Source organism: Ochotona princeps, chromosome 8, assembly GCF_030435755.1.
Source record: "Ochotona princeps isolate mOchPri1 chromosome 8, mOchPri1.hap1, whole genome shotgun sequence".
In the NCBI taxonomy this organism is placed as follows: domain Eukaryota; kingdom Metazoa; phylum Chordata; class Mammalia; order Lagomorpha; family Ochotonidae; genus Ochotona; species Ochotona princeps.
The window spans coordinates 25,908,776-25,979,972 of NC_080839.1; the positions used below are offsets into that span (position 1 = coordinate 25,908,776).

The window sequence follows — 71,197 nt, forward strand, 5'->3', positions numbered from 1 at the left end:
CGGCCAGAAGGAAGCTGCTGGGCTGGGCTAGGACTCTAACTGCTGTGGAGGTAATTCAGAGCCGGGAAGCTTGCACCATAGGCTGCGGGGTTGCCAGCTGCGGCTGAGCCTGAAGACGAGTTCGTGCTGGGCTGCTGTTGCTGGTGGCCGGACGGCTGGCTCCTCGCCTCTGCAGGGTGCCTTGGGCGCGGGGCTGCGGCCCTCTTCTCTCCCTGCCGGAGGAATCTGCTGCAGGGCAGGGATCTCCAAGAGGGAGAGCTTACAAGGTGAACAGTTCTCCCCAAACCTGGCCGTGATAACATCAAGCCTAGCCAAATAGTATCTCTGTTTAAAAAAAATTTTTTTTTGGTTTCATTTTATTTAAGATTAAGAAAGCTCCAGCGTCTGGAAGAAGTGCAGCGAACCCAGCGGGCGGCCTCAGCCTCGGCCAGGGTCCCCGGGCGCGGGCGGGAAGCGCCTACCGCGAGGCGCTGGTCTCGGCTAGCCGGTTGTTCATGATGCCCAGCGCGCCCACGCCGCCCGAGAAGCCGTTCTGGCGCGTGTGCACGCACACACCGCGCGGGTAGCCGTTGGCCGTCTCCGACAGCTGCTTCTGCAGCAGCGCCAGCGACACCTTGTTGGAGGCCGTGAGGTCGCGCATGGAGATGAGCTCGCCCGACAAGCGGCGGCCGTCGGTGTCGCTGTCGCGGGCCCCGGTGGCGTCGGCGCCCAGCGCGGCCAGGCGACGGCGCAGCCGTGAGCCCGGGGTGATGGCGTTGCGCCGGGCCAGGGGCGCGCCCGGAGCCGGGCAGCAGCGCGCGCAGCAGCGGCAGCTCAGCTTGCGCAGCATCCAGTTGAGCACCTGCTTGATGAGGATGGAGATGACGTTGAAGAGGGAATAGATGCAGCACACGCCGAGCAGGATGAAGAGGAAGTTGCCCAGGCGGTAGAGCCCCTGGTTCCGGTAGGCGGCATGCTGGCTGCTCACCAGGTCGCCGAAGCCGATGGTGCTGAAGGTGACGAAGCAGAAGTAGAGAGAGTCCACATAGTCCCAGCCCTCCACGCTAGTGTACATGGCCGAGGCGCAGCAAGACAGCAGCACGGCGAACAGGCCCAGGATGAGCAGCACGTGGTACACTGAAGGCTTCCACCCGGCCAGGCCATCGGCCTCTGACAGCGCAGAGCCGCGGCGGAAGGTGGCGGGCAGCAGGCCGCTGCGGCGCAGCTGGCGCTCGCGGCACGTGCGCATGATGAAGGCCAGCAGCGAGATGATGCGCTCCAGGAAGAGGTTGAAGAACAGGATGGTCCCCGCGCAGCCGAACAGCCCGTAGGCAATGAGGAAGGCCTTGCCGCCCACAGTCGCGGGGGTGGTCATGCCGAACCCTGCAGAGAGACGCGAGGCAAGCGTTAGCAAGGCCCTGGCTGAGGCCAGACATGATGTGATCTGAGAACCTGATGGACCACTGATGGGGAAGGGACCATCTGTAGAGACCTTTCTCTAGCTTGATGGCATCAGGTGGAGCTCAGGTCCTGGCAATGCCCTAAGTTGATTGTTGGGGAGTAATGGGGTGGAGCGAGTCATCAGGACACTCAAAACAGAAACCGGAACAAGCTGCTACTGATATGTTCCCAGAACCAAAAAGGGACACCTACTCCATCTCCATTTAAATTATTCTTTTTAAAATTAACATGACCTGGGCCTGGCGACGTGGCCTAGCAGCTAAAGTCCTCGCCTTGAACGCCCCGGGATCCCATATGGGCGCCGGTTCTAATCCCGGCAGCTCCACTTCCCATCCAGCTCCCTGCTTGTGGCCTGGGAAAGCAGTGGAGGACGGCCCAAAGCTTTGGGACCCTGTACCCGCGTGGGAGACCCGGAGGAGATTCCTGGTTCCTGGCTTTGGATCGGCATAGCACCGGCCGTTGCGGCTCACTTGGGGAGTGAATCATCGATGGAAGATCTTCCTCTCTGTCTCTCCTCCTCTCTGTATATCTGACTTTGTAATAAAAATAAATATTTAAAAAAAATTAACATGATCTTGGCGGAATTTGGTAAAGGCCTTGCTTTAGTTGGGTCGCTCATGCTGGGACGAGGTGAAGTGAGATCGGATGTTTAGAGTTACCCGCCTCTGAGAAGGGCTTTTGGGGGCTGACAGAAAAAAAGGAGGGGAGACACCCAGGCTCTGCCCTTTGAGGTCAGCTCCTCTGTTCCCAGTGTCCCCTCCCCCACAAAGCCACTTGCTGGCCCAGGGCATCCTGTGCTGCTGGGGGTGTTGCTGGTCGGTTTGCCCCTGTGTCTGGGCTACCACTGCCCATGGCCTTGTGTTCAAAGCCCCAGCCTGTAGTCTGGCTCTGGGAGGGGACTGACTCTGCCCAGAAGGGGAAGTGCACCTGCTCCTTGGAGCCACACTGTGAGCAGCACTCTGGCACCTCTCAAAGCCTCTGGCAGCAGAAGCTGTGGGAAAAGTTCCTGCTTAATTCCTGACAGCAAGCAGGGTTCCCTTAGTGCTGCTGATGGGGGAGTGGCAGGGGGCAGCCCTGGCAGGAGGGCAAGAGCTGGGTCCTCTTCGGCTATCTGGCATTTTCCTGATGTGGCCCAGGCAAGACTTTCAGAGTAAGTTTCTTAAATTGCCATATGCATCGTTTCCTAGACTCCATGGAGGAAATGCAGCGTTACCCGACCACCATGTTCTGTCTGTTTCTGAACCCAAGTGGGGAAAGTCTTGTGACATCACCTGTATTGAGAAAAATGGGTTGTGTCCCTAGGGTCAGAATTTGGCCACAATAGAGTAGAGGGGAAATGTAGCAGCATTGGCAGAAACTTAATGGAGGGATTTTGCTATGCTTGAGTTCATAAAGAAGTTAGCTCTGAACTGATATGGTTGTTTGTACAGTGGGATTGTGTGTGTGTGTGTGTGTATAAAAAGACCTAAATCAATAATTCCAATGTTCAGCAACACAGCTACACTGTGGGAATATTATGCAGCAATGAAAAAGCAGGAACCCCAGCATTTGACAGCAACACGGATGCATCTCACAATGGCACTGAACAAAAGAAGCTAGGCACACAAGAATATGTTCTGATCAAAATCAGGCAAAACCAAATGGATGCCTACTTGGCTGCTGAAATTATAAGGCAAAAAGGAGAAATTATTTTGATAAAAGTGAGAATTGGGACTTTTGGGGGTCATGGCAAGGATAGTGACTGGGGAACGCATATAATTTTAGTGGTGTTTGAGATGGCTTGTGGACTCGGATGGTAGATACACAAATGATAGTGCTGTAATTGTCAGACTGTATTGATGATGCTTTTCTCTTGGTATTCTAGTAAGAAAACTCCTGTGACAATTCTAGACTGTTAGAACTGGAAAGCACCTGGAACCTTCTTTCTGACCTGCTGGTTACTTACAGCTTAAGAAGGGACAGCTCTGGTCAGGACAGGCTGCCATCATGGGCCTGGTCTCTGCCTGGTGCTTGGATGAATAGATACAGCGCTGCTCTGCCCACAGAGGGTAAGCTGAGCCTTTGGGAGAGAGATCAGCTAAATTCCAGAAGAAGTGGAAAACCCTGAGCACGGGCAATTAACACTACAGCTAAAAGAATGTTGTCACGTTCCCCTCATTTCTAGGCTTTTCAGCTAAAACCTCAAAGCTGAGAGCAGTTTGTTACTCCTCATTATATTACACACACACCCCTTCCACTTTGTGTGAAAGAGAAAGAGAAGGAGGGGCAGACAGAGATCTCCCATCCTCCAATTCACTTCCCATGTGCCCATAACAGCCGAGATTGAAGCCAGGTGCCTGGGACCCAGTCTAGGTCTCGCATGCAAGCAGCAGAGATCCAATGGCTTGAGCCATCACCTACTGCCTCCCAGGCTGTGTGTTAGCAGGAAGCTGGAATTGAAAGTAGAGCTGGTTCTTGAATTGAGGTGCTTGGAGATGGGATGCGAGAGTCCCAAGGGGCACTTTAACCTTTGGCCGGATGCCCACTCTTGTTATTCCCAATGTACAGCGGCAAAATGGTTGTGAGAATGAGCTCCCCCCTGCCACCACATACACACTCACACACACATGGCTGTACTGAAAGGGTGGGAATTATCCAGGGATCATGGAATGAGAGATGGGGCACTGTTGTGGCAGTGGGGGTTCCGTGGTATCTTCCACCCACCCCCAAACCACATGGAAGGTCAAGAGAACATCTGGCTTCAGCAGAGGGAGACCCCAAAAGCCCACATCCCTATGGGAGGCTGACTGAGCTGCAGCACTTTGCAGGCTCCTGCTGGGCACTCAGGTGAGAAATGGTTCAAGTTCTAGGACAGTGTGCCCTGCAGTCTCAAGCTGGGATAGAGCATTGTCCGGGTGCGAGGCTAATGGGCAAGGGAGGAAGTGATGGACACAGTCTGCACTTGTGGTACCTGCTGTGTCACAATAAGCAACAGGGCCCTGGGGCCCTGCAGCACCTCCAGCACTAGCTAAGAAAGAATGTGTGTGGCTGCACTGATGTAAGTCCCAGAGCATGCAGCAGACTGCAGGCCCCTGAGTCATGGAGGGAGCACTAAGCTTGCTTAGGATGCATTTGAAGGTTGCATTTAACACCCAAGCAGGAGTCAATCTCAAAACAGTAGCTCTTTGGAAGACTCTTGACACCTGCTGAGATGCTGCCAATGGTGAGAGGAAGCAGAGGCCATAGCTCCACAGCATGACAGTAGAGCTGGGGCCGCCACCCCACGTGCCCCCTCCCCACACCAGCCTGTGCCCCAGGAACACTGCCAGGAGTTCACTGCTGCTGTCCCCTCAGAGTCGCAACTCTTGTCCCCAACAATCCTCTATCCTCCAGGCTCTTTCTGGGTTCCCTGCTCCCTCCTTGGCTGCATAGGGGAGAGGGGCCACAGCTCCTCCATCACCACCCAGGGGAGCTCTCCTTCCCAGACACGAGCCAAGTCGGGCTGCCTAGAGAAGACTTGACCCAGGGCTTGCGAAATGGGGTACAGGGAGAACTGCTGCTTCTGGCTGTCAGTTTGGGTACTCAGGATCTCCCTTGGGACCTCCCCAGTACTTGCTTTTGTGGGGCCATGGCCACCTCCTTCCCTCTCTGGGGGCACAATCAGATGCCTCCACTCCCCTCCATGTCGGGACTCCTGACCTCTGCCAGGGCCCTTCTTTGCAGTTTGGGTTTTGGGTTCCAACCTGCGTTCTCCCTGGGTGACTGAGCTTGACTCCTGCAGCCCATTTCCCCCTACATAGGGGTATCCCAGATCCCAGAGTCTGCACTGGGCCACAAGCCCCGATGAAGCTGTTGCTAAGACCAACCTGTACTTATTCATGCATTCATTTGGTCAACATTTCCAGATGTCCCTAAGGACCAAGGACACATTGGGGCCACAGTCTACCTGCCATGAACAGGCCCAGAGCTTGGGGAGTACTGGGTGAGGCTTCTTACCAAGGGCAGTGGGGCATGTGCCGAGCACCACTGCTGGGTTGCTTGCTTCCTGGGGGTGGGGAGCAGTCTCCCAGACTCTCAGCAGCCTGCAGGGAGCCAGGCTGGATCAGCAGAGGGGCTTCAAAGTGAAGAAAAGACAAACCCAGCCGTGCATGTGTGTGATGTGCCTCTTCCCCTCCAGTCACACCCTGCAGAGGCGTGATCTGTCCCCCGGGCTCGCACCGCGCCTGCTATTTTGTTTGTGCCACAATTGATCTGCCATCCTGGCTTGCAAAGAGCAGACATTTGGGGGCTTTATTATGCCACTCTGACAAAAGCTGTGAAGCTTGTTCCCACAGCCTGTCTGGTGCCGCCTTCGCACGTGGAGCCCTGGTGACAGGGCCTTTGGAGTTCAGAGCCTGGGGTGGGGGTAGGGGGTACTGAGGCCAGCAGCTGCTCTCCTTCGGTGTGCCACCCTGGTTGGGGGTGCCTCGGTTAGACACTCAGCGCACTCTCCTAAACCCTGGGAGAGAGGTGCTCTTACCCCCAACACTGCAGGCTAGGAGGTGGGCCAAGGCAGAGGAAGATTCTTGCTGAGTGAGCTTGGAAGTGGCTGAGCTGGCTCTGGAGCCCGTGCCCCCTGCCCGGTGCCAGACAGATGGGAAGTCTTGGCTCATTATCCCCAGGGACCTTTCCCTGCTGGGCTCTGCGTTGTTGGCTCTGAGGGGTGTAGGTAAGACAATTTAGAGTCCAACCTGGGATACTGTGCAGAAGAAAGGCAACACTACCACTAATCACTGCAGCATAGCTTGGGGGAACCCAGCCTGTTCGAAGCAACAGGGAGGTGTGGCTAAAATCCACATCCCATAGACAGGACCACCTCCAGAAGCAGATTTAGTAGGCCAGGAAAGGGGCCTAGGGATCTAGAACATTTATCAAATGTCTTCCCCAGACAAATCAGATGCAAACGGGCCAAAGCTGTTCTGTTAGGAGTCAGTGTTCATTCGGGTATCACAGATAACCCTGCTGCTGGGAGTCCTCTAACCATAAATAGTTTAAGTCCCTGGATGCTCACATGTCAGAGGGTAACCCTGGGAGCAGTTGGCAGCCATTTGAAGAGCCACATCTAGGAGAAGCTGACACTAGCAGAAGACTGAGCAGGAGCGGAGATGTTGATGAAGCTGATGGCATTCCATCAGACCAGCCATGTTGCCTCTCCCTGCCTCTGCACGTCTACCTGGGTTATCCTGGGAAGCCCCTTTCCTGCTACTGTCACGTGACATGCAACCAGACATAGTGCAGCTGGTGCTGAGGTTAAGGAACGTGGGTGAGCAGCCGGGGATTGAAGAAGCAGAATCGGACTTTGACTCGAAGGTTAGAAAATTCCTTCTTTTCTTCTGATTCCTGGAAATCTCCCACAGTGAGGCCCTCCTTGCAAACTGTAGCACACTAAAGTGTATTCCATGGGACAAGAGAAGAGATAGAATGGGGGGTGAGGAGAATCCCCATGGTTTTGGAAAAAGATATGTAGGAGGCAGATGTTAAGTCACTTGTGTTGTTGGCACTCCACACTGTAGGGCTGGTTTGAGTCCGGGCTGTGCTGCTTCCAGTCCACCTTCCTGCTTCCCACCCAGGAAAGCAGCGGATGACGGCCTTCGCACCCAGGCACAAGACCAGGATAGGGTTTCTGGCTCCTGAGTTCAAACCAGCCCAGCTCTGGCTGTTGTGACCATTTGGGAGTGGAACTGGCAGATGAAAGATCGCAGTGTCACTCTGCCTTTCAGTTCAATAAATCTTTTTTTTTTTTTTTAAAGCTTTAAAAGATGAGTTAAATCAAGTGAAACTGTTGTAGAGCTTTTCAGAGTACTTACTGTGTGAATGTGGTTCATGAATCCGGGTACCACCCAAGCTCCCCCTTGGTGGGATGGGATTGTTTGACCATAGGTTGTATTGGATCACCTCAATTGATTTGAGTGTTCAAATAATACTCTTTGGGAAATGTTTAACTCAATCCTTGCAAGAACCAAGAATGAGATATTTTAAGTATGTACCATCTCTTACATTAAATAAAGGTTTATTTTACGATTTGGAAGGTAGAGTGACAGGAAGAGGGAGATAGAGATCTTCCAGTTGCTGATTCACTCCCTAGATGTCTGAGACAACCAGGGCTGAGCCATGCAGAAGGCAGGAGCCAGAAATTCCATCCTCGTCTCCCACATAGGTGGCAGAGCCATTAGTATACTGTCCTAGGAATATTAGCAGGAATCTGGATTGGAAGCATGGAGTGGCCAGGACTTGAACTGGGGCTCTCACATGGGATGGAGGCACCCCCCCAGTATTCCAGCTGTCCCGCAACATCCGCTCCTTTTATAATTTTTCAAAAAACACTAGAGGCTGGTACCATGGTGTAGCACACAAAGCCTCCTCCTGTGGTACTGCCATCCCTACAGGTGGCAGTTCGAATCCTGGCTGCTCCACTTCCAATCTAGTTCCCTGCTAGTGGCCTGGGAAAGCAATGAAGATGGCCCAAACCCTTGGGACCATGAATCTATTGGGGTACCTGGAAGAAGCAGGTCTCCTGACTTCGGGTTGGCTTGGCTCTGGCCATTGTGGGCATTTGGGGAGTGAAGTAGCAAATGGCAGATTTTCCTCTCTCCTTCTGTCTGTAACTCTTCCTTTCAATACAATTAAATACATCTTTAAAAAAGAACTGATGCTACAGTGCTAGCACAGTCCAAGGCACATGACAAAGCCACGTCTGTGGTGTGAATGAGTACATTCTCCTTATATAGAGCAGTGATTTTCAAGCCAGAGGCCTAGGCCTACCCAGGAACCTTGTTGGGTCTGGGAGTGGAGCTTGCAAGTCTGCATTTCTAACCTGATCCCCGGTGATGCCCCTGACTCCGATCGGTGATGATTTAGAGCAGCAAGCACAGAGCACCAAGTGTTAATGATCCTGTGAGGCCTGCCTCCACTACGGCCCTGGGAACCCTGTGCCAGAAAGGATGCTTGGAACAAGGCTGTCCAGGTTCGAATCCTGGCTTTACCCTTCCCTAGCTATGTGTCTTGAAGCACATGAACCACTCTGACATTCCTTTCCTTATCTATGACAATGACTTTTTGTATTAATACATGTGAGACACTATGTACCGCGCCTAGTCAGTGAGTCCTTTATCAAGCTTACTATTGTTGCTTTCTCTACAAGGAATAGGGGACTCCTGTACAAAGCAGGCAGTGATGGCTGTTTGTTGACTGAATGAGCACAAGTACACATTTCACAATCATTTTTTCAAAATGATTTATTATCTGAATTCTAAACTTAACAAGGCATCCTATATTTTTCTTTGCTAAAACCGGACAGCCATACCCTGCACCTGCTTGTCTGCTTGGCAACTTCCTCTGCCAGTGGAGGCTGGGGATGGAGAGCTCTCCAACATCCCCATATCCTTTGCTCCTTCCTCACTGACTGCAGGAGGGCTCAGGAGCCCCACTTTCACAATCTAGAGTTCTGAGGCTCAGACATGGCCACAGCAGCAGCCCAGTCTCCCAGCGTCTCTCCCTCTCCAGCAGGGAACAGGGGACGATGCCAGGGTGGGGAGGGGGCAGAGGGCTGTTATCAGATTACGGGGGAGCTGCAGCGGAGCCTGACTCTGTGGGAGGCGGGGTGGGGGTGGTTCCCAGCCATGCCTCATGCAGCAAGACTGTACACTCCACGGGGCACCGGGCAGAGACTTCCCAGAGCCCTGAGCCCCAGCAGGGGCTGCCCACATCAGCCTGCTCCATGTCTCCCCCTGGGGAGAGCAAGCCAGCCACACGGAGGGTCCCCACAGCATTCTGGGAGCACTGATGTGGAACGAATGGCTGGGAAGTCATTACAGCATTGATTGAGGAGCGCAAGCATGGAGGGGAAATAATAACAGCTATTGAGCCCTCCCCAGGCCGGGCTCTGTGCCAGGGGCCCCATGCGTAGCAATTCATTTAGTCCTCACAACAACTCTGCGAGGCATCGTGTTTCACTGATTTTAAGTCACAGTTTTTTGCCTCACATCTTAACATCTGTCAGATTGGGATGCATCGCACAATCAGTTGGCCTGGCAGGGTTTATCTGGCAGCATTTTAAATGGTTCGCAGTGCTTACAATGATGGTGTCTTTGTAGTCCATGGTTAAGAGTTGATGAACTCAGGTGAGACTGATTCTCCTCCACATTTGTAATATCCGTAAACTAAGTTTCACTTAACAGATAAAGGTGCTGCGGTGGAGTGTGTCCAGGATTATAGAGGCAGCAAGGGTAGGCGTCAGGACCTGAAGCCATGTGATAAAGAAGATGGGCAAACGCACAAGAGTTTGCGGGGAAGAGGTTCAGCTGCTCGCGTCTAGAGCAGCAGTTCTCAGCATTATCACCTGGGGGCACTGAACATGCTCCGCAGGTGTGCCTAGACCCAAGTAGGGCAGCATGAGGTTGGCCAGGTGGAGTGATTGGGAAGAACCTTGGGATAAAGAGGCAACTCACTGGGTGGGGTTTCAAACAAGGCCCTTCCCACTCCTGGGGCACGCGGTACAGGGCCTCATGGGGTCCCGCCCACCGCGGACGCACGTGGCGCTCGGGCCTAAGCCGCGGAACCTCGCGCTGGCCTCCTGATCTTAGCAAGGCTGAGCCTGCAGAAGCTTCGCCGGAGTGAGCAGACCCCCCCACACCTCCAGGCGCCTCTTTGGCCATGTGCCCCGCTTTCTAGAGACTCAAAATCAGCGGACAACCTCAGCGAGTATCCCTTCCTTCAGGCCTGGGAAGAGTTGAAACAGGTAGGCTCTGGTGCCTCTGCTTGCTAATGAGACGACAGGGGGCCTCTCGCTTTCAGTCCATGCCAGTGTTCCCCTCGGAATGCCACTGTTACTAACAAAAGAGGACACGGTTTTGCCTTTGTCCCATGGTGCCAAGGGCATAGCAGGCACCTCTAATGAACCAGGCTTCCTTGGGAAACAACCCAGGAGAGGCAGGCCCTTAGCCATGGGGCCTCTGGAGAAGTTGTACGCAAACAACAGGCCCGTCAGGACGCAGTGTCAGCCTCTTGGTGACAAGGAACTCTCAAGCCTGGCTCTGCCTGGAATGTGTTGTTTCACATCTCCCAGCCTGCGTTTCCTCACCTCTGGGCTCGAGTCTGGTTCTGGCCATTGCACTGGGCTAGCTGACCCAGCTGAAGGTAAGTCTTGTCTTTTCTAATCCTTGGATTAAGTGAATTGGGAAGGCGATTTCGCGGTGGTGCTGTTGTGAGCAGACTGAGAGGGGTTGGTTATTGGCATTTGTGGTGTGATCATACTTGAAGAGTCGCCTGTCTGAGTGTGGAAGCTTTTGTGTGCACCGATTATGTTCCTCATACCGATGCTCAGGGACCCACTACTCCAAGAAGGCACAGTTGGCCAGGTGGCCAGAAGGCATGTAAAGTGCCCCACACTCTGTCTGCTCGTCTGTTGGAGGACAGGTGCGGATGCCTGAGGGGGTACAAGTGCAGCCCAGTAACTCAGACTGCTTACATAGGCTAAGATGATACAGGTCAGCTAGGAGCAAATGGTGAATTTGTTTTGTAGCTGGTACAGCTGTCTGTCGTGGCCTGCTGGGGTTCTGTGACGTATCTCTGGGATGAAGCTTTGTGTGCCTCACCAGAAATCATTCAGCACAATGAGTTATTAAAAGCTGATAGTTAAAAAAACTACTCCTGCCTCCGGGTGGCTCCCGCCGAACAACCTCTCTGGGGGGGGCAGCTGGCAGACCCGGGCCCCGGGGGGAGGGGGGAGCTGATAGGATGATGACTCATTCCCATAGAGCCCTGCTACCCTCTTGGATGACTAATCCTGCTGAGGAATGACATCACGCCTCCTTGCCTCCACCCAAAGACCAGGGTCCTGGGCAAGACTGGGGGAGGCAGGAAAGGCTTTGGATGGGCTCAAGGGCTGGCCCACATGAGCCTGGAGCCAGTAATAGCCAGAGGAAAGCTCCTTGCTGCTCCCCTGCCAGGTTAGTGGGGAGGCAACCAGTGGAAGGGAGACAAGTCCAGGGGCAGGTTGCTGACCCCCTGCTTGGAGGGTGTCAAAATATGTCAGTTCAGCCCCATGGCCTTCGAATCCTGTGGCCCTTAGAGGCAGAGAGTGAAGCCTGTTGATGTTTTGACAGAGGGGAGGTTGGTGCACAGGAAGAAGGGTTGGAGGGGTCTAGGTTGCTGGAGCCCCTCCCCCAGGCTGGGGCTTTCTCAGACCCAAGGTCACTTCTTGGAGGCAGGTGTCCTGATGATACAGCTGGGGAAACCAAGGCTACTTGAGCAAAAGTATAAGACCAGAGCCCAGGTCCTTGTTCCCCCAGCCCCCAGCTTCTCCTGCTCAACCTCTGAAGGCCTGTCTCAGTTGTAAGTTCAGGGAAGGCAGCTGTGGTTTTCGCTTCGAACAATGCATGTGTCTGACCAGGTTGCTCTGAGAAATGGGGGTTGGTGGGGTGGAGGGGAGGACTTGCTATGGCAAAAATACCTGCCCTGGGTTTGTGGCTGTACAGACCCAATGATGAAGGGAAGTAGTGGCTGATGTCCAGAAATGATAATGACCTTGTCAAGGTCATGGACAATGGTACGATCAAGGTTGCAACAGACCTACCCAGCTCCAAATGTGTCTCCCTTCTACCTCATTGCCTTGCCTTTTGCCTCCCTTCCCTATCCCCCAGAGAAGTGGGATGACCTGGGACCAGACTCCTGGGGTCCTAGAAACTTCTTCTAGAAATGGTGCACACAGTCACCTGCTGGAGGGCTTGGAGCACAGCTCTGCTGGCATCTCTCTCCTGCCTCAGCCCCTGTACTGTCTTAGTTTGTCCCTTGACTGTGCCAAGCAGGGATGGGGCAGGGGAAAGGATAATGCCACCATGCCCAGCAGCCAGAGCACTGGGACATGCTGGAGATGAAGGAAGTCATATCTGTTAGTCCACTGGACAGCTGGGTGAGCAGATGTTAACAAGGTCTCAGTCCAGTTGGGCGATCTGGGAAAGGAAGCCCAAGGAAGCAGTCTTTGCCTTGGCTTGGAAGCTGCCAAGGAGCTGAGCCATAGGCTGAGAACAGCAGAGCCTGGCTGAGGCTAGGCCTGGCACTGCAGCATTCACTGAGTACCCGGAGGGGTTTGGGTGGTCACTTCTGTGGTATGGGCCCTGGCCTTGTTCGGATCTCTGTGCAGACATGATTGTGCGGCGAGTGGCCCTCTCTGTCGTGTTCATCAGTGCCCTAGTCTGAGGCAGACATCCTGTGACAATGCTTCGCCTACTGCCAGCAGTGAATGATCACCATGGAGGCCACACTGACTGCTGGCTCCCAGGGAGTGGATTCTTTTTTGAAACCATTCTGGTCTCAGCATCCCTCACAGCACATTATTCGATGACATTGTTTTTGCTGGAAAGGAAATATTTTGCGAGTCTTGCAGTTTACATGATTGTGTGTGTTTGCTTCCTCAGGTGGCATGCACACCTAGGTTGTAGATGTGGATATCTTGTAAGCTTCATCTGTATGCCTTTATCAGTATATCATTTTCTGTGGCACAAATGAGAAGTTGCTCTTTTGGAAACCACAACTTGGCCCCCAAGAAGCACTTCTATTTAACAAAGTTCATGAACAAAGATGAATAAGAATATAGTCCCTGTCCTCAAAGCAGACTGGCCTCAGTGCTCTTTGAAAGACAGCAAATGGGATGCCAGGAGGCAGGAGAAGGGATCCAGGGGTGGCCAGAGGTGCTGCCAGAGCTGCCTGGTACAAGGGGTGAGGGCCATGCCTGGGCAGACCAGGCTGGCGCGAGGACTTGGGAGATATGGATGACTCCTGGGAACCCAGGCTTCTGCAGGGCAGAGGAGGAGTCCATGAAGGAGGCTCCTTTCCTTGCACAGCAGCTGCCTAAGTGCCTGCCGCTGGGCATGCCCCTCACCAGCGATGTACCAAGTCCCTGTGTTTGGGGACTGTACATTTCAGAACAAGAATTAGATAATAAACCATAGATGTAGTAAGGAAGTGGTGAGTGTGGTGGAAAAGCAGATGAAAATGACAGCAGATTCTGGTCCTCCCCTGAAGGCTTGGAGTGGTGGTGGAATGACTTAGGATGCAGATTCCGGGGTTTTCCAGAATTTTTCTCTTTTCGGTCCGTTGTGCATATGGTCGCTTGCTAGAGGGCTTGGAGCACAGCTCTGCTCGCATCATCCTCCTGCCCTAGCCCCTGCAAGCTCCTCCAACCTGCTATTTAGCAACAGGAATGATTTTCCTCCTTGGCTCATGCCAATCTGAGTTCTACCCATGAGGCAGCACTTTTAGCCCAGCTTCAGGGGTGATGGGGGCGGGGGGCAGGGAGCACAGAGGGAAGGGAAGAGGCGGCTGTGGTGCAAATGGGAGACCTGGAATGTCTCACACATGGGGGGGACATGGATAAAGAGGTGGCATCTGGGTAAAAGTGGGGCCAGTCGACAACTTCAGCCAATGTCCTGAGGTAGGAAGGCAGTGGATGGAGAAAAACAACGGGATAAAAAAGTGAATGCAGGATGAGTACGGAATTCCACAAGGACCCTGGGATACCATCAGGGCCATGTTTAGGTGGCACAGATGTCCCAGAATAGGACAAAAACCTTTACTCTTATTTGATTTTTTTTAGTATGAGGGATGCACAGATACACCAGTGGTTTTATAAAACAAGGAAGAAATACAAAATTTGTAGTCAATTTCAAATGATGGCAGACCTGCTGAATTTATTTGATGCCTGTCTTTTTTCTCCTTTAACTATCAGCAGAATCTCATGCAATTTTCTAAGGAAATTTGATTATAAGCACAGCCATCAGCATTTTTAATAGCTCTAGGCAGCGGAGGGCAAATTTTTATGTCCTCTGTAATTTGGTCATCACTGTAACCCAGTCAAGATAATGTCATCACCACCCCATTTTGGGGATGAGGAAATTGAATCCATGGGAAAGAATGTAGGTTACGTGACATCTAACTTCCTTGAGTTAGAGCCAGAATTTGTACCTTCCTTTGGTCGACCTCAACTCTCATGTCCGTAATGTTTTGATAACAAAGGCAGTACTTGAGGGAATATTGGATTGTATTTTGTATCTCATGCTTCTATGCTGTCAGTCAATCTTTACTAAAATTTGTGTGGGGCAGTCATTTGAACAGGAAAAGCAATCCTCTGGCTGCTGGGTTGAGCACAGACTGGTTGGTTAGGATCAATGGATCCAACTCAGAGCCTGGGTGGTGGCCCAGACCGGGGCGGTAGCCAGAAAGCAACTCAGGAAGGAAATCACAACAGCAAGAGAGAATGAAGTCCCCGGAGCTGAAAGAGGTAAAGGAGGGAATGAAGGGGCAAAGGCACAGAAGCTTCTAGAAGGGTTGAGGGGGATGGAAATATAACATTTCCCTGGGAGATGGCAGGTGGGAAGAAGTCAGTTCTGGATACAAGAAGAGGGGACACAGCCTTGGAAGCCATCCTACAGGAGACCACAGGAGGTGCTGATGGGATTGGGGGTGCAGTGGCAGGCAGCCTTTGAAGCCACTTCCTGGGGAGGTGGCAGTGCCTGGGACATGCTCAAGAATGAACAGATGCTTGTCGGCCTTATGGAAGTTGAATAACATGCCCATGCATCAGAGAACAGTGGCTGGAGCTAGACCCAGGAGTCAGGACTTTGGGCAGTTCCAACCTCTAGCCTGCACTGGCAGCTTTGACCAAGGTACTCATTTGGGAAATGGAGGTGATGCTGTTTCATGGTGTGGCTGTAACCATTTTGTGTCCTGGGCAGTGTGCTTGACCCAGAAGACACTGAAGAAATACAGTCTGTGAGCGTAGTGTAAGGATAGACACTGGCAAGGACAGGAGGAGGAAGTCAAGTTGGACAGAATCATCTCTTGAAGAAGATATAAACTCTCAGCTTCTCGTTGCACTGCAACTCCCTCCCTCGGGGCATGCTCACCTGGCTCCTTGCTGTCCCCACACCCGGACAAGCTGACTGTTCAGCTGGGAGGTAGGGTGCTGTGCTGGGCTGAGGGGCTTGCCATCTGGCCTGGGAAATAAGGGGGTCCCAGGCTAACCTCTGAGGGTGACCATAAGCAGAGTCTCCTCTTGTGTGGTAACTCCAGATGCCTTCTCCAGATGCAGACAGCTCCCAAGAAAGCAGCAACTGTGGGCCACTTCTGGGTGTTCTCAGAGTTTACAGCAAACATGTATTACCAAAAACTACATGTGAAGTCCCTTCCTGCACACCACTCCAGTTCATGACCACTCAGGTCCCTCCTCCACAGAGCCACAAGGCTCCTCAGCCCAGGGCCCTGACTCCCGGCGGCTGTTGCTCACCTGCTACTGTTACTGAGCCCTGAGCTGCCTGTGGCCCAGATGACCCTTCCCATGGAAAGCTCTGAGCCAGCATTGCACCAATTGTGACAGGGTTGTATCTTAGCACTTGATCCATTGCTCACTTCTTGATGGCTTTCTAGGTTCTGTCATCTGTTGGGAGCACTGCACGAGTGCCCTGCCCTAAGATGGTGGCTGGTTCAAGGCCAGGAGGCAGCAGGAAGACAGGAGGTCACAGGTGAGGCAGATCTGCCTCCTTTCCAGGGCCTGGCCAGTCAGGTAGCACCCAGTGGACCACGGGAATGCAAGTGATGGGAGTGAGAGCTGAAATTGCTGTGGCAATAAGTATAGTTATTGTTATCTTTTTTTTTTTTTTAAGATTTATTTTATTTTTATTACAAAGTCTGGTATACTGAGAGGAGGAGAGACAGAGAGGAAGTGGAGCTGCCGGGATTAGAACCAGCAGCCATATGGGATCAAGATGAGGACCTTAGCCACTAGGCCATGCTGCCAAGCCCGTTATTGTTATCTTATAGGCTAGCCCGTTTTCGCAATTTTTTGGAGCATAGAAAATGTAGCTGTTTTAGCCGCTTTTATAATTTTTAGCTAGAGGAATTAAGGATGCTTTTATTAAAGAAAAATGCTTTTGATTATTGTTTCATTGTTTATGGGGTTGTAGAGTCTATAATTGTAGAGGGATTTAATATTTGTAATTTTTGTTTTTAGATTTATATTTTTTCCCTTGTAAACTATTTTCCCATTGAATAATGGGCAAGTTGTAGAAATAGAAATGTGGTAGGAATGTACTACTGATTAGCAGGTAATCGCATGTGCCTTGGCCTTGGAGTCCTGGCTGCCGCTCCATGGCTACTGTTGAAGAATGAATAATGGTTTGCTTTGAAGAATATGAATGCAGTATTTTTGAGAATTATCTCTGGGGACACCTGCTTAGCCCTGAAGTGCAGACGGAATGACCGAATGTCTGTACATGCCCCCTTAATCTTGAAGTAAAAAATAGAACAACTAGTTGCTTTTGCAGAAGCTTGTGAGGTTTTGAGTAAATAAAAAGGATGGCTTTTTCTTGGGCTGTTGTGAGAATGCACCAAGTGTAAGCCGAGCTCCGAACTCTTGGCTGGAGCTGGACTCCGGCAGTCATCCCCCTCCTCCTTTACTCCTCTTCTTTGTCCTGTCCATAAGATCTGTGAGGCACCTGCCAGGAGCCAGCACTGGGCAAGGATACAGCGTGGTCTGCTTCAGCTCATTCTTGTTTCATCACTTAAATGTAGTAGCAACCTGGTTTTCAGTCCTCTATCTGGACAAGGTGGGGAAAAGGGCTTCAAAAAGTTTGTGGAAAATACAATTTGAAGGCTCACTGTCTGATGGCCACCTGTGTCCTCAGCAGCAGCCATTTTCAGACCTGCTCACATTGCAGCAGTCCTACTAGATGCACGGAACCCCCAGAACATCCAGGCCACCCTTCCCCACAAAGATCCTGAGAGAAGGCGGCCCATGCAGTCTGAAGGCCGTGGGTGGACCCAGTGCCTCCTGTGCCCTGTTGGAGGCTAGACTGTAGACCCCAAACACTGTTTTTTGTTTTGTTTTGTTTTGTTTTGTTTTGTTTTAACTTGAGAGGCAGAGTGACAGAGAGAGAAGAGGGGATCTTGTATCTGATGGTTCACTCACTAAAATGGGTGCAGGGGCCCAAGCACTGGGAAATCTTCTGTTACTTTCTAATGCACGTTAGCAGGGAGTTGGATCACAAGTATAGGATGGAGCAACTTGAACCAGTGCCCACTTGGGATGTTGGGTCAGAGGTGGAGGCTTAACCCATTGCCATTACAACAGTTGCCCCTTCCGTTGAAGTTCATCCTCTCAGAATGTGGTTATCTTGAATCTTTTAGGAGGTGATGTAGGTAAAAAGCCATTGGTACCCTCCTCCCATGTGCCTGGTACCTGGCTCAGGAGATGAGGACAGAGATGGTCACAGAGGAACAGGTTGAAGGTGCTGAGTGCAAGTTTTGGAGAATGTGTTTACAACACCTTGTCTACCTTCCTTCACCACCACCCATGAGGCTGCTTCTGTGCCCCTCAGTTTTCAGATACACAGTCTGAGGCTCAGAAAGGTGTGGTTGGATGACACTGGGTAGGGCACTGCTTGGGATTCCTGCGCCACACATCTGAGTGCCTGGGTTGGAGTCACGGCTCACTTTCCATATGGCTCTCTGCTGGCGCACAACCTGGGAGGCTGTAGGTGATGGGTCCTTGCCACCCATTTGACAGACCCAGATGGAGTTCTGGGCTCCTGACTTTAACCTTGCCCTGCTCTGGCTGTTCTGGGCATTTGGAGATGATAGAAGATCTCTGTCTCTGCTTTTCAAATACACGAAGTATAAAGGTATGGTCTCTGGCCACTCAGAAAGTGTAGCAATGGGGTCAGGATTCGGGTCTGTGGCTCTGCTGTGGTAGGCACTCCCCTGGTGGCCCCAGGACTCTTGGAATGGACTCCTGTGGAAGCTCAGCTGGACCACTGGGTGCTCCTGCCCCATGGATGACCCAGCATGCAACATGGTATGTCCCCAAAGGTGGGAGCTCTGTCAGTTCTTGGGGAGAAGGAATGTGGGGCAGCATCAGGATGGTCCCTAGCCCTAACACTGCCGTGGATGGGAGTTGCAGGTTGGGGAGTGGTCACTGCCTGTATTTTCCCCCACTGTCGCTATGATTCTAGAGATGGGGATAAGGCTATTCCATATTTTGAAAGTTGCTGTGTCCAATCCCTCTGCCTAGGAGTGAAATGCTACCTGCTGTCCACCCTCTGTACACCACCTACACAGCCTGGACCAGCCAGGAGGACGCCCATCACTGCTCCAGCACTTGCTGCTGAGTCATCAAGGCCTGCTCCTTGGTGTGGCAAAGAGCTGGCAACATGCTAGAGCCATCATCAATTCCATGCCTCTCCCCACTGAATCTTGGTGCCTCAGTGAAGATCTGGCAAAGCCAGACAGATGCCCCACTCTCCCATGCTGCAGGACCCACAGCCACACGAGCCCTGTGCCCCTCGCCTGGGTGTCTTGGGAATAAAGCTTTACTGTAGGATTTCTCCCTACAGCAATTTGCTGGCCTGTGGAGCCTCCCCTTTGCTGCAGCGCTGCCTAACTCCAGGCCTAAAGATATACAGACAGTGGACTCCACAGGCCTTGGCTGTGCCCTCTATTCCCAGCACCCTCACTCCAGCACAACGGTCCTGGGACTCTTCTAACTGACTAACTCCTGCATGCCAGAGGCTACCATTTCCTGCGATTTGTTTCAGTGCAGACGTGGGCTCCGTACCAGCACTCTGCAATTTGCCAGCCTCCTAAATGGCCCCCTGTAGCTAGCACACCCCCCACTTTACCATCTCCTTCCAGACATCCTGATTACTCATGCAGTCTTCACCGGAGCGCTTCTGGTGGGTCCCTTAAGCAAGGCCCTAGGGGAGATGCAGGCGTGCAGCGAGGCTGTGAAAGGCTTATTTCTGCACCGTATGTTTGCACAAAAAGCATGAGCCCCCATTTATATTCGGAAGAAAGACAAAGGCAGATCTCTGTGGGACGATGTTAGTAGTGCAACTCTAGGGCTTTCCCCCTCTTTTCTCTTTGTGCCTGTTTCAGTTTTCAACTGTTCTATAATAAGCATATGTTATTTTAGTGACTTTCAGACAACTTAGTTTGTCATGATGTTTTCAAGGTAGGGTCTCACAGTTGGTTGAGGAGACGACGAGGTGGTGGGAAGCCAGATTACTGGTGACAGAAGCCAAACAGAGGAGGAGGGTCGAGAGGAAGCCTGAGCATCCTGGCTGGGGTGGTCGGAGGACATACTGTGTTGATTTCATGTGTATGAAAGGAGGAAACAGGTGAGGGCATCCAGGGCAAGGTGATGCTGAGCATAAAGACCACAGATGGACTTTCAAGGCGGCAAGAGCTTAGGCTACAGCAAAAGCAGTGTTAGCTACACTCAGGCTTGGAAAGACCAGGGATAGTTTCTGGAACTCTAGGTTGCAAGGTTGACTCCTCTGGGGCTGAGCAGGGATGGATGCCTTAGGGGTATGCACAGTGCCAGTGGAGTTCCCTGTGGGCAGCTTGGAGGTCTCTAAATCCCCACCACGCATGCAGCACTGCCCTGGTGGGGCGGGTGAGGGTAGCTGGCTGTGGAGCTGCAGACCCCTGCATCCAAGTGTCATCCCTCTGTCACTAGTGATCTCTAATCTGAGAAAGCCTCTGCTCTTCTTGTCCCCTCTGTAAATGAGGGTACTGAGGCTGTACATGACCTTGGGTGGAAATGCTGGGTACCAGCAGGTCCTGGTCTTCCCCCAGCTCTCAGGCTCCCTCAGCTTCAAATCTCCCTGTCCTGATTTTATGAGGACAAAGCAACCACTCACTAAAATTAGCTCACTGAATTGAAGAAGTGGTGTCATTGACCCTAGAGGGTCCCCAGTCACCAGGCTCATGAAGTCATTCATCTGCCCTTACAGATGGCATCTTAATAGTCTTACTATGAGGGGTTTCTTTTCCAGGAACCCCAGGGTCACCAGCATATAGCCACCCATATGACTGGAGCCTACATTGCTTGTCATTAAAATTCCCCAAGGCACACAAATATCAGTCACCGATCCTCTGACTGGCAACTAAAGACCTGTACACGAGCTGAGCCTGCACCTCTCAGCCTTTCCCTCTGACTGGAGCTTCCCCTAACACTTCAAGGCATCTGGGAATGAATTAATCACTGTCTGGCCTTTAACTCCCATTCCTTTCACCACCCTAGGTATCAGGGATTGACTGGCTGTGTGTTGGACATATAGCCCCAGTTTGGGGCGGATTCTATAACAGTTCCTCCAGCAAGTTTTGGAGTTTGTCCCCACCTCTACAGGATAGTGATGAGGAACCCCTAAGATAAGGAGTGGAAGGGTGCACTCGGCACTTGGGCTGCTAGGTAGAGAGCAAGGTGCAGCGTTCCTGATGAGAGAGCAGCTTAAGAACACATGGAGAGGAGGTGGTGGCGGCAGAAAAGCCCCAGGCTGAATTCCACTTCACTCTCTTTGTTTTCTTTGGGCAAACTGCTCAACGCTGAGGCCAGCTGGCATCTTGTACGCTCCCGTGGAGAGGAGCCCACCCAGCTCCCAGCTCCCGGGCAAAGAGACAGCCACGGGCAGGAAAAGGCTGCACTGCAGTAAGCGTCCCGCAGTAGCTGACTGCAGCCCCTGGGCCTGGTGTCTTCCTGGTGCCTGGTGCTGTTGGGCGAGCACTTGGCTAGGAGTTAAGCTGAGTGCCCAGTTACCGCCCAGGCAGGTGACCCTTCTGCTCATTGAGCACTGCTGACAGCCTTTCCTTGGTCCTACAGGAATGCACTATTCATTTTCAAATAGATGGGAATGGTTTTATGTGAGGAAAAGTTAACCCTGAGGACTTGGTGTGTCTACCTGTTTGCCCTGTTAGTGAACAGATCTGGGGAATATGTACAGGTGTCCCTCAGTCACTGCAGGGGGTTGGGTTTGGCCCACCTTGCATTTACTAAGATCCGTGTGTGTGCAGGGTCCCATGCATAACATGGAGCCTCTACAATCCTCCCTTCCACTTTCAACCATCTCTACATGACTTATAAGACCAACTGCCAGGCAAGTGCTGTGCAAATGGCTGTTAGACTGTGTCACTAGGGAATAACGACAAGAAAAAAGTCTGTATATTTACAGATACAGTGTTTTATTTTTCTTGAATAGTTCTGATGTTTGAATTTGCAGCTATGGGAGCCTGCTGATCCAGAGGGGATGACTGTATAGCTTTGTCATTTGGTTGTTGTGAAAATAGTTCTAGCATTTAAAGCCATCCTAGGGCAGGTGTTTGGTGCAGTAGTTAAAATGCCACTTGGGTTGCCTGCATCCTCTATTAGAGTGCCTGGGTTCGAGTTCCAGCTCTGCTTCCCACTCCAGCTTCCTGCTAATGTGCACCCTAGAAGGCAGCGACTCATGTATTCGGGTCCCTCCCACATACCCATACAGTGGACCTGGATTGAATTCTTGGTTCCTGGCTTGCGCCTGGCCCAGTCTGACAGTTGTGGGCACTTCGGGATAAACTACCAGATGGGGGATATCTCTTTCACTTTTTCTTCCTCTCTGCCTTTTTAAAAAAAGATTTATTTATATTTTTACGGAAAGGCAGATTTAAAGAGAGGAGAGACAGAGAGAAAGACCTTCCATCTGCTGGTTCACTCCACAAGTGGCTGCAATGGCCAGGGCTGAGCTGAGCTGAAGCCAGGAGCTTCTTCTGAGTCTCCCATGTGGGCACAGGGTCCCAAGGCTTTGGGCCGTCCTGTGCTGATTTCCTAGGCATAAGCAGGGAGCTGGATGGGAAGTGGAGCAGCCAGGACATGAACTGGCACCCATATGTGATCCTGGTGCTTGCAAGGCAAGGTGGGGATTTAGTCACTGAACCATTGCGCTGGGCCCCCAGTGTGGTGTATTCTATCAATACCTCTTCATTTTTCAGTCTTTTTTTTTCTTATTGTGGTGTGGGTTGGGCCATTGTTATTGCTATGTCTTCAAATTCAGTCTCTTTTTCTATAGCTGTCAATTTGTTGCTAATTCTATCTAGTAAAATTTTTATTTGAAATATCACTTTCCATCTTTAGAAATTCTACTCAGTTCTTTTTCATTTTTCTCATTTTTATCTTTTCCTTTAAATGTTCAGCATGTGTAACATCTTTACAATAATTTAAAAATATGTATCTGCTAATTCCTTAACTGGGGCATTTGCAGGCCTGTATCTCTTGCTTATGGGTCATATCTTCCTGCTTTATTATACGTCTGGGCTTTGACTTTTGACTTTTTCAGAGATTAAACTGTTACGAATTACTCATTGATGCTTAACTGTGCTGCATTCCTTTAAATAGGATTGGGCTTTATTCTGCAGTTACTTCATAGGTCTGTAACCAAATTTCTCTTTAAGCTCTATAAGGGCAGCTCTAAAGGGGCTTTTTTTTTCAGGGACTAGCCTAGTCACACTATCAAGGATAACTTCCACAGCCTCTCAGAATACTCTCGTGTCAGTGAGACCTTTGACCCTGGGCTGGAGAGAAGGCAGATGACTGTCGGATCTGTGAGCACCCTGGGACTCCTTTGGCTTCTAGCTCCCTGTTGATTATTCTTTTGTGGAGTTGATTTTTCTCTTGGTCTTGTGCAGATTCTTCAGCCAAGGATCCAAGGGAATCCTCATGCAAGCTTCTGAAACATGAGCTCTTGGTGGTCCTGTCTTCCATGTTCTACCCCACACATTACGGCTGCACTATCCTCCCTGAACTCTCCATTCTGCAAGGCCTCTGGGCTCTGTTCAGAGCCGCCTGCCTCTAGCGCTGGCTGAAAATAGACTCCCGGGCCAAAACCAGAGCTACTGAAGGCTCCTGTGGTTTGTGTTTCTCTCCTCCCAGCCCCATCCTAGTCTTAAACAACCTGTTTTCTAATATCTACACATGATGGTCTCATATAATTTGTCCAGTTTCCAAGTTGGTTATGGCGGGATCTACTTCCTCATGGCCAAATCCAAAGTCAGTGGCTAGATTCCGGACATGTTCTCAGAAGTAGAGTGTGGAGCCAGTACATTGGCTCAACCAGCTAATCCTCCACCTCCAAGCACCAACATCCCACATGGGCACCAGTTCATGTCCTGGCTGCTCCACTTCCCATTCAGCTCTCTTTCCATTCTGCCTTTCCAATAAAAATTTAAAAAGGAGTGGCAAGATATCAAGAGAAAAAAAGAATCAGAAAGAACCTTCAGACTTGTGACTTGAGTGGCAACTGAAGTAGAGCTTTGCCATGTTCTGAGCTAGGGGAGGCTGCAGCAACATCACGGAGGAGAGTAGCTGGAGGAGAGAGTTAAGAGCTGTGCTTTGGAAATGCTCATTTGGGGCTGACACTTGGACATGCAGGCTGAATGCCAGGCACACTGGATATGCATGCCTGGAACATTAGGACAGGCTGGGCCTGAGGTACGTATTCGGGATTTGCCAGCCTATAGGCACATTTTTTAATTGGAAAGGCAGGGTACCAAACTGGGAGGATAACAATATGAGCTCCACGTCTGCGACGAGGGTGTCCTTCAACTATTAATGGCTGTAAAACAAATGTGATGGAAAAACATTAAACAAGAAAGACCATAGGGATCTTGATGGAGGCAAAGGAGATTGTAGGGACAAGGAAGGCTGTTGTGGGTGAGGCTGCACATCAACCCCTGCTGTGTGCTTCCTAGCCCTAGGCCTTCCCCACCAGCACAGTACAGCTGTTGTCAGCAATTTCTGAGCAGGGAGGGCAGAGCTGCCTGCTGTGTCCCACTCGGGAGAGGGCACGTTCTCCAGCAGCCTCGGCCCAACTTGTGGTCCACTGCCGGTACAGCTGCAGCATCTCCAACAGCTTCCCTCCCACCATCAGACAAACATCTCCAGATGTACAGTGCAGACCCCCAGGCCTGCTCGTTGCCCCTTTCCCTGGATCCTCATGTGTGGCCTTGAGATCCAGAAGTGGAGGGGGGAGGTATCTAGAGCAAGAAGACTCAAAACTGGAAGAGGGCATGTGGAGCCCTGTGGAGGGCCAGTCACCTCTTGGGGCCCTTGTCTGCTCAAACCATCTTTTCCTCCTCCTCTTCCTCTTCTTTTCAGCAACCACATAACCCACAGCTGCCTTCACTCCATTTATTTTGTACACAAAGACTGAGCATGCTGGATTGCCAGATATGTAAATGAACAAACACTTGCTGCCCCTCATCCCATCACTGTGAGCACTCTCCTTGTGATGTTGAGACTCCTGCATAGCTTTCAAAACCTTTGCTCAAAGTGAGTGCAACAGTAGCTGCAATATACAGTCTTCACTACTCCAGACCATGAGCCATTTACAACCCACGAAGAAACCAAACCCACTGGCAACACCGCTCAGAGCTGTACACACAAGCCAAGTGCATCTTCCTCAAGGATTTACTACTGATGGAGACACGTCAGTGCTTGATAAAGTGAGGGGACAGCTGGCAGTGGGCTGAATTAAGTGTTGGCGGTAAACAGCCGGAACAAGGGCCCTCACGCCGAACTAACACTTTCTAGGCAGCCTGGAGAGCAGTATTGTAGACCAACTAGACTGCCTGACTTAATGCCATAGTATTACAGTGACTAAACACTCAGAATGCTCTTCTAGAATATTCATCATCATACCATTTCCCTGCTCAAGACCTTAGAGTGGCTCCTATTGCCCCCCACGCTAAGTCTGAAGACTTCTGCTTGGCCTTTGAAGTCCTCTGAAGAGACCCTAACCTAGGACAGCAGTTGTTGCCTGTCACTGTTCCTTAGCAGGCTCACACCAGCTGCTAGACAGTCCTGTCCTGCAACCAGAGAGGTGGGCAGACATCCTAGAGGGAACAAGAGCTCTGGGGTCAGAGGCCTTGGCTCAGGGTCTAGGTTTGGGATTTAATGTGTGACATCACCCAAATTAGCTATTCATAATACCACAAGTCCACACTGGAGAGCTGATTAAACAGGTCAGTTGAAAAACCTACATTCATTGTCTTATATAATTCTCCCAACAACCATATGAGATTGGTGATATTACAATGCCCATCTGGGAGTTGTTAAACAGAAGCTTTGGAAGTTTGCTCATTTATTCAACATGCCAGGTGCTGGGCTGGGCACAGAGGACACCACAGTGGACACAGGAGGCCAGGGCCCTATCTTTAACAAATGGAAAGTAAACAGAGATGAAATCATAGAGACAAACCCAGTGATTTCTGAAAGCAGAACACGCTGGACAGGCACTAAGGCAGGGTGGTGTGATGGACAGTGAGGGGAAGGGTGGCAGACACTGCTGCATTTAGGATCTAGGTCTGTATGGCTGCTAGTCATTGTGAAGCTATAGAACTAAGTGACCTGCTCGAGTGGGATGACCGAGAAGCTGGAGTCTCGAGTGAGTGGTCTGGGAGGCTCCAGAGAGGCGGAGGGAAAGGCAGTGTGGCTGAGTGCGTGCAATGAGTAAGCACATGGGCGTCACTGGGGGGCCAGCAGAGGAGAAAGTCCAGGCCACATTCTCTCCCTAATTGCTGCCGTGCCCTGAAAGTGGTCTCGCTCCACCTGTAAGCAGAACTATGACCATACACACCTGCCTGGTTGAACAGCATACTCCAGATGGCTCTGAATGGTGATTTCTGGAAGTTACCTCTGCATTCTAATTTCTGCACCCCTGCTCCAGGACGCCTGGGCAAGTGTAGTGAGTGCATGGTGCGCTGTAACCATCAGCTCCTGTTGGGTGCTCTTCTAAGTGCCCAGGTATGTGCGTGCTGCTTGACATTGGGCATGGGAGCTGGGATTTGTGTGAAGGGATGGATGTTGTATAGTTGTTGAGTGTGATGGTCCCAAGTAACAGCTCACTTCAAATGCACTTGGGTGGGTCAGCGCTGTGGTATAGAGGGCTAAGCCTCTGCCAATATGCCAGCATTGCATATGGATGCTGGTTTGTGTCCTCGCAGCTCCACTCCCAATTCAGCTCCCTGCTAATAGCCTGGGAAGGCAGTACAGGATATCCCAAGTCTTTGGGTCCCTGTACCCATGTGGGAGACCCAGAAGAAGCTCCTGGCTTTGGGATAGGCTGAGTTCTGGCTGTTGTAGCCATCTGGGAAGTGAACTGGCAGATGGAAGATTTCCCTCTCCAGTTCTCTCTGTAGCATTGCCTTTCAAATGAAAATAAATCTTTTTTTATTATTTTTTAAACATTTGTTTTTATTACAAAGTCAGATATACAGAGAGGAGGAGAGACAGAGAGGAAGATCTTCGGTCCGATGATTCACTCCCCAAGTGAGCCGCAACGGGCCGGTGCTGCGCCAATCCGAAGCCGGAAACCAGGAACCTCTTCCAGGTCTCCCACGCGGGTGCAGGGTCCAAATGCATTGGGCCGTCCTCCACTGCTTTCCCAGGCCACAAGCAGGGAGCTGGATGGGAAGTGGAGCTGCCGGGATTAGAACCGGCGCCCATATGGGATCCCGGCGCGTTTAAGGTGAGGACTTTAGCTGCTAGGCCACGCCGCCGGGCCCAATAAATCTTTTTTAAAAAAAAAATGCACCTGGGTACCTGACTACTAACTGTGTGTATGGCAAATCCCTTTGGAAATTGAAGCTTCCTGTTCTTAAATTTGTGTTCATTTAATTTGAATGGGAGAGAGAGAGCAACAGATAAAGAGATCTCATCCAGATCTGGCACAATAGCTCAGTGGCTAAATCCTTGCCTTGCATGTGTTGGGATCCCATATGAGTACCAGTTAGTGTCCCAGCTAGTTCACTTCCCACCCAGCTCCCTGCCTGTGGCCTGGGAAAGCAGTGGAGAATGGCCCAAAGCCTTGGGATCTTGAACCCATGTGGGAGACCTGGAAGAAGCTCCTGGCTTCAGATTAGCTCAGCTCTGGCTGTTGCAGCCATTTGGGGAGTGAGTGAACCAACAGGTATAAGGTCCTTCTCTCTGTCTCTTCTTCTCTCTATAAATTTGCCTTTTCAATGGGAAAAAAAATAAATCTTTTTTAAAAATCCACATACACACAAAAAAAGAGATCTTCCACCCTCTGGTTCACTTAAGCATCCACAGCAGTCAGTGCCGGGCCAGGTCAACCCCACGAGCTCAGAGTGCAGCTTGGGTCTCCTAAGTGGGTGGTAGGGACCCAGATTCGTGAGCCATCACCTGCTGCTTCCTAGGATGTGCATCTATATGATGGAATCGGTCACGGACCCAGGACACAACCCAGCTACTCCGATACGGGAGGCAGGTGTCCCAAGTGGGATCTTAACCACAGTGCCAAATACCCATATCTGAGACTTCATTTTGTAAAGTGGATCATCATCTGCATTGTAAGTGGAGTTTGTCCTACCAGGTACCTAGGTACAATTGAGAGTCTTAGAAATGGCTGTTCATTCAGATCCACAGTCATTCCAAAGACTATCCCTGGAGCCCCTCCTGCATGCCAAATCCAGTGCCAGGCATTAGCAGACACAAAGGGAATAGAGGAGTCAGAGGCCTTGTCTTCCAGAAACCCAGGGTCTGGCAAGGGAGGCAGGTGCTAAGCAAATCATCCCACACATAATTTCATGTCAACCCAACCAGTGTGAGGAACAGGAGCAGGGCCAGGCCCTGCAGTCCCAGGCCCCGCAGTCCCATTCCTGTTACCCACATGGGTAGGGCCTTCTTCCCTTCCTCCTTGGGGCTGGCAAGCCCCCCTGAGGGGGGCTCACATGCTGTCTCTGCCTTCCACTGTGGAAGAGAACTCAACATGCACTGGGAGATGTCAAGGTCATCAGTCTGGGCAGGGTTTGTGTTTTCCTTCCCTCTGGGGCCTGGGCTGTCCCTGTAGCCTTTTTGGCAGGTCACAGGGTTAGCAGTTATGGGCTCAGAATTCAGAACGCTTGGCAGCAGGCAGATAGACAGTGGCTGTGTGACAAGGAGCAGGGAAAAATCACGCGGAGCACAATTGAGCATTTGCATTGACCTCAGCAGTAACTTTCCAGAAAGCTGGGATGGACATCCAATTGCAATCTAAATTCCCTGAACATTTTTTGAGGCATCAGAATGGTGCTGGCTGTGTGTGTGTGACTTTTTCTGGCTTATCCATCGAATTTGTGAACTAATACCAGGTTTCTAAGGCACATATACTAGGCAGGTGAAAGAATGTGGGAGAACCGGACTGAGACAGGGAGTTAAGTGGGGCTTCCTGATGCTTGAAGGATGCGACCAGGGCCCCCTTTGGAACCTGAGTCAGCCAGGGCACTTGAGACCTCCTGGCTCAGAACTGGACCTCTCCCACCACCCCCTGGCAGACACAGGATGGAAGCTTAGACTTGGCCAGTCTGGTTTCACTCCAGGGTTTGTGGCTTGGCCCTGTGTCCTCACTCTTGCCAGCCAGGGGAGTCCCAGAGGGAATGAGCTGGCTGTGCTACTGCACACCTGCCAGCCACAGAGAGATTGCCAAACAGACGTCTCTGCTGAGGGACCGGAGCACAGGCAGCACCTCCGGCGGCAGGAGTGGTGAGGGAGGCACCTGGGGATTCCTGGAGGGTGGCTTAGGTTGCTCAGTTGCCTTTTTAATTTTTCCTCTCTCTTAATTTCCATCAGTCTAAAGCTTTCAGCTACTCATTCACTCACTCTATGCACTCAACATATGTAGATTAATCACATACTTTGGGCCATACTGTATACACCTTGGTTGTTAGAAACTGCCTCTTTCACAGTCTCCATCTTCAGCCAGTGCCCATTTTATACCAGTCTCTCAATGCTAGGCAGCTGCCATTGCTACTGTATTAACTACAGCAAGGGCCAGCACCACTAAGTGCTACTGAGCTAGAGGAAGAGACAAGGCTACCAATTTTCTATATACTCACCATGTGCTTTGTCCTGTGCCAGTTTTGGATGCCTCTTACCCATAAATGGGGGCTCACTGGGAGCAGTGGGGACATGACATGAGAACAAGCCACTACCACACGTATGGGGCAGCAAGTAGGACTACACAGAAGGTCCCTGTCCAGTAGTACTGTTGGGCCTTACAGACCAAGTTCACCTGGTAGGAAACAGAGCTAGGAGAGGGTGTTCCATGTACAGGGGGTACATGAGCAAGGCCCAGGATGAAAACACCCAGAGTGTGGTAGGGTCTGGCCAGAGGTTGTAGATGGCTGGTGGGGGGGTAGCAGACAGGTGTGGCAGGGTCTCCTATCAACCAGGCCTGGGAGACCCAGTGTGGAACTGGCACGTCCCTGGAGCTTTCTTGCTGCTGTGCTCGTCACAGCTCCTTCTTGCAGGGTTTTCTGGTCTGCGTCTCTGCCTATGGTTGCTGTTCCCCCACACAAAGCTGAGCAAGCTCAGTCCACACAGCCCTCTCCAGCCTCTGCAGTGCCCTTCAGTAGCAGCTCCTGGGGCTCTGGGGAGCCTCATGTGGAGCTCCCATGTGTTCCTGCTCTCTCATCTGCTTGGTGGCCTCCTCCACAGAGCAGTGCTGGGCTGGGAAGTGTGGAAAGCCATGCAGCCCAGCCCAGCCCCACCACCCCGGCCCTGCACTGTGCTTCAGCCCTTACAAACCTGTCCTCCTCCACTCTTACCCACAGCCCAGCAGAACCCAGATGGGGCATGATCCTTCCCCTACTGTGAAACTCAAGGGTGGCAGGGAGGATCAACCTTGGAGTCCCTATTCTACTGCTGATTTGCTTTGTAATGCCAAGATAGGCATGACAACTCTCTGGGCTTGTCTTTGTGAAGCTGGCTATCATCTCTGCTGTCCTGTGGTTTTAGGGGAGGTTTCCAAGCAAACACAGATGAAAAATCAGTAGATGGGCAGTCACTGAAACCAAAGATGCTTCAGTCGCTTACTCCCCAGAGCCAAGCCCTGGCTGCTGTGTGGTGGTCTAGTCCGGGACAGGGAGACCTTGGAGGCCTCTACAGCCTCCTACTGCCCTACAGTGCAGTCCTGGGACCTTGTGTGCTCCCACACACAGAAGAAAACTCCTGGCTCCTGTCTTCGGTCTGGTCCAGCCCTGGATATTGAAACTGTATAGGAGTGGGGTGATGAACCAGCAGCTTGAAAAATCTCAAGATCTCTTTCTCTGCCTCTGCTCACCCCTCTGTAATTCCTTCAGCTGTGTCCTGCTCAAAGCCATGCAGCCTGTGATGACAGCAAGGTCTACAGTACCAGGCCCTGGTGCTGCTGCTTCCCTACACCCTTGCTGTTCAAGTGTGGCCTGTGGGCCAACAGATGGCCCTTGCAGGGAGTTGCACCCCAGAGCTAATGAACAGAAACTTACAGGCAGGGTAATGAGGTCCCCAGGCAATGTACCTGCACAGTTTGAGAAGTGCCCCTGGGACTCCCCTAACTTTCTGGCCTGCAACATCTGTTACTCCAAGCATGAAGGCATTGAGGATAGACTGTGAGCATAAAGACATTACTGTGGAACTTGAGATGACAGGAGCCCTGATCCATCCCAGTCACTTAGGGATGAGCCCTTTGAGATCCAGGGGAGCAGATAAAGCGAGTTACCTGCTGGATCCTTCTAAGGCCCGGGTGCAACCTTCACTGCTGACTTGCAAATGAGCCAGGGGCTCACCCCGGTTCTGGCCTCGCCTCATTGGTTAATCCCAGGGAAGATGAGGCTCATATCCAGGGTCGAGTACCCTACATCACAGCCTGGCCACATGTAGACAAGGCCTAGATTCCCTGAGGAAGATCTAGAGCTGGCAGTAGCTAGAAAATAGTGGTATTTGAAGTGGAATTTCTAGGAGCCAGGGCCTTATAGCCATAGTGGCAGCCAAGAACTGGTTTGGGATAAGGGCCCTGATCTTCAGTTCCCCTCTAAGGTCTCTATACTATTTCCCCTGTCCTACAAGACAGCTTTTCTCAATCTCAAGCAAAGCACAAAGCTCCCAGAGCTTGTAGACCCTCTAACTTCACTTTCCTGATGTGGGGCATCTGCTAGGATGAAGTTCAGCACCCAGGGCCCTGCCTAGCACAGCTGCCTTTGGCTCCACACACACACACTGGGGCTTCCTAAATGGGCATCCCCTGCTCCAACTAGCTTTGGATCCTGGGGGAGTCAGTAGACATGGACAGAGGGAGACAGCTGGGATGACCACAGGGACAGGGTCATGGCCTGAGGTTGCCTTTCTGTAGTGCTGGGTCTGACGTGGCCAAGCAAGGCAGTGGTTGGTGCCTGGTGGGGCACTGTAGCTCACAGGGTTTGAGGTACCTGCTGAATGCCGCCTCCAAAGCCTAACCTGGCACCACCATCACCGCCTTTAGGCCAAGCAGGGATTTCTGTATGAAGGACACTGTCGTGTCCTCCAGCTGATTTGGCTTATCAGACACCTACATCCCCCTCTTTAGAGTCGCCATGCCATCCTCTGTGTGCAGTGTAACCCTCCCTCCCTCCTCTGGAAGTCCAGGAGAAACGTGGCTGCAGCCAGACTTGCCTCCCATCTGAACTTGTGTGTATGTACATATGTACTAAAGGGTGGGATGGGACAGGAGGTAAGTTATGCATCTTTGGCAATACTGACAGAACTCTTCTAGGGTCCAGCTGGGGCTCCAACTTTCAGCCCATGCTCCCTGAATGACTATGGCAGTCTCTCCCCACTCTCTGAGCCTTGGGTAAGGTGAGGATCAAGGTGGGAGGAGGAGGCTCTCTGTGGGGCTGTGGGGCTCCTAAAAGACATCTTTTGCAGGAGGACAGCATCCAGAGGAAGGCCTGATGGGCAGGGTTCCAGTCCCTTCCTCGGGCGGCTCTGCTGCTGGCTTCTGTTGGTCTGCATGCGTGGGGGAGTAATGAGGATTCTGTGGCACCACTGCTGGAACCGCTGGGAGAAGAGCCTTGCTCTATTTGGCACATTCTGGGCATAGCCACGACTAAGTGAAGGAATGCTCTCCCACCCCCACTGGGCTGCTTCGCCCTGCGAGTGTGACAGATCATTCCTTGGAGTCGAAGATGGTCCAGGTTCCCTTCTTCCCAGGCTTTGAGAGCCTGCCAGCTGCTTTTCCTCCTTGCCCTTTTTTGCTCACCCAAAACCTCCCAAGGGAAGCTGCTTTCAAGAAACCATGGGGGGTTCAAGACTCCCAGTGGCACAGTGTGTGCAGGAGGAAGCTCAGCCACTGGAACTGAACATGATCCCAGAGCAAACCAAGTGGTTTGTGGCTTGTTTCCACAGGGCAATTAGCTGAAGAGCTGTCCAGTCTCTGCAGGGCTCTGGGAGCGACCAGACAGTTCTGCACTCAAAGGGTTGGCCGCAAGCACCTCGCACCTCGCAGACAGCACCCACTGACTCAGCGGTTCCCCCACTGGGAATACATCCCAAAGTATTCCAGAAAGAAAAGGCCATGTGCATAAAGATGAGCACTGTGGCATTACCCAAAATAGCCCCAAACTGGGAGCCACCCTGCCACGCAGCAATAGGGGCGGTGACGCACAACACATCCATTAGACAGAGCTTCTGTACTCTGCGCCAGGAGGCTGGGTGGAATCGCGGGAAACAATGGTGGCCATAAAGCGTTCACAAAATGGGGGCAACTGGACACACATCAGCTCTTTCCTTTCCTTTCCACCACAAAAGCTGCGGAAGAGCCTGCAAAAATGTAGTTGTATGCGGGCAGAGGTGCTATGAGCTATCAGGAGAACTTGGTGATGACGTACAGTGTGTGTACTATGTGCTGAGTTCAATGCAAGGTGCTGAGGCTGGAGCAGTGGGTGGATGATGCTCATTCTCCATTTGCCATCTGAAGTTTCAAATCTAATGAAACATACACACACACACACACACACTTCTGAATGTCCTTCCTTTGCTATTACACCATCATCTTTCAATTTTAAAAAAATAATAGCCAAGAGAAATGAGCAAAGAAGGTGCTGTTCTCCTCCTGGGCCATGTATGCCATTCCAGCTATTGGAGCCACTTCCAGCTGCATGATATACCCATTAGAAGAAAATCAAATGTAAATTTGATAGAGGAATTTCATTCTTATGATGTTTTAGGATCGTTTGTAGAGAAAACATTTTTTTAAAAATCCATGTTCAAGGGAGGGGGCGGGGAGCGGGGACTTGTTACTAATCTCGCGGCTGAATAATTAAGTATGCCTAATTCTGAAAGCAGCGAGCTAGATTATGCAGTGCCCAAAGTGACAGCTCTCCTATCCTGTCCATACAGCAGAGCTTTATAGCCAAAAAACGCTGCCAGAAAACACAATAAAAAGGAAGCAAAAATATTTCTGTTTGTACTAAGCTGCCATTTGAGAAAAATTTTTAAATATGTGCTTTCCTATGTGTAAATCTGACAGCAGATGCATAATTAAAACCCCAGGAGAGACTTTCCTTTTAATCTGTTCAAAGTAAACCAATAAAACATCCTTTAGGATGTGCAACAATGGACTAATACTCTGGATTGTTCTGAGTTATCTGAACCACAGGGGACAAATATTGGCCACCCTCTGTAGCTTCATAAGTTTGTGTCCTCATAGGACATACAGACAGCAACATGCCAAAGGCCAGACAGGCAACATCTATGAGGGTTGCTTGTTCCATGGAGAAATGCAGTGGCATTACAACAAACTTGAATTAGAGCCCCCGGTAGTGGGTCACACAGCAAGCATGGAAGGGAGAAATAATAATTACAGAGGACTTCAGTTCCGTGTAAGCAGTCTGTGGGAATAATTTAGAGCACAAAGTGGATTTTCATTTTGCTTGAGCTAGTCAGGATGACTTTCTAAGCAGCCCCAACCACAGCTGAAAAATCACAGGCAGCTGGATCAGTGTGCTGTACGGACAGATACATAATGACAAATTGCCAGCTGCCCATCTCTGTGTGTGGGGCCCTTTTCAAACCAAATGTCAGGACAGACATTTCAGTGTTCCATCGAACCTGGAGTACACACAGCCATTTCTGTGTCTTCATGGCTCCCACCGGTGGAAGGCCCAGCTTGCTCTTCCTTCCCCAGGGCACACACATGCACTCCTGAGACAAAAAGCAAACACACTGATGCAAAAGCAGGCAGGAAGCAAGGAGCGTCTGTCCTTGCATCAGAATTTGCCAGAAAGTCTCCTACTTGCTAATGCCCCTGACTGTGAACTTTCTCATACTGGCTAGTTCAGCTATTCAAGATCTTCCAGGAGCTTCTAACCAATCTAAACTGTAGGATTTCTTTGATTCTCTTGACTTTTTAATCAGTAACTGTCCTGATCAACAGGCCAGCTCTTGATGTCTTAGGGTATGTCAGACATACCCTAGGACAGAAAGACACATAGCCCCATTATTAATTACTTCCGTTTCAGACAACAGTGCCCCCCACCCATTCAACTCTGGAAATGCACCATGTGACATGGATTCTGGACCTGTCTGAACCCTTCATTGTGTGGTCTTGGACAAGTAAGCCCCTTAGCCTTGTGCCTCATAGGATTAAACTAAAGGTCTCCTTTTCACTGCGATCTTCTTTATTAAGAATTTCTAGGCTAGGCAGCTAGCCCATTAATGCTACAACTCAGCTGTCCATGTTGGATCATGCCTTAACTTTTGCCAATGAAAGCAAGTTCCAGTCTTTCAGAATACAGTGACACACTAAGACCTCTGATTCATGGAAAGACAGAAAGAAGAGTTTTCTACCCCAGAGTCTAGCTGAGTCATTTAGCCGGGTCTCCACAACACAAAAAGGAACACTCTGACACAGTCTTAATGGGTGGACCACATCATGTTGGTCCCCTGAATGCCAGTCACGGATCCAGTGAAAGTGAGTCCAGTAGGGTTCCCCTACCCTAGATGAGGCCCCTTATGGCCTGAGCCATAGCTCCCTGAGCTGACAAATCCATAAAAAGCATCAGTACTAATAAAAATCATCTCTGCAGACTCAGAGCACTTTAGGGAAAGGAAGTATGTAAGCAGATGAGAAACTGACGTGGGCAGGTCTTTCCTGAAATCTCATCCAAGTACATTCTGCAAAGAGAAGGCTGACAGGAAAAGCATGTCCTTGGGGACTTATCTCACTGGTAGAAGGGACCAATTTCAACCACTGCCCCATACTGCCAGGCAGGTGACCTGGGAGCTGCAGAGCTGGTTTACAGGCTGGTTCCAAAGTTTCTCTCAAGGTTCTGAAAGCAATGTGCTGGCTGACTCAAGGCAATGCCACATACTTCTGTGTTGCCCTCCTGTACTGCTTGCCTCCATCTGAAAATGCTAATCAGGAAAGAACATCATTCCTTTCTGCTTGACTGAAGCACAGCCAACCTGCTGGTAGACCGAAGGCCAGGGCACAGAACAATTTTCCAACACACTGACTCAATTCTAGGCAAAGAGCTGAGAGGTACTTTAGAGGCTTCAGCTGGGCTCAGGTCACTGCCTCCCAAGGGGCAGGGCGTGAGAGATTGACAGAGGTACAGAGACCACAGCTAATGGGAATGGGACCCCATGTGGATGCACTCGCTGTTTATAGGGGAAGAGAACATGGCACACACTTCCCCTTCTGCCTGTGGGTCCCACAGCAACCCAGGGCACATACTACCAGGGAAAATGCTTTGACCACCCAGCACACACATTCTCCAGGACTAAGCATCTTAAGGACTTTTAAAGCTCTTAGAAAAAAACTAGTTGCTATAGCAACTTGATGCAGCTCTAAAAGGGGATTTTTGGGGGGGGGGGTCATTTTATATCTCCAATCACCATAACAACATGATATAGCTTTTAAGGTATTTTTATCCAATTTGTGTGTGCTTTGGACTTGGGCCATATCTGCCTTTTCTATTTAAAACAGGCAGATCAAGCATGACACATGAAAAAAGCACTGAAGGCAAGGAGGCCCTTTCACAGACTCTCCATACACACCCGAGAGACGGCTCTGCTGCTCACATCCCACACCCGGCTCTAGTCTTGCTACCTCTAAGCGGCTATCTGTAGCAGTGAGTCCAGTGAGTGGCTACTCTCTGTAGCCAGTGAGCCCAGGCCCCTGTCTCAACGCTAGAATACCAAAGCATGCCAGAACCCCTCCTTCTCCATGCAAGGTTTAGCTACGGAATCTCTTACTTCTCAGCCCAGCAAATCCAGCCTTCCTCTTCAGAAAAGCACACCACCAGGAAACAGCACCTCTGGGGACTGGAGGAGTGACCTGCCAAGTGCATTTGCCCAGCTTGAGACCAGAAGCAGCGGTGGGTGGGACACAGAATATCCCCAAAGCCGATAGCCAGTATTCCTGGTGCACTCTACAGGTAACAGGGTAGGGTGGGGAAGGGAACCTGAGTGACAGGAGAGGAAGAAAGACGGATGGGGGATGGGCTGGGCCACCTCAGCCCAGCAAAAGGAGCTTGTAGGAGCATCCACACAGGTGAACTACGTGAACTGCCCATATCAAAAGTAGAAGAGCTAATGGGAAATACAGGAGACACATCCCCCCTCCACCCCCGCTACCATTACTGGCTGGAAAAAGTGGCCAGGGAACAGGAAAAGAGATCCGGAAACTGAAAGAGAGGCGGGGGTGGAGATGGGACTAGAAAAGCCAGGAGGGCGCAGGACAGCAGCAGGGAGACGCAGGGTAGGAGAAGCGGGTGGAAGGGAGATGAAGGGGAAGTGATTTTCAGGCAAGAGGCCTCCCCAGGGTGAAAAGGCTGCAGACCACTGCCAGGACAGAGAAGAAAACGCAGCAGAGTGGGAGGAAGGGGGATACTGCTGGGAGGGGCAGGTAGAAAGGGCTGTTGAAATGATCTGGATGTGGAAACCCAAGCCCAGGGTTGGTGGCACACAGGGAAGTGCAGCAGCCCCAGAGACCTCCCCGTATCCTGCGAGTTTTCCTCTAAAGGAAAGAAATCAGTGCGCGCAGAGGATAGGTCAGTAGGCCAGCGTGCTTTGGAGCGAGGGCGCTCAGGTCTGCTGAAGACCTGACTGAGGATCCCTGCCCCATTCGGCCACACGACTTGGAAAGCCATCCCGAGTTAGGCTCTCCTTGGGCAACCTCTCGCGCCAAAAGTCACGAGAGAGACGGATGGGCGGACGGGAGAGCACGAGACCAAAGTAGGCAACCAGGCAGCTGAGAAAGGCAGGAGCTTGGGGGCGCGGACTGAGCGGACGAATTAGGGCGCAGGGCGGCAGGGGAAAAGCGCGGAGAGGAAGAGCCGCGCAAGGGGCGCACCGCTCACCTATTGTTGACACCACAGTGCCCACGAAGTAGAAGGCGCCAGGAAAGTCCCAGCGCGGACGCAGCGCGTCGGCGCGGACGCCGGCGGCCAGCGCGGCCTCGTAGTGCCGGAGGAAGGCGCGCAGCTCCGGCTCGGCCACGCCGTGCGCCGCGCTGAAGTTGCGCAGCGTGGCGCCCCAGCGCGCTCGCGCCTCAGCCTCGCCCGGACTCTCCAGGGCCGAGAAGACCGTGGCGCCCGCCACCAGGTAGAGGCCGATGAGCGCCGCCAGCAGCACGAAGCGGCCGGTGTCCTCGTTGAGGTGCGAGCGGCGGCAGCAGCAACAGCAGCAGGAGGGGCGCGGCAGGCGGCGGCGGCAGCGGCGGGGCGGGGGCCGGGGGCTGCGGGAGGACATGGTCCGGAGCTCAGCCCCGGGGCCCGGGTGGCGCTCGGGGCCCGGGCCGCGACATCTCCCCGCGGGAGCAGGAGCGTGAGGACGGTGACCAGGGCTCGGGGGCTGCTGCGGAGCCCGGACGGCGGCGCGCCTCCGCCTTCTCCCCGGCTCTCAAGCCACACACGGGTTCCGAGGCCCAGCGGGCGCCCAGGCTGGGGCGCTCTTGCTGGCGCCCCGACGCCTCGTTGGCTCCTGCGACTGCTTATCCGCTGCCCTCGGGTGCGGGGTTCCGCAGCTAGGCCCCTGCCTCCCTGTGGCCGGCGTCCGCGGGACCCCGGGCCTCATACTCCTCTCCGGACAGGCCGCGGGCTGCGGGCGGGGCAGACTGTGGAGCCCGGACGCCTAGGACCACTCCGCGGCAGCCGGGCGCGGAGGGGGTGCCCGGGGACGTTCCATGAAGCGTCCTGGCTTGGTGGCTCTCAGGCGCCGGGCGCGCGGGCAGTTCTCCTCGTGCCCCCGGGAGGCTGAACTGGCGGCGTCGGCTTCGGAGCCTTGGAGCCAAGCAGAGTCCGGGGAAGCGCTCCCTTCCCAGCTCCAGCCCAAGAGGCGCCCGGCCCGGAGAGGCGGAGTCAGCGGCTCCCGGGGCGGGGTGTCGGGGAGGGGTGAGCTAGGGAGGGTGGAGAGTTTGGGTTGCGGCGACGCCTCCGGGCCGCTCTGGAGGCGCAAATGCGGGCAGCCGGGCAGGTGTCCGACTGCGGTGCTGGCAGCCACCTCACCAGGGAGCTCTTCTAGTCTTCCAGCACCTTGGCTCCGAAATCCCTTCCTTATCTCTCGCCGCCGGGCAACTTTGTGTAACTTGAGCGCGCTCTGCGGTCTCGAGGCTGGGGTCGCACCACGCGAATCCTCGACACCGGATTCTGGGGCTCCAGTCCTAAGTTTAAGTTCCCTTCGCTTTCTCCTTTGTCCTGCATCAGAGCGCAGCGCCCGGACGCGGAGGGTGCTTTGGGGGAGGTGTTTGCCGGGCTCTGGGAGAACCGGGGCGTTTGCTCCCCCTCCCGGCCCGGCGGGCGGGCGGCCGCGTCAGCACCGCGGACAGCGCATCGGTGCCGCAGCCGGGGCGCGGGCGGCGGCGCCGGGACGGCGGGGGCGGGAGGCGCGGGGCGAGGCTGCTCACCCGCTGCGCCCAGCTTCCTCAGACCCTCCGGGGCTGCTGCTTCACCTCCCGCGGTGCCCCGTCCGGAGGCAGGTGCAGGCGGGGTGGGGACGCTGCGGAAAAGACGCGGCAGAGTCTGGTGCGGTTGGGGGCCAGCAGTGCCACCAAAGGAGGAGGCGCCCAAAGCCGGGCGGACTGCCAGGTTTCTTCTGGCCTTACCCCGCTCTCTGAACCCTCCAGCCCGGGAAAGGGGTTAAGACACTGGGAGAGTGGACAGGGGGAGAGGAGGTGCTGGGAAAGCTCATTAGCGTCTCCTTCGAGGCTGGCGCTGGGAAGGTAGTGCTCTGCAGCGCCGCCGGGAAATGTTCGCTCCCGGCCCCAACTCGACCCGGAAAACGGGTGGATGCTGCGCGCGAGCCTGCGGATGGGCTGGGGTGGCGAAGTTCTGTGGCTAGGAGCGCACTCTGTACCCGCCGAAGCCTTTGTGTTCTTTAGGGCAACCAGCCCCTTTTTCCTGCCTCCGCTCTCCAGCCTTCCTTCTGCTGGCTGTGTGGACAGGAACCCTAGTATGAGTGAAACTAAAAAAAAAACAAGCGTGTGTGATGGTGACTGCATTTCTGTACTTAAGGTGCGTGGACTGCACCTCCAGGCCTCCTCCATCCCCAGTGCCCAGCTGTGTGGCTTCCACAACGACTACTCAGAGCTAAGGGCTGCCCGATGCGGAGGGGTCAAGTGTCGGTTTGCCCTGTGAGTCTTATGTCTGTTCTGGCCCCTGAGGCCCCCCCCCCCCCCAGCATTCCACAAAGCAGCGTTCTCTCGCGCCCAGCACACACTGAGGGCTAGGCTGGTGGTAAAAGAGCTTCTAGAAAGTTGGAAAGCATCTGACTTGGTGCCGGGTTTCTCAAAAAAGGGCACATTAGAGACTCGGGTCATCCGGGAAACATTGGTCCGTTTAGCCTGCCTTGACCTCTGGTCAGCCAGGGGGCAGCTGGGGAGAGACTCCACCCCGAGCTACCAGGGTCAGGAGGAGCTCCCTGACACTGGCGGCTGTTTTGCCAAAGTGCGGCCAGGAAGAACATTTTATTCATTGCAAGCTAAGCTGTTGCCTGCTTTGCCTGAGCGTGGTGGGAACCTTGTGCAAACGCATGCGGTTAGCATTGCAGACTGCTGTTGCTGCCCTCACCCGTGTGTCAGCCCCAGTTCCTTGCTCTTAGGAACTCCCTCAAGCGTGGTCCACTGGGGCTGAATTCCTTTTTCTCTCCTTTCGAGGCAGCTGTGCCTGAGGGATGTCAGTCCAGGAACTGGAGCCTGCGGCGGCGTTGAAGGGCACTGCCAGGCCCCCTGTATGCCCAGTCTGCCAGAGCAGGGACAGGGTGCTTCGCTGCAGTGTGCTGTGCCTCTGGGACCAGCTCCCTGTCCATCTGGCACAGGGCCTGCCTCATCCTCCAAACGTGTTATTCTAGTTTGATTAGCTGCAACCCCCTGGCATCAGTGTCTATTCCAAAGGACCTCATCCATCTATTTAATGGTGAAATGATGAGTTCCCTGCTCACAGGCACGGGTCCGTTTGGGAACGAGCCCTGTGATGAATGTGGCTTTTGCCCACTGATAGATATTCGAGCCTTTGACTTCCAGCTGGCTCTCCTCACTGGCTTTACATCAGCCTGGAGTTGCTGTTAACAGCTTCATGAGGATGGGCCGTGTGCCTCTGATGCTCTCCTGCCAAAGTCCATCCTACCTCCACCTGCCGGTCATTGCTGTGACCTTACCTATGTGATTTGATGGTGACACTCTGCTAGTCCCTACTCAACCCAATTGGAGTCCTGATTCATATTCATTCTCTCTCTCTCTCTCTCTCTCTCTCCAGTCCTCAAATACAAGTTCAACGACAGACACCTTTTTCTCCAGGGGAAAAAAAATCCTTTGTAGGACATTTTTGAAAGATTTTGTATTTATTTGAAAGGCAAGAGTTATCAAGAGTGGGAGAGACAGAGATTTTCCTTCCACTGCTTCCGTTAAAATGGCCACAGCATCCAGGGCTTGGCCAGGCTGAAACCAGGAGCCAGGAGCTTCATCCAGGTCTCCCACATGAATGACAAGGGTCCCAATACTTGGACTGCCTTCTACTGCTTTGCCAAGCGCATTAACAGAGAACTGGATTGGAAGTGGAACAGCTAGGAAATGAATTGGCACCCACATGGGGTTTCAGCCACACAGGCAGTGCTTAATTTGCTACACCACAAAGCCAGCCCTGTTTATAGGAAATTTTGACCCAATAACTTTGGTGCTGTCACTTCAACCCTGACTGTCATACAGCAAAAAAGTTCAGGTACAGCCTCTTCTTTCTGTTAACTGTGTATCTTTCTGTAGTTTGTATAAACACATCCACACGCACTGTGAGAGCATTAGCAAAGTTAGGTGAATTAAAATGCAACCAACTGGCAACTTCCCCCCCTGCGTATTCACCCAAAAAGATATATCTCCACATAAGTTTGCATTGTTGTTCATAATAGTAAAAAGGAAATGCAATCCACAGGTCCATGACCTAATCAGCAGATAGATAAATGTAGAATATGCATGTGATGAAATATGCATTAATACATGGAAGTAAAATACTGATACCTGCTGCAACAGGCTTGAATCCGGAAAACTGCACTGAGTGGACAGAATCCATGGGGCTGGTGCTGTGGTGTATTGAGTAGAGCTGCTGCCTGCACAGCCAGCATCCTATGAGGGTATGTGTTCACGTCCCAGGAGCTGTACTTCCCATCCAGCAACCCGCTTGTGGCCCAGCAAAGCAGTGGAGAATGGCCCAAAGGTTTGGTTCCCTGCACCTGTACAGGAGACCTGAAAGAAGCTCCTAACCCCTGGGACCTTAGCCATTATGGTCATTTTCCGGGGGAACTGAACCAATGTATAGAAGATCTGTATTTTCGTGTCTCTGTCTCACCCCCTTTCTCTCTCTCCTCTATAACTCTGCCTTTCAAATAAACAAATGAATTTGTTTTTTTAAAAAAGAAACCAGCCACAAAATGCTACATATTATGTGATTGCATTTGTATGCAATGTCCAGAATCCATTGAGACAGAGGCCATTTAGCCATTGCTTAGGGCTGAAAAAATCGCAGGGAAATAGGAGTGACTGTGATGGGCATGAGGTTTCTTTTGGGATTGAAAAAAATATTCTAATGTTGATTGCAGTGAGGATCGTATAACTTTGTGATGATATTAAAAAGTATCAAATAGTACATCCTAAATGGGTGAACTGAATGTGAGTTATCTTCCAATAAAGGTGAGATGCATATAAATGCAACTGCTTCAGAAAATATATTTTAAAAAATAGTCAATCTGAAGGAAAACAATTTCCTTAAAATAGCAGGAGAAATCAGAAACAATTTAGTTGTGCTATAGAGAAAATTGGTTATGGAGTTATAATAAGGTAGTATGTTCCAGAAAATACTTTCTCTTACAAACTAATCTGTGTTAGTACAATTTTGATTTAAAATTCCGCATTCCAAGTGCAAGATTTAAAATGTTCAGGGTATCTTCAAACTTCTTTGATCTTCCTGTTCTCAGAATTGTAATATCCATCTTTTGCATTATTCAGTGGCAATTAGCTATATAACAAAATCCTTTTTTTTTTCCAATATGGAGAAGCTAATCATCTCTAGTTTGTGAGGGTCACTTGAGTTTCCTTCTTAGTTGTACAAATGCAGCAGGCCACCTCCCTCCCCTCCCCCGTTTATCCTGGAATTAGAGTTTCCTAAAACCTTTCATGTGTTAAGTGCTTTGGCAAATGGTTGCTCACATCATGTTTCACAGAGCTGGTGAAACGGAAACTGGAGGAGTGAACCTGTTTTACCTGGAGCTGCTGGAAGGGGAAAGCAGGACACCTAGTCTCCCTTGCATCTAAAGTCAGGAATCCTTGTGGCAGAAAGGTGGAAGTATGTTGGGGGAGGGACAAAATAGAATGTGGGTCAGACTGGGTTCGGTTGCAACATACAAGGGCTTGGACTGGGTGCCAGCTGGGCTGGGCTAAGCTATAGCCCCCACCAACCTGAGCTGGAATTGGGGGTGGGCCAGGCCAAGCCAGGCTACAGCACCCACTGGCAAAAACTGAGGTGAGGCAGACCATGCCAGACAGGGCCATCACACCCAACCAGCACACGTGAGAACTAGTGGGGAGGGGGTAAAGCTGGTAAGGGGAATGTGTAGGGCTCCCTTGCTGGATCACCTCTCCAACTCTTAAGCTAACCAGCGGGACTTGTATTTCCACAGGGTTGGGCCCACTTATTCCCCACAGCATCTACCCCTGGGCCTGGTTCTCTCGCATGCTGATTAGTGTCATGACCCTGCTTAATGTGACCCATCCCCTGTTCCGACACTTAGGTACACGGATCTAGCCCTGCCAAACAGGTCCCCAGCCATAGCTTTCATGTGGGCTGGCGTGTGGCAGGGCGTGTGGCAGTCAGCGATATTGTGTGCTAACAGCCCATCTCAGGGCTCCCATGTGGGCTGGTGAATCAGTCTGACCCAAACAGATCTTATGGACTCTCCCCTCCAAACCACCAGGTCTCTGTTCCCATGCTTGCCTGCAAGTTCAGTGACCCTGTCACTGGGAGTCACACAGGATTCATTCCTCACCTAAATGCACATTGACCTTATCCATGGATGTGCCTAGGCAGCAATTATATACCCCAAAGACCCTAGAGTTTGCTGCCAGGTGAGCAGTGGGCAGAGCCCAGCGCCACTTGGCACACTGGCTGCCCAAAGCCCAGGACTTGTTCACTGCGTGGCAGCAGTGGCAATAGCCAGGGTCCCAAGCATTGAGTCCGACATGGCTCAGGTAACCCTCGCAGCCGCCACGCTGCTGAGGGCTCCCTCTACCCAAGCCCCACGGCTGAACATGTCCTTTTACTTTTGACTGGAAAGTGTCCTTGGGTAATCATTGAGTTTCTTTTACACAGCCTGTGGTTGGATTGTGCGAATCTGTGTCTTAAAACTAAACTTTTAGGGAATTCCTATGACTGTTGAGTTGCCTCTTGGCTTTTTCTAGGTAATAAATAGTTATTAAAGCCCTACGTGTGTGTGTGTGTGTGTGTATAATGAACTCCACTCTCCCTGCATGAGCTTAGATTCTGACTGGGGATACACTTGCACATGTTTGTTGTGGTCAGGACCAAGGCACAGCAAATACAGCTGGGAGTGAATGGCGTGGTGTTCGTCGTGGACCCTCAGAAACGGGAGCTGATAGTAAGGGCTGCAGGAGTCAGAGGAAGCTTTGGACAGCAGCAGGTGCACTGGATCTGAAAGATGGAGGCAGTTTGGCTGGAATGGAAGAAAGGAGACCTCCCATCAGGTGCAAATGTGCCAACAGAGCCAGCATTTTGTGTTGATGGGATCTAGTTGTGAACAGGGCAGAGGAGTGGAAGAGGTGACCTCATTGGCTGGCTTCTCGATCTGACTTTAGTGACTTCTGTTAACTGACCCTGTGAAACCTAAAAGAAGTGTTTTCCTTCCAGAGGGAGAGTCAGGTATTCAATGTAGATGAATTTGGGCCGTATGATAAGTGTTAGTGTGAGCTCTTAGTGTTTGCACACACCCCTGGACAGAGCCAAAGCAGGACAGCTGAGGAATGAATTAGGGGTGCAGTCAGGTGCTCTGGTGGTACTAAGTCCTGCCTGTGCCTGTTTCCACATCTGTCTCTATTAAGAATGCACTGTGCCATCTGGTTGTCGCCATCATATTTGAGAATTAGAGGGGTCATTGATCACTGCCTATTTACAAGACATTCAGGAATATAGACCAGGGTCACAGTGTGAATGGGAGCCTTAAAGGCTACAAGACAAGGTTTCTGCCTCATAGTCTTGTTCACAAAGCTGTTGGTTCCTTGTCTAAACATCTCCACAAAGTCCTTTTGTCCAAAACTCAATTACTCTGGACTAAGGGGTTATTTTGAAGTATCTATTTCAACTCTGTGTTGTTTTAAAATTCAACTCATTTTTTTTTGTTTTAAAGGTAAAATGTGTACAAATACATGCATTCATTTTTACCTCAAATAGATTTTGATGTAGCTTTTTATGATTATATAAGCAATGGGTAATTAACTTAGAATAATTAGAAACTCCAGAAAAGCCAATTAAAATAAAAATGATTCCAAGTTGTATTCCATTCTCTAGAGAGAATTACTGTTCCCACTAATGACTCTTCTGCCTAATCGGCTGTCTCATCCTGTCATCTCTCTAAACTGTACATGCTGTACATGCATATGCCCTATTTTCATTCAAATTAAGGGATTTAAATTTTTTTATTTACTTTTGCTTGAAAGGCAGATTTGCAAGGAGAGATGGAGAGAGATAGAGATCTTCCATCCACAGATTCACTCCCCAGATGACTGCAATGGCAGGAGTTGGGCCAGTGTGAAGCCAGGAGCTTCTTCCAGGTGTCTTTTGTGGGTGCAGGGGCTCAGTGATCTAGGCCATCCTTCTCTGCTTTCCAAGGTATATTAGCATGTAGTTGGTTTGGAAGTAGAGCAGCTGGACTCAAACTGGTGCCCATATGGGATGCCAGCACCACAGACAGAGGTTTAACACACCATGCCACAGCACCAGCCCTGTTAATTAAATAATTGATTAATTATTTTTTGATGTTTACATAATTGATTAGAGTGGGAAGGGTCAAGGATTAGAGGAAAGTGAGTGAGCCTATTATTTCCAAATTTTCTTCTTCTTTTCCTGTATCTGGGGGAAGAGAGAAATATGGGGAGAAGCTGCACCCAGCTTCCTACCTGTCTCAGTACCCAGGGATGGGGAATGGTCACTTGATATCATCCTAGTGCCAGAGTCCAGCTCCAGCTGAGTTCGGAGCTTGAGAAGGGTGCGTGAAATAGGCGTAGAGAGAAGAGAAACGGACCACTACAATTCCAAGATCGTTGTGGACCATGCGAGAAAGCTGTCCACTTTATTTATACAGAAGCAGTACAAGGTTTTCTTTTAGGGGCAATTTGACATAGGCTCAGGGGGGCACAATTTACAACAGCTTGAGAGGTGAATGAGGAAGGATTCCACATTCCTTGCTTATCTCGACTTGCCAGTCCCTACCTGCTCTCCTCAAGTTTGGGTTCTATCCTTGGCACCGCCTGTGACAACCAGGCCCCTACCGTGAATTATGTATGGGTTATTAAGTCTGGGGCCTTGGTTTATGGGGATTGGGGGTCATTGGCACTGAAAGTCACGTTGGCCATTAGGCCTGCAAGTTCATACAGTTTGTTAGCTAGACAAGTCAAGCAAGAGTTATAACAGCGGAAAAATTGCAGTTAGTAATGAGCATGTTTACTCCATATAACTTTCAACTCTACAATGGACAAGTGAATGTTTCCAGAGATAATTCTGCAATTGTTTCACCTTAAGACAGGGCATTATCCATTCTGATGTTGCAGCCAAGAATTTCTCAGTAGACAACACATTTTAATCAGTAATACATTCCTACTACAATTCTTATTTTACAACTTATCCATCACTTAATGGGAAAAATACATCAAAAGAGAAAAAACATAAAGATCTAAGACAAAAAGATTCAAACATTAGATCCCTCTACAACTGCAGGCTCTACAACCTCATAAACGATCAAACAGTAATCAAAAGTATATCTTTATGATGTTAGTAAAATCACTCTATATTTCCTGTAGTTAAAAGTTATGAAAGCAGCTAAAACAACTACATCTTCTATGTTCTGAGAGTTGCAAGGACAGGCTAACCTTTAGGGTCATAATAGCTATATTTTTTGTCATAGCAGGATGGCCTTTAGGGTCACAGTAGCTATAATAGGATAACCTTTAGGGTCACAGTAGCTATATTCTTTGTCATAGCAGGATGGCTTTTAGGGTCACAGTAGCTATAACAGGATAGCCTTTAGGGTCCCAGTAACAGGATAGCTTTTAGGATCCCAGTAGCTGTATTTTTTTTGTCATGGCAGTTTCAGCCCATACTCTCATCACTTACATTAGTTTGTAAAATTCTTATCCAGCCATTTCCCAGAAAGCATGATAAATGTGTAGGCCAGGTTTCATGGCAATGAGTAGGCACACAATGAGGTGTCTAGAAACAGTATGGGCTTAATTGTACTCCTGTGCGCAGTTAAAGGCCCACTCACCAAGACATTATCAATAACATTAACTCTTTTTTTTAAAAAGATTTATTTTATTTTTATTACAAAGTCAGATATACTGAAAGGAGGAGAGATAGAGAGGAAGTGGAGTTGCCGGGACTAGAACCAGCGGCCATATGGGATCAAGGCGAGGACCTTAGCCACCAGGCCACGCCGCCAAGCCCCAATAATATCAACTCTTAAGCTCCTGTTGGTTGCAAAAGCCATCTCACAGGGGCAAACAATGCCTCAATAGATTACAAAATTCTTAGTGGGGTGGTTGAGTGTCCATGCAAAAGGGGATGAAACTGTGTCAAGGTGGTCATAGAGAAATCCGCTGGGCCCTATCAAACAGCTGGAAGCTCCCCCGGGCCCTGCCAAGCAGGGGGAACTGTTCTCTTCACCCCTTCACATTATTCACACCCACTGCACAGACCCCAGCATCCTAGGGTCCCTAATGTGGAGCATGCTGTGAGAGTTCTGCTCAAGTGGTTTCAATAGTTATGAAATGCTGCCGATCTCACTGATCCAAGGATGAGGAATTCCTTTCAAGGTTCATTGGCTGACATAGTCAGCCATTTACCCAGATATTTGCTGTCAACGCTTGGCTGGGAGTTGACCAATTTGTTCTCCCTCCTCCCTCTGTTATGGTACCAGATGTCCTTTGCAGGCTCCAATGGACTGCCATATCCTCCATGTGCATCTGGGTATGCTTTCCACTGCTCCATTTAAGCTGCTGAGGAGGACCAGCTGTGACACATACACTCCACGGTCAGACCACAGACCCTGCAGTTCTCTCCATGGTTGGAGTTCTGAGTCCAACAGTTCAGTTGAGGGGCTCCCCGAAGAAACTTCATCTGAAATGATCCCAGGGCTAACTCTTGTATGTGCTTGCCAGTATGGGGTCAAGCTCATTCTGTCACTCACATCAGTCTATTCACACACTAGTAGTTGCAATTTCTGGGTCAGTTCTGTCTCAAACCCTATTTCTTACGTAAACCAATGGATGCTGCGGCCTGACCTGGCGCACCACACACTTGGTCCTCATGTATACCAACAGGAGCTGTAGCCTAGTCAGAGTGACTCCCAATAACTCCCACTAGGCGTCCCCCAGACCTGGTTCCTGTGCTTGCCAATATGTGCAGTAGATTGGTCCAGTCTGTTCCATGTGCAATTCAGCTCTCATACATATCAGTGGGTGTTGGAAAGCCTAGTTTAATCCAACCAGTCCCACTCTCCAGCCCATACTCATGCCAGTGGGTGCTACCACCTGTCTAGCCAGGCCCACCCCCAGTCCTGGTTCTCAGGTTTGCCAGTGGGAGTTGCAAGCCATCAGAGAGGTACCCACAGTTTCCCTACTGAGCCCATTCCTAGTCCTGGATCTTACACTTTCCAGGTGGTTCTGCAGTCTAGGTTGACAGGATTTGCCCCCAGTCCCAGCACTTACCAGCCAATACTACAGCTAAGTCCAATCAGCCTGCTCTTACTCTGACTCATACATGCACCAGTTTGCCCAGCCTGGCTCTCCCCCAACTCAGTTCACATGCAAGCCAACAGTATTGTAGTTCTGCCCGGTCTGGTTTGTCTTCGATCCCAATTCTCAACGCTTGCTAGAGGGAGCAGTGGTCCAGCAGGGTGTACCCGTACAGCCTCCATACCGGGCTCACACCCCTACTTCTACATCACATGTGTGCTGGATACTATAGCTCATTCTGGCATCGCCCACCTCACCTTGACATTTATTGGCAGGCACTGTAGCCTGGCCCAGCCCAGTCTGCCCCCAATTTCAGCTCATGCTGGCAGGTGCTGCAGCCTACCCCAGCCTAGCCAGCCCCCAGTCTTGCCCCTAAGGTAAACTGGCTGGTGTTGCGACTCAACCCGGCTTGTTCTTCACTCCGTCCTGGTTTTCAGATATGTTGGTGGGTGTAATGAACAACTTGCTTCTCTTCCCGCACCCCCACCAGACCAGACCCGTACGCATGCTGGTGAGTACTGTAACCTGGCCTGGCCTGGGCTGTACCCTGTCTTGGTTCTTACATTCATCTGCAAGGACTGCATCCTGACAAAGGAGTTCCCCAGGCTCCTCTATCAGGGCTCCTCCCAGTGGCAGATTTCACACACACCAGTGGGTCCTTGACCCAGACTGACATAGTCCACCTCTTGTCCTGGCAGGAACAGTGGCCTTGCCCAACCAGCCCACACCCATTCCAATTCTTACTGTTTGGTGCTACAGTCCAGCCACACCTAGTCCATGCTCAGGCACAGCTCTTGTGTAGTTCTATTTAAAGAATATTTTATATACTGATTTAAACTCTTTAATTTAATGTAAATCACTCTGAAATATTTTAAGCATTCCAAGGCAAACATTTTTATTGAGCACCTAATGGGTTCCCTGTGTTAGCCAAGATAACTGGTATTGATCAGTGAACATGGGATTTACTTTGCTCTTATGTTAATATGCACATATAAAGTGTCATTTGTTGCACATTGTCCTCTTAATGACGTTTCAGCTGAATGTCACGTTGACAGAAGTCGGTAGTTGTTGAGGTTTCCTCTTCCTTCCTGTCCTTTGTTCTTTTTTCATCAGTCTTCTGTTCTCCGTTAGAATGTCGATAAGTGCTTAGGTTTGCCCTCTTGATAGGATTGCTTAGTTTCCATCCAAATACAATCCCTATCACTTTCTTACCCAGAGAATTCTATTTTGTTTGGGACATCATTGGGCCCAATTAAAAGACCTTATTTTCTGGTTTTCTGGTTTCCTTTATAATTCGGTGAGACATTATTTTTCTGTCTAGCGAGATGTTTTGTGAGTTCTCAGGAAAGTTCCATAAAGAAAACAGCTCCATTGGGAAGGGGAGCCCTTCTCCCTTCCACCAGTACTCCTTAACCAATCATGTTGTCTAAAATGTGGATGTGATGGCTGGGGCTCCTGCTGCCACCTTGCAACAGGAGGTGACTTTGAGGATAGAGATGCCGTAGAGTGGAGGAGCAGCACATTCCCTCCTCCTGGTCTTATGTTGTAGGAGAGAATTAACCTTTGTGTGCTTGATCTGATATTGTCGGTTTGCTAACTGAATAATCAGAATACTCCAAAACCTGTGCTTGGAGAGTGCCTGTGATGGGAATTTACTTTCAGATGTGGTGAGAGTCTCCACAGGCCTGAGCTCTTCATTTTTTTTCACCTTTTCTCTCTTGCAGTCTTCTCATTTATCTCTTCTCGGCTGGCTTTCCTGTGGATGTTTTTTTTTTTTTAAGATTTATTATTTTTATTACAAAGTCAGATATACAGAGGAGGAGAGACAGAGAGGAAGATCCTTCGTCCGATGTCTCACTCCCCAAGTGAGCCGCAACGGGCCGGTGCACGCCGATCTGAAGCCAGGAACCTGGAACCTCTTCCGGGTCTTCCACGCGGGGGCAGGGTCCCAATGCATCGGGCCGTCCTCCACTGCTTTCCCAGGCCACAAGCAGGGAGCTGGATGGGAAGTGGAGCTGCCGGGATCAGAACCGGCGCCCATATGGGATCCCGGGGCTTTCAAGGCGAGGACTTTAGCCACTAGGCCACGCCGCCGGGCCTGTGGATGGGTTTTTTCCCCCTCTTCAATTTCTATTCCTGCAACTGAGAAGAACAAAATATCTGATAACTTTCTAATCTCCAAATACTGTGGTGTCAGGATTAATAGCAAAAACTAAGGTGGGAGGGAGCTGGTCTTGGGCCTGGGAGCTGAGACATCCGCCTCCATCAGGTTACCTGCATTCGGTTTCTGACTCTGACTTCCTACTCCAACTTCCTGCTAATGCAGCTCCCGGGAGAGCGTGGTGGTGGCTCAAGTGACTGTGCTCTGCCACTTGTGTGGGAGACCTGGACTGAGTTCTTGGCTCCCAGCTTTGGCTCAGCCCAGCCCTGACTGTTACAGGCACCAGGGACTGAGCCAGCCAATCAGAGCTTCCTCTGTCTGCATTTCAAACAGAAATGCCGGCAAATGAAGGAAAAGATGCCTTGGAGCTGCCATAGCAAACAGCCTGTCATTTGAACAAATTTGAGGTCTAACAACCTTGAACTGAAATTTTGAGACTTCAAGCACTCATTTTAGTTTGGGAACTTTTAAGAAAAAGGGTGAGGCCTGGAGAAGGGGTGGAAGGCAGCTGTGGAGAAGGAAAAAAGCTCGGAGAAGTCACAGTCTTGTTTCCTAGACTGCACTTTGGATTATTACCCGGGTTGTAAAGTGTGAGACACTGGAAAAGACAAGAGATTTGCTCATGAGACACTAGTTAAGACTCCTGGGCTGAAAAGGATTCGCAGCTTAGAACATCATGCTCAACTTTCAGAACTGAGAGGGAAACTGGGACTAACCACCTTTTTTTCCGCTAGTGGCCCAGAAATGAGCCTTGGCGGAAGGGGAAATTGAAGGCGGATATGGAGTGGAGGTGCCATCTCCAGGGGTAGGAATGGTAGAAACAGGTGAGGGATGGGGAGGGCAGATGCCTGTCGGGAGAGTGGAGATACATTGGAGGCATCTGGCACCAGGACTGTCTTCTTGGAAGACGTCTTCTGTCAAGCTGAGTGTGTGCTTGTGTTGTCCCTCCTTCCTCCCTCCCTCCTTCCAGTTACACTGCCTGCATGCTGTGACAGGCCCTGTACCTGTGTTAAGGATCTTATCCCCTCACAAATTGCCATTTCTCTTTAAACCATCGGCCAGGAGGGATGATGGGAGTGCTACTGGGGCAGTGGAGTCAAGGGCACGCAGAAGCCGAGTCCCTGGGTAGGCAGAGGCATGCAGGCTCCATCAACCCACATGCTCACTGGACTGTTGGGGCATCAGGTGCACAGGAAGGGAAGTGTGGAGGGAATGTACCCTTGGAAACTGCAGTTGGAAGGCCTGTTCTTCCTGGAGCAGACCTTGCTGTGTTTCCTGTATGGTACCCTGCATGCAGTAAGCTGGCAGAGCATGGCTGGGTTTACTGAGGGAGCTGTGGTTTTTCTAGACCTTCCTCATACAGGGATCTTAGGAAAAAGGCCCAGAGCGGCCAGACATTGGCCCCCAGTGACTCCAACAGGATCCCAGAGACTCCCTCTGTTCTTCCCACGCTCCCAGACCGAAGTGGCATCTCACAGAGCTCCAAATTCACTAGGGGAGATCCCAATGTCATTTACCCATCTCTTTCCCCAGCATGTGTCATGAGATACCAACAAACTTTATGCTAGTTATGCAGCTAAGAACGCAAGTCAACCTTGACCTAGCCTCTGCCTTCATGGAGAATCAGGGTTAAAAAAAAAAAAAAAAAAAAACTCTACATAGAAGAGAAAACTGACTCTTGTGGTACAGCCAGTTAAGCCTCCACCTGCAATGTCTATGTCTCATGTTGGTGTGCCGTTTTCATTCCTGGCTGATCCACTTTTGGTCCAGCTTCCCACTAACACACCTGCAAAGCAGTGGATGACGGCTAAGGTACTTGAGTTGCTGCTGTCCCTGGGGAGAACCAGAGAGTTCCTGGCTCCTGGTTTTGTCCTGTGCCAGTCTCAGCTATTCTAACCACGTGGGAAGTGAATCAGCATAGGAGATTTGTGTCTGTCTCACTCTTTGATATTCTGCTATTCAAGAAGATACGTAAATGTATCTTTAAAAAAGAAAGAAAGAAAGAAAGAAAAAAGTAACCATAGTGGCAACAGCTAAGAAGGAAGACTGTGTGGTTCAGGAGCAATGTCTCTGGAGAGATTTTACTTAGGCAGGGCTGAGATGTGGAGGCATTGGCCAGGAGGGCAGGCCTGCAGCAGCCCGTTGGGTCGGGGGCGGGACATGCTGTTGCTGACTCTACAAGGCTTTAGAAGGCCCCAATGAATTCCCAAAGAAAAGGGCTGGGGGAGCCATTGTGTTCTAAGCAGAAGGTTACATTCACTGGCGGCTAACCCCTCCTGGTTCTCTCATGCATCAGCAGGAGCCTGGCCCACAGCCCTGACAGCCTCTCACTTTTGCACCTGTTCCATTTGACCTTCGAAAACCCTCAAGTGGCCCTTTCATGCTTCCTGAAGCCTTCTACTACTGCCAGAGGGAGTTCTAGCTTTTGTTGGGAAAATGACACACCCTCAAGTATGACACACTGGCATGCTGAGTACATTGAACCAAAGAAAGCAGAAAACCTTAGAAGCAAAATCTCTCTCTGACCTTTTTCTTCCCTCTTACTCCTTCTCCTCCCCAAAGTTGTGGAAACCAGAATTCCTCCTCCTCCTCAGTGTGGGTGTCAGAAAGTAAACCACTTGGGGCTGGCACTGTGGTGTTGTGGGGAAAGCCATCATCTGCAGTGCCAGAATTGCATATAACTCCAGTTCAAGTTCCCGCTGCTCCACTTTTGATCCAGCTCCCTGCTGGTACACCTGGGAAAGCAACAGAAGACAGCTCAGGTGCTTGGACCTCTGCACCCATGTGGGAGACCTAGACGCAGCTCCTGGTTTCAGCCTGCCCAACCCAGGCCAATGCAGCTGTTCAGGGAGTCAATCAGCAGATGAAAGATGTCTCTGTCTTCTCTCTCTCTCTCTCTCTCTTGCTCTGCCTTTCAAATAAATATATAAAAATATATAAAGGGGGGCCCGGCGGCATGGCCTAGCGGCTAAAGTCCTCGCCTTGAACACCCCGGGATCCCATATGGGCGCCGGTTCTAATCCCGGCAGCTCCACTTCAAATCCAGCTCCCTGCTTGTGGCCTGGGAAAGCAGTCCCAATGCTTTGGGACACTGCACCCGTGTGGAAGACCCGGAAGAGGTTCCTGGTCCCGGCATCGGATTGGTGCGCATCGGTCCGTTGCGGCTCACTTGGGGAGTGAAACATCGGGTGGAAGATCTTCCTCTCTGTCTCTCCTCCTCTCTGTATATCCGGCTTTCCAATGACAATAAAATCTTTAAAAAAAAAAAAAAAAAAATATATATATATATATATATATATATATAAAGGGAATTAGGGCCTCTCTTCCCAAAAGCAAACCCTAACACCTAGAAAGGCCCTCTTTCCTTCTTTGACCTCATAGGTCCCCGTTTCAGGGGGAAGGTGATGCTGCACAGAGCAAGGAGAGTGTGGACACACAGGCCTTCCTGAGGAAGCCCAGGGTGAGGAAATATGTTATGATGGGTGAGGAAATATGTTACACCTTTTAGCTATTGTACCTTTCCCTCAACTGCGCATTTGCCTCTCTCTCTCTCTTTTTTAAGATTATATATTTTTATTTGAAAGGAAGATTCACAGAGGTAAGGAAAAAGAGAAAAAGATCTTCCATCCACTGGTTCACCCCCCAAATAGTGCCTGTAACAGCTGGAGCTGAGCTGATCCAAAGCCAGGAGCGAGGAGCTTCTTCTGGGTCTTCCATGAGGTGCAGGGTCCCAAGGCTTTGGGCCATCTTCTACTGCTTTCCCAGGCTATATGCAGAGAGAGCTGGGTGGGACGTGCATGCTAGTGCTTGGAGGTAAAGGAATAGCCAGTTGAACCAATACACCGGCCCCCAGTACTTATACCTCTTCCAAAAATGCATCTCACCCTCTGTCCAGCTTCCTAGAACCTACAGGAGCAATCACAGCCTCATTAGAGGAGGCCCCAGGCTCTGTTCTGTCTGACCCACACTACTTGTTGCCTCATCTGCTTTCTCCCCAGTATCTGCCACTCACCCTATACATCTAATGCTACAATCCCTGGAGAACTTCCTCAAACACGCACGGGCACATAAACATACCCTCACACCCTCTCTTTGCTCTCTTTCTTCTTCCAGGAATACCCTTCCATCTCCTCTACTCCCTTTCCTTTGTCAGCATAGCAACAGAAATGCTAGCATAGCATCACCTCCCCCAGGTAGAGCAGTCAGTCCTATGGCTAAGGATCCTTCTCACTGTCTAGACTTAACCTCATGGGGACAACCATACAGGACCTGGCCCAGGGGGAGTGCTCAAAAATGATGAAAGGAAAGGCCACCTATTGTATGTTCCCACTTACGTGAAATTCTGAGTTGGCAGATCTATGGGGACAGGAAATAGACTCCTGGTTGCCGCAGGCTAGAAGGACAAGGGAACTGGAAGATTGAGTTTTCTTTCTGGGGTGTTGGAAATGCACTGGAATTATAGTGATAATGGTTGCCCAGTGTTGTGAATAGGTTAAAAACTATTGAATGGTATACTTTTTAAAAAATGGTGGCTGTTATATACATTTTATCTCAATATTTTAATACAAGAAATGTTAAATGTAAAATTTGTTGGGGGCTGTGGAGTTTAGTATATGTGCTGCCCAAGTGAGCACAAGTGCTGAAGATTTTGACTGAGCTTTGGCATTAAACCCTGAGAGATCGAATCAAAATGAAGCTGCTCATGCGGAAGTTCCCTTTCACCAAACTGGAACTAAGCTGCTGAGTTGTTTATCTGACCTTATAAGAAACCAGCAGAGAAAGAGAGAGAATGAATACGAATGATTAACCAAATCCCAAACAGGCCGGTTCTAGCTGGTGTGATAAAGAATATACCTCTCCCTGGTTTAAATCTACAAGGAATGTAATCTGGAGTAGCCTAATGCTGATGTATGGGGCAAACGAAGCTTGCTTTCAACTCTCCAGAAGGTAGGAAACTTAAGTATGAAATAAACTGATGCTAGATAATGATTGGAGAAAAGGCATATGAATTTACGTGCCTGTGCTGGAATTGGTGGCCGGGGCTAGGTGTGTGTGTGTGTGAAGTTTGCAGAAAGGCCAGAGGTTGAGGCTTCATGTACCTCTTCTTGGGGACTGGAGATGGAAGATGGAGACAGTTTCAGAGGAAGAGTGATTTTGATGGGTGCTGAGTGGGGAGCTGCCCTGTGGACAGAGGCTCCCCTGCTGGTGCCAGTCAAGTCTCAGGTCACAGGGAAAGTGTTTCTGAGCAGGCCTAGTCTTTGATCTCTCCAGGAACTTATTGTCCATGATTAGTGTAATTTTAAAAGGCGGTCTGCCCAGTTGTGTTTCTTTGGAAGAATTTCCTTTTCTCAGATAAGATTGCTCCAGCAACAGTTCTGTCCTCATACCTGATTCTTCACCTTGATGCTGAGTCAGCTCCCCTGACCTTCCTTCTAATTTCCTTTACTGCAAAGTGCTCAGTGTACCCCAAGAACATACTCTCAGGTATCATTTTATGTTGAAATACTTATTTATTTGAAAGGCAGAGTGGCATTGAGAGAAAGATATCTTCCATCCACTGGTTCATTTGCAACAGCCAGGTTCGACCAAATGGAAGCTGGGTGCCAGAAACTCCATCCTGGTTTTCCACATGAGTGGTGAAAGCCCAAGTGCTTACACTATGTTTTAATGTTTTTTTCTGGGAGCACTAATAGGAAACTGGGCTGGAAGTGGAACAGACAGGATTTGAACCGAAAGACTGATATGGGATGTGATGGCATCACAAACTTTAACTCCATTACGTAACACCAGCCCCTAGAGCACTCTTTATTTTCTGGGCCCCAACACAAGTTGGTATACTTTTTGTTCCTTGTTTCTACTTTCTTTAGCCTGTAGAGCTTAGCTCAGCACAGCAAATTTTCTAATTGTTCAAGGAGTCGCTGGCCTAATTCATAAATCACAAATAAAAGCCAATTAAGTAATTAAATTCATTGCAATTTTGACCCTTGATATTGTTGATAAAAAAAAATGAAAGAAAAATAAAGTGCTGTTTCTTGTTTTCTAATTTCCTTTTATCCAGGCCCTTTTTTTCATTCTCCAGCCACTCTCCAATTGCAGCCATTACAATTTAAGTCACAGCCACATCTGAATTAGGACGAAACACCAGCTGATAGTCCTGGATCAGTGGGTTTTGGTTTGTTTTGCTATTTGTCTTTTTCCTGTTTTGCTAAACACTCTGCAGGAGGAGAAGTGAATGAGTGTGTGTTCATCTTGCTAGACAGCCACCATGGGCAAAACAAAACCAATTAGGACAGTCACCATCAGGATTTTAGTTAAGTGTGACCAAAGTCACTTTTCAAAGCCTTCTTCCTCTGGTGCTCACGTGTTCATGGTGACACCCCTCTGCGAGAGTTTGGGTGCACGGAGGGGCAGGGGCTGCGTTGGACAAAGCAAACTGGGGCCAGGGTGGTAGTGGGGCTGCCCAATCTGTGTGTAAGCAAGGTTGTGCAGCCTTTTTCCCTGTGTGCACGGTGCTGGCTACTCTCCTGGGACAGCCCAGCATCTAGGAATATCCGAGACACTGGAAGGGGTAGGCACTCCAAGGACAAGTATCACATTTCTCTGACGGGCAGTAGTTCCCTAGAATATAGAAAGAAATGGGTCGAAACAAAGGGGATGGCTTGTGCTTTGAGCTCCTGTTTATACTCCTGTGAACTGAAGTCTTTCTACTTATTACTTGTTGAATGTTATTGTTAGTTGTGCATTACACCCGGCATGACAGAGTGGCCTGAAATTATGCTTTTGCAAAAATTAAATAAAAAAAAAGAATAGGGAAGGAGGGGAAATGAAGGCTGGAAGTAAGCAGGGATGGGAAGTATGGTTATTTTCTTAGAATTCTACCTATGAAATAGGAAAAAATCTGTTCTCTTTATATTAATTTACAAAAGAAAGGAAAGAAGATATGAGCATTGTCGACACCCATGTGGCCACTTCAGCATAGAATGCCAGATATGAGCCCCAGTTAACTAAGTTGCTGATGGCAGCTGCACTTCCAACAACTGACTCAAGTTCTCATCATTACCCCCTAAGGCCTGTCTGAAACACCACTATCTGTACATTACAGGGACTTCCCTTCACCTGAAGATTGTCCAAATACCCTTGTGGTTAGACTGTTTTCAGGCAAGAAACTTAATACCTAGAAAGGAAAAAGTAGAGTTGGAGAACCCATGAGAATGTTTATAAATATTTTCTCATGGGTCAATAAAGCAATCTCCATTCATATTACTCAAAGAGAATTACAACTATATTATAGACAAGTCACATGAATAATTTGATGTAAGTGCTATTTGCAGTGCTGTGAACAGATTAACCTCCTTGGTCCTCACAATATGAGTAAACATTGTCCCCATGTACAGATGAGGAAATCAGGGTGTGGATCTGCTCAAGGTCACGTGAATAGCCCATGGCAGAACTGGGATTTGAACCAGGCAGTCTGGCTCCATGGTCTGTTCCACAAAGGGCACCCACAAGGCTATCTCATTAGCAAGTCAGCCACTCAATGAGGAATATGCAGTTTGGGCTTAGACACTCAGTGGAGCCCACAGCCCACACAGAAGTCACTCTGCATTTAGTAGGATTTCACAATAGAGTCATGGGTGCATTTGAACTGTTTTCATATGTGTGTGAACTGGCTAGTTGGACTAGAATCAGGGTCCGGACACTAGAGCCATCTAGCCCCCTCCATCCAGTAGGGCACACTCCATAGCTGTATTTTCTCTTTGTCCCTGTCCTGTCCTCCTGCACACTGAAGTCCTTCCTCATTTCAACGCACTATAAGTCATCTCTGTTCTCCTGAGAGGCCTGCACTGTTTCTTAGGCAAAGAGCAAGACAGTCAGTTAATTAAATTTTCAAGCAGGTAGTCAAGGGCTCCCTGCATTCTCTGATGTGAGAGTCAGTCCAAAATCTTTTAAAAGAGCTTTAGAAAGACTCAGCAGATTCTAATAGAAATTGGGTGCTTGCCAGACCTAAGCTGGGAAAAGGTCCTGGATTTACCCTCTCCCTGCCCCACCCTCACTTCCTCATGTCCGGAGAAGCCCACCCATGGCTTTCACCCAGTCCAGCACAAGAATGAGATGAGGGGTCTCCCAAAGTCAGTCCCTCCCAACTCCAGGGGACAAACACCCTGCTAGGCACAGTTCTTAGCCCAACAGCAAATCTGCTGGCGGTGCTATGGTGGTCCTGACATTTAAATTTTGACTAAAAGGTTTCTTTATCCATAGTGAGCTGTAACTTACTTGATGTAATAATGTACTGGCACCTGCTCTAGTTATAAGTAGCTGGCTCCTCCCATCTCAAGAGGACAAATGCTCCAACCACATTCACATGGGACAGGCTTGAGTTGTAAGCAATCCTACTGGCTCTGTACCTCATCTTGACTTTCTGTGCCTCACCGCCTTTTCCCTGATTAAAATACAACCTGCTCTGCATGTGATGGAGTGAGGTATTCTGATTGGGTCCAGACTGCTATCCACTTCTGGAATTGCAAACAAAGCCAGTGAAGATCTGTGGCACTAGGCTTGTAATCATGTTGTCTGTCAGCAGTGGCAAGGTGGACTTTGTTGGTGAGGTGTTGGGATTGGACTGTATTTTCTGATCTGAAATCAGGACATGGACTCTGACCCTTGTGTCATGATGGGACAGATGACTGGGAATCAGGATTGGGCCAGCTGAGATATGGCCAGGTATACTCACTCACACACACACACACACACACACACACACACACAAATACAAGTTGCTTTCCACATGCTGTGTTCTTCAAAACTGTCTCAGCATGAAGTAGGTGAGGGAAAAAGAAAAGCTAAACATTCTAGAGTCCTGGACAGTGGCTGCTTCTGCTGGACCTCACTGGCTCTGAACACACCTCCAACCTGTTCTCAGACCCTTTGATTTGGGTAGGGCAGATCTTATGGTGCTCACCGCACTACTCACCTCCTGCCACAAGGACTGCCCAGGCCCAGCTTGGTCTCAGAGCTTTCCATTCACTTGGCTGCAGGGATTGACTCAGCCCAGTGAGATTCAGACTTGATGCATCCTCCATGAAAGTGGAGCTGTCATTCCGTGGGGACCACTAGCTCTGGGGGCGATGTCTGAGTGCAGGGACCAGAGCCAGCATGTGCTGAGCCTGTCCAGGGAGGCAGGACCAAGGGACAGAGGTAAAGACACACTGAGTCCTGATGGGATCCATTGGGGGCTTAGAATTTCGACTTGTGGGCATCCACAATACTTTTTAAAAGAACAAAACAAAAAAAACCTGATCATTTGAAGTAAACAAAGTAGTGGCATTCAGCACATTATAGTGTTGCACAAACACCACCTCTAGTGAGTTTCAAACACTTTCATCTGCCAAAATGAAACCCTGTTCCCCTTAAACAGTTCTTTCCCATTCTTCCACCTCTCAATCCTGGCATGAATTGGACTATTCTGAAAATTTCATTGAAGTCATTTTGTGACTGACTTCTCTCATTTAGCGTCTTTTGGAGTTTACCCATGTTGTAGTACGTGTCAATACCTCATCATCTTGTAGGACTAAACGAGACATGTTTCGCTGTGCTTATTTCCACCCTGTGTTGGTTCAGCCATCTGTTGATGTTCATTTGGGTTGTTTTTACCTTTTGGCTATTGTGAACATTCATGTACAAGTAATTTCTTCACTATCTGTTTTCAATTCTTTTAAAAAACTTGTTTTTTATTTATGACAGAGCAAGTGAGGGAAAGGGAGAGGAAGGGAGAGAGAGGACGAAAGCGAGTGAGAGGCGAAGGAGAGAGAAAAGAGATCTTCCATCTACTGATTGACTTCCCGAATGCCCAGGAACAAGGAAATTTTTTTTTTTAAAGATTTTTTTTTTTATTACAAAGTCAGATATACAGAGAGAGGAGGAGAGACAGAGAGGAAGATCTTCCATCTGATGATTCACTCCCCAAGTGAGCCGCAACGGGCCAAAGCACGCCGATCCAATGCCGGGAACCAGGAACCTCTTCCGGGTCTCCCACGCGGGTGCAGGGTCCCAATGCATTGGGCCGTCCTCAACTGCTTTCCCAGGCCACAAGCAGGGAACTGGATGGGAAGTGGAGCTGCCGGGATTAGAACCGGCGCCCATATGGGATCCCGGGGCTTTCAAGGCGAGGACTTTAGCTGCTAGGCCATGCCGCCGGGCCCAGGAACAAGGAAATTGATCCAGCTCTTCCACAAGGGTGTCAGGGACCCATCTACTTAGGTTATCATTGCTGCAGTGAAAGTGTGCTTTAGCAGGAAGCAGGGATTGGAGGTGGAGCTAAGATTTGAATCCAGAGACTCTGACATGGAATGAAGGTGTCTTGCATGGTGTCTTAACCGCTGTGCTAAATGCCTACCTGAATTTCAATCCTCTTACATATGCAAGTGCACTGAAGAACAAGATTGCTGGATCATGTGAAGTTTAACTTGTTGGAAAAACTGCCGGACTCTTCCCTACAACAACTGACCAACTCCTTTGTTATTGACCTGTTTGACTGAACAAGATCTACTTGTCAAGACTGTCCCAAGTCTTCCCACACAGTGTCCCTCCACGGTTTGTAGTTGTACCTGGGCTGGCAGCCACGACAACCTAGGAATGATCACAGCTTGGGAGCCACTCCGCCATAGGTTCCTTCACTGCTGGGCAAGGCACAGTTAAGCAGTGTCATCACTCATCCTGTTCAAGGTTCCTGCTGGGGTGCCCTCCCCCAGGGCTGTGCTGAGAGGTTACATGGTACTTTGGGCATAGTTTCAAGTAGTACACAGACTGTAGGAATTTGGGGGTCAATGTGGACAGGTAGAGGTCCCCCATCCATTAGCAGGTGTAAACATTCCAATTAGATGCTGCATTTGGAGTGTTTGTTTCCTTTCAGAATTTGTGTGTTGGAAACTCTAGCACCAAGGTGGTGATATTGGGGGTGGGACCTCATGAAAGTAGTTAGCACTCCTACAAAAGAAACCTCAGGGAGCTGCCCCACCTTTGCCACCCTGTGAGGACAGAGTGAAAGAGGGCCCTTGACAAAGAGGGCCCTTGCTAGTGCTTCAATCTTGGACTCCTCAGTTCCAGTTTTTGGAACTGTGTTACAGCAAGTAGAAGAGAAGGCACAGGTGATCATGATGGAATTTGAACTAGGACCTTCCCACTTGACTTTCATCTATCACCTACATGGTGTGTGGCCACAAACATGCCGCTTCTTCTCTCTGGGTCTAAGTTTCTCAAATGTCCAATGACAGCAGACTATCAAATGATCGTGCCAGGGGCCAGCATGGTGATGTAGTAGGCTGATCTCCCTGTTGACACCAACATCCCATATGAGTACCAGTTCATGTCCCAGCTGCTCCACTTCCCATCCAGCTCCCTGCTTATAGCCTGGAAAAGCAACAGAGGATGGTTCAAGTCCTTGGGTATCTTCATCATTGTGTGAGACCCAGAAGAAGCTCCTGGCTCCAGGCTCTTGACTTTGGATCAGCTCAGATCTGGCCGTTGCAGCCATTTGGGGAGTGAACCAGTGGATTCTTTCTGTCTCCTCCTTTCTGTAAATCTTCCTTTCAAATACAAATAAATATATCTTTTAAAAATCACATTAATTATCTTGGGCCCTAAGGGCAATTTTTTCTTTTTAATGTGCTTATTTTTTTTACTTCTTTATTCTTATTATTATCATTTTATGATACAGTTCCATAGGCCTTGGGATTTCCCTTATCTGCTCTCCAAGTCTCATCCCCAACCACAAAGAGTTCTCCTATATTATTATTATTATAGTGAAGTTCTTCATAAACAGTCATATGTCCATCATTGTGAGCATGGACAATGGCAGAGAGCCCAGCATTCTGTTGTGAAGATAGAGTTAGCAGTCTCACTGAGAGTCCATGTTTTATCTGGAAGTACAAATGCATACTGTATTATATCCTCACATCTGGATATGGTAGTCTCCGTTACACAGTTACTATACATCCTCTTAAATGAAAAGTCACAATGCAAAATCAACAACAGGAAGAAAAGATAAATATTTACAACAGCATGAAGTTAAATAACATGCTGCTAGATATGATAGTGTCCATTACACAGTTGCTGTATATCCCCTTAAACGAAAAGCTGCCAAACAAAATCAACAACAGGAAGAAAAATAGAAATTAAAAATGCCATGAAGTTAAATAATATGCTACTGAATACTGTGTTTCTGAAGAAATGAAAAAGAAAATTAAGAACCTTCTTGAAGAAAATGATGCTACTGTATGATCTGTGAGTCAGTGAAGAATATAAGAAAGTGTTTTGAAGAGATGAAAGTTAAAATCAAAATCCATTACATATAGTTTCCACTGATCTTTGTTGGTGATACATCTCCTGTAGGCAAAAATACGTAAGTTTTTTTTAAGATTTATTTTATTTTTTATTGGAAAGTCAGATATACAAAAAGAGGAGAGAGAGAGGAAGATCTTCCGTCCAGTGGTTCACTCCCCAAGTGACTGAAATGGCTGGAGCTGAGCTGATCTGAAGTGAGGAGCTTCTTCCGGATCTCCCACGTGGGTGCAGGGTCCCAAGGCTTTGGCCTGACCTCGACAGCTTTCCAGAGTGTTTAAGGGGAAGACTTTAGACACCAGGCCACTGTGCTGGGCCCTAGGTTTTGTTTTTTTAATCCAGTCTAGTAATCTATGACATTTGATTGACAAGTTTAAGCCATTTACATTCAGGGTTAGTGTGAATGCATGGTAATTTGGTCTTGTCATTTAAGCAATGGGTTTTTTTTTTTTTTTATTGATTTAGTCTTCTGTTTTTATTCTGCTAGATGTGCTTCACATTTGCCTTTGGTTTTGGTGGGCGCTATTCCTCTTCTCTGTCAAGAGAACATCTTTAAGTATCATTTGTAGGGCAGGATTGGAAGAGACATTCTTTTAACTTTTCTTTACTGTGGAAGAATTTTATTTCATTTTCAAAGACAAAGGAAAGCGTTGTTGGGTACGTTATCCTGGGCTGACAATTTTTTGCTTGTAGAATCTGGAATATGTTGCTCCATTCTCTTCTGACCTGTAGAGTTTCCTGTGAGAGATCTCCTGTGAATTTAATTGCCAGTCCTTTATATGTTAATCGATTTTTTTCATGTGCACATTTAAGGATCTTTTCCTTATGTAATATTCAGTTGTGTCTCTTCTTTTGCTGTTGGTCATTGTACTTCTGGTTAACAGATTCTTCTTGGGGCAGGTTTCTAAGCTGTGACACCCACAGTTCGATTTTACTTATTGTGGTTGGTACACAGCTCTTTGTAGTCACTTGTGCCACTCCCTTCAGCAAGTTCCAGGTCTAGGTTCTAATGTTAGACTTCCACCACGGTCTCCATATCCCCAGGTCCTGGCTCAGCACTCTACCTCCTGTGATACTGTGCTGAGGTTGCACCGTTGTCTGTACAACCTCACTCTCACTTCCAGTTGGAACAGTTCCCAAGATTAGGGAGACACAAGGTGTCCTATTTAGCTAGGTTTTTGGTGGTGCTGATCTTGTCAGAACCTGTTGGCTGTTAGGTCTGGGTACTACATGTATCTATTTTGACCCACATGATACCAGAGTCAGTGTTATTTTCCCTGAAAGACCAGAGCAATGCCCTGAACTCAGTGATTTCTTGCCGAGCTCAGTGCATATGCATCTCACCATTGTCCCTGCAATCTTAAAACCTTTGCCACACTGTACAAAATGGCACCTGATGTGCCACTGCCGGAGTTCTTGATCTGTTGGCCGTCAGGTCTGAGGGCTACCTGGGCCTATCTTGATTGGAACCTGTAGGATGCCACGTTGTCGCAGTTCATTGAGTCAGAAATGAGTTCACTCCCAGCTAAGTGCATGCCTAGTCCTGTCCCATAGCCTTTGTCTCCCTACACAAAATGGTACCCAGTTCAGCTCTAGGGGGCATATTGTGCTGTGAAATCCATCCTGTTCCTGCACTGCTTGTCTGGGACCTGCCGCTCTGTCTGTGCTTCTGGTCAACTCAAGCAGACCAGCAGGATAGGCAGTTCTTTGGGTTCACCTCCTGAGCTCCTGGTGAAATTCCCTTCCCACCTGGTTGCTAGTGGAGTTCTGGCTGCTGGTGTAGTTCAGATGCTGGCGTATCAGTCACTGCAACATCACATTGTTGTGTCCACTGCTTTCCCATGTTTGTTAGTCTCTAATGTGTTTATTGAAAAGCAGACTTAGAAAGAGAGACAGGGAGAGATCTTCCATTTTCTGGTTTACTCCTCAAATGCCTGCAATGGCCACAGTTGAGCTGGTCTAAAAATAGGAACTTGTTCCAAGTTTTCTTTGTGGAAACTTGGGTCATCTTCCATTGCTTCCCCAGGCACATTAGCAGGGAGCTGGGTCAGAAATGGAGCAGCCAGAACTTGAACCTGCATCTATATGGGATGCCAGTGCTGTAGGCAGAGGCTTAGCTTGTTATACCACACACCAACCCCTCCTGTGAGCGATTTACTCCACCCTGCTCCAAGCTTTCCCTCTCTGTGACTCTCCCTAAAGCTTAAGCTTTTGTAGCTGGTCAGAGGCTCAGAGATGATTAAGACCACCTGTTTTGGCCCTTCTTTCCTGTGCTTGGTGCGTGCATGCAGTTCTTCTTGGCTGACTGGGATGTGTGAGAGCTGTCCTTGGTGGGTGCTCTTTATTAGCACCAGCCTCCTCATGGACAGGCAGTAGCTGCAAGTGAAGGTTTGTCACCAAAGGAAGGCAGAACAGGTGTGCTCCCCACAAGCAACCCTTACTGACATCCAGCCCTTGGAATTGCCATTGGGGTCACAGCCTAATCCTAGAGGTGCCAAGCTCATTTACACCATGAGAATCCCACAGGCCCGTTCTCAGGGCTTTGGTTAGCTGGGCAGCATTTGGATATCATTTTGATTTTCTTGCACAAACACACACACATAATGTACACACTCCTACTGTGGAGCCTACTCTCTCCCAGCTGAGCATGTCTGTCTCTGATATTCTGTTCTAACTGTTCATTCCCTTTTTTTTTTTTAAAGATTTATTTATTTATTTATTTTTAAAGATTTATTTATTTTATTACAAAGCCAGATATGCACAGAGGAGGAGAGACAGAGAGGAAGATCTTCCATCTGATGATTCACTCCCCAAGTGAGCCGCAACGGGCCAAAGCACGCCGATCCGAAGCTGGGAACCAGGAACCTCTTCCGGGTCTCCCACGCGGGTGCAGTGTCCCAATGCATTGGGCCGTCCTCCACTGCTTTCCCAGGCCACAAGCAGGGAGCTGGATGGGAAGTGGAGCTGCCGGGATCAGAACCGACGCCCATATGGGATCCCGGGGCATTCAAGGCTAGGACTTTAGCCACTAGGCCACGCCGCCGGGCCCTGTTCATTCCCTTTTATGGCACATGTAAATGTACTTGGTATGCCAAAAAATGTGATCATAAAGTAAGGCATTTTATTACCACTGCTTTTATTGTTGCCTAATTATTATAAATCTAAAAGATGAAAATTTCCAAATTGTAGTTTCAAGATGAGTTCCAACACCTAAACATGTTGATTTTCCATATAGGAAATATAATGCTACTGAAATGTTGTTTTTAAAGTTACTTATTTATCTCAGAGAAGGAGAGGGAGTTCCCATCTACCGGTTTACTCTCCAGATGTCCACAATAGCTAGGCTGAAACCAGAAACTGGGAGCTCAACGTAGGCCTCCAATCTGGCCATCGCTGCTGCTTCCCAGGGTATAGAGCAGCAGGAAGTTAGAATGGAGAATAAAGCTAGGACTTGAACCCATGTACTCCAACTGAGAGGCAGATGTCCCAAGTTGTGCCTAACCCACTAGGCCAAACGCCTGCCTCTGAACTGGTATTTTAGATGTGACATGATAGATGACAATGCTTGGCACCTTTGGGTAGGAGAGGGGCAACCTGTAGTTTGAGGAACCTTCTGTTCAAGTTGTGGACTCCTACCTTTCAAAGGTCTTATTCAAGGTTGGGTTCTGTGTGATCCTTGGGACTCCAAGCCCTCTCCCTTGTTCTCCTCTCCAGGAGCCACAGGTTTTTTTTTTTTTTTTTTTTTTTTTTTTTTTTTTTTTTTTAGATTTATTCATTTTATTACAGCCAGATATACAGAGAGGAGGAGAGACAGAGAGGAAGATCTTCCGTCCGATGATTCACTCCCCAAGTGAGCCACAACGGCCGGTGCTGCGCCAATCCGATGCCAGGAACCTGGAACCTCTTCCGGGTCTCCCACGTGGGTGCAGTGTCCCAATGCATTGGGCCATCCTCAACTGCTTTCCCAGGCCACAAGCAGGGAGCTGGATGGGAAGTGGAGCTGCCGGGATTAGAACCGGCGCCCATATGGGATCCCGGGGCTTTCAAGGCGAGGACTTTAGCCGCTAGACCATGCCGCCGGGCCCTTTTTTTTTTTTTTAAGATTTATTTTATTTTTATTACAAAGTCAGATATACTGAGAGGAGGAGAGCTAGAGAGGAAGTGGAGCTGCCGGGATTAGAACCAGCGGCCATATGGGATCAAGGCGAGCACCTTAGCCACTAGGCCATGCTGCCGAGCCCCAGGAGCCACAGTTATTATGGTTACTGATAAGACCAGAGCCTTTGACCCCAAACAGCTCCCAAGAGAGTCCTCATAAGCATGAAGGTCAGTGGGAGTGAAGGTCAAGTCTTTAGGTGAAAAGGACCCAGGCAGTGGTGCTCCTGTATCTCTACCAGTGTTGACAAAGGAATGTTAGCAGTCCATGGGGCTGGGGTGGAGGAGGGGGGATGACTAAATTGTCCCTAAGCAATTCCATGCCCAGAGATCCGAGGTGCTGTGAGTGAAGCTCTGTAGGACTAAAGCCCTCTGAGGATTCCATGTCATGTAGCTTGCTGCTGTCCTGGGCTTGGATCTCTCCAGCCATCTGCATCTTTTCAGCCAGGGCCAGGGATGTGGTCTTCACAGAAGGTAATAAGAGTCAGGCACACATCCACACAAAGGACTCACTCTTGGCTGATGGACAGGTTAATACTGTTTGGTGTGTGAGAGGTGAGTTCATGTGTAGGAGTCCCAGTCCCTGGCATGCTGCTTTTACTTCTGGCCCTCCAAGTGTCCTGCCAGGCAGGCAGACTGGGACAGGGACACACAGGACAAGTCTGTGTGTGAGAGGACACTCATCCAACCATTGAGGCCATGGGCTGTGTCCCTCAAGCCAGAGTTTGGACTGGCCGGGGCTGGTCCGGTCTTTCCTAAGGGGAAAGGGCTAGCAGAACCCACCACTCTCTCCCTCCTTTCATCCTTCCCTCCTCACCTGCTGACCAGGAGCCCACATTGCCCTTTGCTTGGGCAAAATTGACAGCTGTGTCTATAACCCACGTCAGGAATTAAAAATGCCAGCTTCTTATAATTGTCTTTTGTATCTGTCTTGCTCTTGTTAGGTTTGTCTTTGAATTTTGATGACTTAAATGGAAATGTTTATGGAAATGGGGATGATATCATATTGGAGACCCCTCTCCTCTCCATTGGATCTCTCATTTGATGGAAGGACCTGGGGTGCCAGCAACCCCATTCTGAGGCCTGACTCAGGGTGAGGGTGCAGGTCCCGCATTGTGCAGAACTTCAGCATGTGACTTCTTGGCCTTGCTGTATCCCAGCAGTGTGTGAAGGAGCAGGCAGGCAGACTAGGGGCGGGCTCACAGTCAGTGGCTGCTGTGAGTTGTAATTGAATGCCGTCTGGCTGGCTCACTGAATCAATGTTGGGAAAACACAGTGCTCTCCTGGGAAGAGATATGTTTGGTATAAATAGAAGGTATTATCACCGTGTGGCAATTGAGGGACGTCATGTTGCTCAGCTCAGCTCAAGGCAGCAGCCAGAGCCCCAGAGGTGGGCTATAGGACCTCAAGCAACCTAATTTCCTGTTCTTATCCCAGGAAAAAGAGCTCCTCCTGCTTGGTGTGCACCAAGGGACTTGAGCAAACCTAACTCCTTCTTTGGGCCTCAGCCCCGTCCCTGCTGGAGGCCCTGAGCCACGCTCATCCTCCGGGCACCCTCAGTGGGGTCCTACTCCTGCTGGTGAGCTAACCAGAAACTGAGGTTAACACCCTGCACTCAAGTTCTGCCACACACACTGCCATACACTCCAGTTTTAAAAAAGACTTATTTATTTGTATTGGAAGTGAGATTTACAGAGAGAAGGAGAGACAGAGAGAAAGCTCTTCCATTCACTGGTTTCTCCCCAAGAAGCCATACAGCTGGAGCTGAACTGATCCAAAGGCAGGAACTTCTTTGGGGTCTTCCTCACAGGTGTAGGGTCCAAAGCTTTGGGCCGTCTTTGACTGTCCAAAGCTTTGGGCCGGGATTGGAACCAGCGCCCATGTGGGATCCCGGCTCATTCAAGGAGAGGACTTTAGCTGCTAGGCCACCATGCCGGGTCCAACACACTGGATTCTTAAACAGCTTTGTAGAGATGTAAAGTACTTGCTACCCAATTCACCCAGTTAAAATGTATGATTCAACCCTCTGTTGCCACAGCATGCATTTACAACAGCATAGTGAGATGTACTAGAGGGGATTTGAACCTAGCTTGCCAGGGAAGAAGCAGGGATGGATGAAGCTGTCATTTCTTCTGGGCTGTCTCCGTCTGTCGCTACCCCTTCCATGCCCCACAACATTCTCACCAAAAAAGTAAAAAAAAAAAAAAAAAAAGGTTCAGGATATTTTTCACTGTCCATTGCTTTGTGTTTTAATAAACAATTTGCAGTGACAATAAAATAAAATGTATGATTCAGTTACATTTAGTTCATTCATAGGTACACAGGGATTTCAAAAAGTTGAAAAATGGGATTAAATGATAAATTTTATTTTTGGTACAATTTCTGTTTTTGAAATCAATCCATATTAGAGGTCCTCAAAAAGTTAATAGGATATGAGTATTGTGAAAAAACATGCATGACCTTTACATTTTTTGCGCCAAAAATATTTTTTATTCCATTTTCTACAAACTTTTTGAAGTACCACTATATATATGCAATTTTCACTAGCAACCCTGTTCCTTTCAGCCATTACCTGCCTTGCTCCTTTTGACAACCCCCGGTCCTAAGCCTCAGCTAGTCTTTCTGTCCTTACAGAGACTTACTCTGTACATTTTTTAATATATAAATGTATCAAATCCTATGAGGCCTTGGTAGCTGCTCTCCTTTTTATTTACAATTATTTGAGAGGCAGGAAGATAACAAGAGAGCAAGAGAAAAACACTCTTATCCAGTGATGACCTCTGTAAATGCCTGCTATTTCTGGGGCTGGACTGAACCAAAGCTAGAGGCTAGGATCTCAGTGTGGGTTTCCCATACTAAGTGGTAGGAACCCAACTACTTGAGTTAGCATGGCTACCTCCCAAGATGGTACATTTGAAGCTGGCATTTTTTTTAAAGATTTATTTGTACTGAAAGGACAGATTCATAGAGAGAAGGAGAGACAGAAAGATCTTCCATCCACTGACTCATTCCCCAAGTGGCAGCAACATTCAGAGCTGAGCCGATCCGAAGCAGAGCCAGAAACTTCTGGGTCTCCCATGCAGGCAAAGGCTTCCAAGGCTTTGGACCATTCTCTACTGCCCTCCCAAGCCACAAACAGGGAAAGTGGAAAGTGATGGAAAGTGATGCAGCTGCGACATGAACCGGTATGTGTATGAGATCCCAGTGGTTGCAAGGTGAGGATTTATTTATTTATTTTTTTATTTTTTACTTTTTTAAAAAATTAATTATTATGCATTATGTGACAGTTTCATAGGCTCTGGGAATCCCCCCACCCCTCCCCACGCCCCTCCCCCCTGGTGGATTCCTCCACCTTGGTGCAGTATTACAGTTCAAATTCAATCAAGATTCTTTGCAAGGTGAGGATTTAGCCACTGAACCATCACACAGTGCCCAGGGCATTAGTTCTTGACATGGGCTGCAGTACCAATTCCAGGAATTCTGATATGAGACATAAATAACTCCACCAGTATTTTAACCATCAGCCTCAATGTTCACCTCCGGCTTCTTCAGCTTAGCATGTTTTCAAGGCTCATTTATGTTTGGACATACATAATTAATAATCCATTCCTTTTTATGGCCAAATAAGAGTCAACTGTATGGATATATAAATAAATCATTTCATTTGTTGATGGAACTTTGGGTTGTTTCCACCCTTTGGCTTTTATGAATAAGTATTTGTGTGGGCATATATTTTCATTGCCTATGGGAGTAGACCTGGGAGGGGAATTACTGGGTCATGTGGCAGTTCTGTGATGAATCCTTTGAGGAGTTTCATCTTGTTCTTAACAACAATTATCAAGCAACTGTTATTAGTTAAGGCCCCAGGAGACAGCCGTTGAACAAACCCTTATTGAGCTCTTCTTGTGTTCCAGGCACTGTATGGAAGCTGAGGACACAGCATAGAAAATAAAGGTGAGTCAACCATGTTGCTTTACTGCTGTTGGTACTTTGG

At 49.6% G+C, this 71,197-nt stretch overlaps 1 protein-coding gene across 1 annotated transcript; it reads right to left on the reverse strand.

Annotated features, from left to right (window-relative positions):
• Positions 1-321: 321 nt before the first annotated feature.
• Positions 322-38,364, reverse strand: KCNK12 (potassium two pore domain channel subfamily K member 12). The gene is made up of 2 exons (XM_004590666.2): positions 37,411-38,364; positions 322-1,362 (listed from the first exon to the last, which is right to left on the reverse strand). Exons 1-2 carry the CDS (start codon positions 37,799-37,801, stop codon positions 458-460), a joined length of 1,296 nt encoding a protein of 431 aa, XP_004590723.1. The 5' UTR covers positions 37,802-38,364; the 3' UTR covers positions 322-457.
• Positions 38,365-71,197: the final 32,833 nt, after the last annotated feature.

Coding starts and splice junctions, on each gene's coding strand:
- KCNK12 (XM_004590666.2), bottom strand. CDS start 37,801: ATGTCCTCCCGCAGCCCCCGGCCCCCGCCCCGCCGCTGCCGCCGCCGC. Junction 1,363..37,410: donor CACTGTGGTGTCAACAATAG/GTGAGCGGTGCG, acceptor GTCTCTCTGCAG/GGTTCGGCATGACCACCCCC.